This window comes from Apodemus sylvaticus, chromosome 3, assembly GCF_947179515.1.
Source record: "Apodemus sylvaticus chromosome 3, mApoSyl1.1, whole genome shotgun sequence".
Classification (NCBI taxonomy): Eukaryota; Metazoa; Chordata; class Mammalia; order Rodentia; family Muridae; genus Apodemus; species Apodemus sylvaticus.
This window is the reverse complement of record NC_067474.1, coordinates 146,757,850-146,822,925: the sequence shown is the minus strand read 5'-3', so window position 1 is coordinate 146,822,925 and position 65,076 is coordinate 146,757,850. Positions and strand designations below refer to the sequence as shown.

At 52.0% G+C, this 65,076-nt stretch overlaps 4 protein-coding genes across 8 annotated transcripts; 2 read left to right on the top strand and 2 right to left on the bottom strand.

The window, feature by feature from the left end:
* The first annotated feature begins 9,495 nt into the window (after positions 1 to 9,495).
* Positions 9,496 to 22,377, top strand: Tmem222 (transmembrane protein 222). 2 transcript variants are annotated; one of them, XM_052177626.1, is made up of 6 exons: positions 9,496 to 9,798; positions 17,128 to 17,212; positions 18,391 to 18,422; positions 19,608 to 19,704; positions 19,938 to 20,035; positions 21,525 to 22,377. In XM_052177626.1, exons 1-6 carry the CDS (start codon positions 9,605 to 9,607, stop codon positions 21,610 to 21,612), a joined length of 594 nt encoding a protein of 197 aa, XP_052033586.1. In that variant the 5' UTR covers positions 9,496 to 9,604; the 3' UTR covers positions 21,613 to 22,377. The 2 variants fall into 2 exon arrangements, with proteins under 2 accessions (XP_052033586.1, XP_052033584.1); XM_052177624.1 differs by lacking the exon at positions 19,938 to 20,035 and adding an exon at positions 19,785 to 19,915 and having other exon boundaries at positions 9,537 to 9,798.
* A 2,751-nt stretch (positions 22,378 to 25,128) lies between these two features.
* Positions 25,129 to 35,901, top strand: Sytl1 (synaptotagmin like 1). Of its 2 annotated transcripts, none has more exons than XM_052177623.1 (15): positions 25,129 to 25,263; positions 27,186 to 27,414; positions 28,828 to 28,976; positions 29,204 to 29,279; positions 29,355 to 29,400; positions 30,712 to 30,784; positions 31,195 to 31,289; positions 31,462 to 31,575; positions 31,677 to 31,843; positions 32,115 to 32,211; positions 32,515 to 32,673; positions 32,924 to 33,002; positions 33,102 to 33,201; positions 35,365 to 35,570; positions 35,685 to 35,901. In XM_052177623.1, exons 2-15 carry the CDS (start codon positions 27,224 to 27,226, stop codon positions 35,822 to 35,824), a joined length of 1,692 nt encoding a protein of 563 aa, XP_052033583.1. In that variant the 5' UTR covers positions 25,129 to 25,263; positions 27,186 to 27,223; the 3' UTR covers positions 35,825 to 35,901. The 2 variants fall into 2 exon arrangements, with proteins under 2 accessions (XP_052033583.1, XP_052033582.1); XM_052177622.1 differs by lacking the exon at positions 25,129 to 25,263 and adding an exon at positions 26,487 to 26,580.
* A 154-nt stretch (positions 35,902 to 36,055) lies between these two features.
* Map3k6 (mitogen-activated protein kinase kinase kinase 6) lies at positions 36,056 to 49,235 on the bottom strand. The gene is made up of 29 exons (XM_052177621.1): positions 48,518 to 49,235; positions 46,701 to 46,840; positions 46,579 to 46,602; positions 46,151 to 46,341; positions 45,815 to 45,983; positions 44,056 to 44,162; positions 43,476 to 43,646; positions 43,275 to 43,387; positions 42,727 to 42,886; positions 42,353 to 42,515; positions 42,165 to 42,272; positions 42,016 to 42,065; positions 41,848 to 41,943; positions 41,613 to 41,700; positions 41,401 to 41,534; positions 40,780 to 40,907; positions 40,396 to 40,532; positions 40,003 to 40,108; positions 39,193 to 39,350; positions 38,894 to 39,086; positions 38,675 to 38,813; positions 38,223 to 38,379; positions 37,928 to 38,104; positions 37,581 to 37,686; positions 37,221 to 37,383; positions 37,021 to 37,133; positions 36,866 to 36,939; positions 36,524 to 36,600; positions 36,056 to 36,345 (listed from the first exon to the last, which is right to left on the bottom strand). Exons 1-29 carry the CDS (start codon positions 48,858 to 48,860, stop codon positions 36,255 to 36,257), a joined length of 3,876 nt encoding a protein of 1,291 aa, XP_052033581.1. The 5' UTR covers positions 48,861 to 49,235; the 3' UTR covers positions 36,056 to 36,254.
* Positions 49,236 to 59,848: 10,613 nt separating this feature from the next.
* On the bottom strand, positions 59,849 to 64,598 carry Cd164l2 (CD164 molecule like 2). 3 transcript variants are annotated; one of them, XM_052175688.1, is made up of 6 exons: positions 64,334 to 64,598; positions 63,785 to 63,946; positions 63,606 to 63,677; positions 63,156 to 63,200; positions 60,613 to 60,757; positions 59,849 to 60,108 (listed from the first exon to the last, which is right to left on the bottom strand). In XM_052175688.1, exons 1-6 carry the CDS (start codon positions 64,419 to 64,421, stop codon positions 60,102 to 60,104), a joined length of 519 nt encoding a protein of 172 aa, XP_052031648.1. In that variant the 5' UTR covers positions 64,422 to 64,598; the 3' UTR covers positions 59,849 to 60,101. The 3 variants fall into 3 exon arrangements, with proteins under 3 accessions (XP_052031648.1, XP_052031650.1, XP_052031649.1); XM_052175690.1 differs by lacking the exon at positions 63,156 to 63,200; XM_052175689.1 differs by lacking the exon at positions 59,849 to 60,108 and having other exon boundaries at positions 60,609 to 60,757.
* Between the last annotated feature and the right edge of the window lie 478 nt (positions 64,599 to 65,076).

Here is a 65,076-nt window from a genome sequence, read left to right as displayed (position 1 = left end):
AATCTCTGACCGCACAACACTATCTGCCTCTGCTGGGATTAAAGGAATGTACCACCACCACCACCTCTTGGCTACCTTTAAAAAAAAAAATCTTTAGCGATTGGGGTGGGGTGGGGAAGTGGCTCATCGGTTAAGAGCACCTCCTGCCCTCTGGTTCCCTGCATCCTCCCTGGGCAGCTCGGAAGCCCAGATTCCAGTTCCAGGGAATGCAATGCCATCTTCTGGGTTTCACATACATCTGCCCAGTTGTCCAACAGAATGAGACTGGCAGAAAGTAATAAGAAAACCTATGTGGGGGCTGGAGAGATGGCTCAGCGGGTAAGAGCACTGACTGCTCTTCCAAAGGTCATGAGTTCAAATCCCCGCATCCACATGGTGGCTCACAACCATCCATAAAGAGATCTGACTCCCTCTTCTGGCATCTGAAGACAGCTACAGTGTACTTACATATAATACATAAATATTAAAAAAAAAAAAAAGAAAAAAAAACCTATGTGACCTTGCGTTCTGTACTGAGCTATTTAGATGCAACAGTAAGGTTAGTGGGGTACAATTGGTGGTAAGACTTCATCCAGCTGAAACACTTGGGCTCAGCAAAGGACACTGTTAAAGAATGAAAACTCAAACCAAGGATTATAGTGGCAAAACACCAAGGAAAGGGTTTGCGCCTGAAATATGCAGGGCAATTTGAAGTACTGAAATCTCAGGCATGAGTCACATTCGGCTCCGAAGAGCTCGGCGGTTCTGAGCCAGCTGTGGTAGTACACTCGTGCCTGTAATCTCAGCAGCTGGGAGGTAAAAAAACAAGAGTCAGGAGTTCAAGGCCAGCCTGAGATACAAGACATTGTCTCAAAGGGGCTCTGGGGTGAACTCAAAGATCTGCCTCCCAAGTGCTGGGATACACACTTGATACTAGCACTTAGAAGGCTGAAGTAGGTGGATCTCTTAAGTTTGAAGCTAGCCTGTTTAAGTTCCAGGAGAGCCAGAGTCATGATAGCTAATATGACAGGGGTGTGGTGGTGCATGCCTTCAATCCCATTACTCAAAAGGCAGAGGCAGGAGGATCTCGGAGTTTGAGGCTACCCTGGTCTATATAAAGAGTTCCAGGCTAGTCAGTGCATCTTAGACCTTATCTTAAAACAGTCAACATGTCATTACATCTTTAAAAAGTCAACATGTCCCTACAGAATAGCAAAATAACAGAAAATTCTACACATCAGGACGGTTTAAACAAAGGACAATACTAAATTCTAACAAGTATGTGGAGCAACTATAACTTGATTCATTGCTGCTTAAAAAGGCAAAATTATAATGAGAAACAGGGTCCTTCTACATAGCCTAAGCTGGCTTGGAACTTTATGTAGCCCAGATTTATGAACCTTCTATTTAAGTCTCCCACATGCTGGGATTATAAGCAATAGCTACCACAACACTTAAGCAATATACTTGCTTTTAGGGAGAGAATGCAGTTCTTACAAAACCAAACATCGGTCTACTACACTGACCAGATGAACTTGTTGGCATTCACCAAAGAAATGAGGCAAAAATCAAACTGTACAAAAACACATACCTGGATGTTTTCGGTGTTCATGATTGTCTAAGCTGGAATCACCCAGCATGTGCTTCAAAATGTCAGAGGGTAAACTTGTTACAACCAGCTATAACCATACAATGGAATGTTCCTGGGGAAAAATCCTTTTTCATACACCTGAAGATAAATATTAAGGGGGAAAAAGCCAGGCATGGCAAGCCTTTAACCCCAGTACTCAAGGTGCAGAGGCAGGCAAATCTCTGCAAGCAACAAACCAGAAAGGTAACAACAGATGTAGCTGTGTGCCGTGGCCCAACAGTTAAGAGCACTGGCTGCTCTTCCAGAAGACTGGCTAGGTTCAACACCTACTATACACAAGGCAGCCCAAAACTGTCTGTGCAGATCCAGAAGATCCCAAACTCTCTTCTGGCCACAAAGACCTATGCAGACAAAACACCCATAATACATACAAAACATTTTAATGTTCATAAAATAAATGCACAGTGAAATCAGTAAAGGTGACGAGTTTTATGATTCCAGCTATGTGGCTCTGGAAAAGGCAAAAGTATAAAGACAGGAAAAAAAGATCAGCGGAGTTCCATTTTTAAAGCACTGTACACGTGTGACTCATCTGAAGCTCTCACTGGTCCTACTGATAAGAGCCTGGAGGTTCAGATAAGCCCCCGTGCTGGCTGGAATGCACAGCAAAGCCGACTACAAATAGATGTGTGGGCAGGTGTAGCCCCAGAGACCTGTGATGGTCTTAGTACAGAGCATGCCAAATGTGTTTGCAGAACCTGAGAGTTCCTTAGTTCAGTGAGTCTCAGGCCTGGCCACAGTCAGGACCACCTCAAATCTTTTAGACATTTCCATTGTTCCCTGCCCAGAGCCTCCGTATTGATCTGCTGAGGTGGAGCCCAGCAATCTGTGTATTTCTTTGACCCTACCCAGGTTCTTTCTATGGTAAAGCCAGAGGTGAGAGCACTAATCTGGCCATATTCAAACTATATGAGCATAGACAATGAATTCCAAAGAGAACAAGGAAAAGGATGCCTGCAGGCCCCAGGCCTCAGAGCAAATTTAGCAATGGCCAGGGCTAAATCACTGATCTCTGGTTCCTAGTTCAGTTCTTTGAGTCATTTTCTTGGGACTGGAGAGATGGCTCAGCAGTTGGTGAATTACTCTTTCAGGGAGCTCAGGATCTCACTCCCACCCCCATGTGGTGGCTCAGAACCATCTGTAACTCCAGTTCCAAGGGCTCCAACAAGCTCTTCCGGCCTCTAAGAACACTAAGCACACACATGGTGCACAGATATACATACAGGCAAAACACTCATAAAAATATAACAGAACTTTTAAGTCATTGTCTTAGCATGTCAAGGCCCTGATTTTTCACTAAAACACTACAGCTTTTCCTTTTTTAAAAAAGATTTATTATATGTAAGTACACCACAGCTGTCATCAGGCACCCCAGAAGAGGGGGTCAGATTTCATTATGGATGGTTATGAGCCATCATGTGGTTGCTGGGATTTGAACTCAGGACCTTTGGAAGAGCAGTCAGTGCTCCCAACCACTGACCCATCTCTCCAGCCAACTACAACATTTTCTTATGTTAATATTCCTGGTGTATGTTTCAGTTTTCTGTGTGCCTGGCATTGGGCTGGCCACTGGCTCAATAATGTATACAATAGAACTGGTTCCTGACTGTTCCTGCCAGCCCAGAGCTTCCAGATTATCTGGAAGTTGTGGAATAGCAAGTTAGGGGATTGTGTTTGGCCCCTGAATGTTGGTCTTCAATGGGAACCAAGATCCTCTTAGGTACTGTTCAATTGGTGTCCCAACGTTGTGTCAGGGTCACCAACAATTGGTGTCAGGCTCAGGCCTGAGGATATCAACGTGGACACTGGGCAGGTGGCAGGCTGTCAGGATTCCCGGTGAAGGCAGGAAGACTGAAAAGAGACACTGCATGGTGAGTTTAGGCTTCTGGAGCCACAGGGGCTCCGCCTCCCTCAGACTGACCCGCAGCTTCCTGGAAGGGCTTTTTATGCTTTTTATTGTTACATAAAAGGCACTTTAGCAAGTCAACTTCCTCATACCAAAACCTCTTATCTGATCTAAGGGTTGTCTTGACGGAACCACCACCTAAGCAATTCTCAGCTCTGAGAGACTTCTGGTTTGCCAGACAGGTCTCCAGACTAAGTCATGGAAAGGCTGAGAATCCTTCAAAGGAACAAACCCATAAAGTCTTAGACAACAATCCCTGACAAAAGGCTGCTTCAGAGCCCAGGTGCCATCACTCCAAACTCAGGCCAAATGCTACAGAAGGCTCTACAGAAACTCTACAGCAGGACTACTCTGCCACATCTGTTTACATAAAAATAAGTCCTAGTCCTAGTAAGCCGGAGTTTACTGTTTCAGATGGACTCTCTTTGTTCTTGTCATTCTCCCTTTCTGGCAGAGACAGGCAAATGTGGCTTGGACTCCAATATGTGCTTATACCTCAGGCAAGTCCATCTTGTACACCTCCCACCTCCCCAACCCCAACCCCAACCCCCGCCAACCTCTTTGGATGTGTCCTTGCAGCAAAATGGAGACTGTCGCCAGCTCTGGTTATCTTCCTTCATTGTAAGGAGCCTCTAAATGATGGTGAGAGGATAGGTGGGAAAGGGTTTCCACTAGTGATGCACAGGCTTAATTGCTACTGATTAGTGTTGAATCCTTATGTGGACCAGGCATCACAACCTGGGCGTGGTGACAGATACCTTTAATCCCAGTGCTCCAGAGATGCAGGAGAGTCTCGAGTTCGAGTTCCTGGCCAACCAAAGAACGATGGCACAAGATATACACAGCCTCTTGAGATGCAAAGCTTTTTTTTTTTTTTTTTTTTTTTTTTGTATTGTTTTTTCGAGACAGGGTTTCTCTGTGTAGTCCTGGCTGTCCTGGAACTCACTCTGTAGACCAGGCTGGCCTCAAACTCAGAAATCCTCCTGCCTCTGCCTCCCAAGTGCTGGGATTAAAGGTGTGCACCACTACATCCAGCTCTGTGCTCAGTTTTAGGGACTGAATCCATGGCTTTGGATATGCTGCAGAGGAACTATTACCTAATTAACAATATTCCAGCTGTTTCCTATTGCAGGTTATAAGGAAACTGATATTCTATTTCAGCTGCTTCCGATAGCTCCTGACAGCTAAGCCTCAGACCCTAAACCCACTGGTCATCTCCAGAGTCCACACGTTTACACCATGCTCTGCTGTCCATCCCAAAGTAGGATTCCGGCCCTAGCTATACAGTCTGCAACCTCGCTGGGGTAAATTCGCCCATAAAAGGGAGGAGAAGAGCTGTACTGTGATACCTGAGGAGTCAGGGACTTAGTTGTCAAATGGCTTCTTCATTAAATGGTTGGCCCCTTCGGTCCCCTCTCAGCTGTGGAAAGTTTCACAGCCCTAATGGGGATGGCAAGGTGAAAAAAGGTGGGGGGAGGAAGAGACGAGGAACGGGGAAAGGAGAGGGGAGAGGGAGAAAGAAAAGTATTCAGTCTCCAGAAGGCAAGGTGTGAAGATGGAGCTAGCCAGGAAGATCATAAAATCCACAAAATCAAAGACCCCGCCCGCTGGAGCACCACACTGTGCATCCGGTCCAGGAGTCCCTCCAGCCAGCAGCCCTAGCTCTGTCCCATTTCACCTTTGCAGGTTTACTGACTGAGAGGCAGCTTGCCCAGAAAGGATACCATATATGGCCAACAAATAGCTCCTGGGGCACTCCTTGAGCAAGATCTCTCTCCCATCTGAATACAGGGACTGGTAGGTCCAGTCAGTCCCTTTCTCAAGGAGTTTACAGTCTCCTGGGGGGAGACTGCCGGGTAAACAGCTAATGCTAATGCAAGTACACATGAATATTCAATAGGTAGAAACAGCCTTCGTGCTCTGGAGCACAGGAGAAGCATCAGGCTGAACCCTTGAACGTGGTGCAGGACAAGAGGCAAAGGGCTCCTGATTATGGAGCGGCATAAGCAAGGACAGGAGGTATAAGGTATGGTGGAGCCAGCACCACAAAAATCACAAGGACACAGAGATGAGTCTGGAAAAGAAATTTGGGGTCAGCCCAGGGAGAACTTTGGATCCAGAATGAGTGAAATGCCCAGAGAAAGGAGGCTTGTGAGCCCTGGGGAGTCCTACGTGGAGTCAGCTGAGGAGACGTCCTGACTCCCACTGAGAGACGAGCACCCTAAGCTCATTCTTCTAACGAGCAGCATCCTACCCTCAGAGGTTTACCAGCTTGACAGTTTCCACTCTGCCATCCGCCCCTCCCCCAGGCAGCCCCATAAATGGATCCAGATGGTCATTCCTATTTTCGGTAGTGTACGTGTTGGGGGAGGGGTGGCTCTGAACCCCATCAATCCTCAAACAAACTCTCTGTGTAAGAGGAGCTTCTTCCAGGCCCCGCTGTGATCCTCCGAGCCTGGGAGGCAGAGATAGTCTTTGATGGAGATTATCCATCTGGCTTGGTGGGGGGAAAAGGGAGACAGGCCGAGGAGGGAAGGACGCAGGCCAGGGAGCCCTGGGTGAGAACAGAGGTGATGTGTGTGAGAGGAGGGGCCCTGTGAGGGGTTTAGTGGAAGCCAAGCGTGGGAGACAAGCCCTCACAGGAGTCAGTGGCTTCTCTATACAGCTACATGACCTTCGTGCCCTGGCTTCTGTAGCGACCGAAGGCAAATGCACGCTCTAAGAAGAAAGCTAGGGCTTTTCCTCAGCGCACAGTACTAAAGCATTGTACCCACCGGCCTTTAGAACCCCTTAAAAGGGCTAGGGACACAGGGAAGAAGCAAATGATAAACTAGGTCCCTTTGCCCAGGCAATCTGTTACCGAAATATTATGCCAAGCCTGTAAGTATTTGTTACGGATCTGGTTTAGTGAACATTAGTTAAAAACCACTAAGCACTATACTAGCTAGTAACTTCTGTACTAGCAGTGTACAGAAATGGAAGGCAGTCATTCCTGAACCCGGTTCCAGTCAGTTGGGGAAACAATACATCGCTCTAAATGCACTCTGATGAAAGGAGTGTTCCAGGGGAGATTGATAGGGACTTCCTAATCCAGACTGGAAGCCAAAACTTGACTAGCTGAGGAAATGATGGTCGCATCTAAGTCTGGAAGAATAAGTGGAAGTTAGTCTAAGTGGCTAGAGGAATATATTAAAGGCAGGGATGGGGTGTGTGGCAAACTCCTCAGGATGAAGGGATAAAATACTGTGGAAGGAACCGAGCAGGTGTCAGGGTCTCCATAGTACAGTGAAGAATAAGAAATAGAGTCTGGAAGCTACAGAGCCCTGTAAGTTAAAGCATGGTATCTTACAGGAAGTGCAAAGGGAAGCCATTGATGTTTGTCAGACTAAATATATTTTGTTAATACTGCCAGCTCCGTGGCAGACCCCTGGAGACTTACTTTGGTTTTTTTTTTTTTTTTTTTTTTTGCTCCTCAATCCATACAATCAATAATTAAAAGGCATACAAGTTGCCAGTGCTGGTAAAAGAATATCAAAGATGCACAGAAGAAGTTAGACAACTACTATGATTGGGTCAAGGATCAATGTGATTTACTCAGCTGACCACTATTTAACGGGCCCTTAAACTATTCCGAACTGTCCTGGAGGCTGGTTGCTGCTCTTCAGGGGTCACACTGTACAGGGTCCTTCATGAAAGAGGTACAAACATGCTCAAAGAATCTGTGGAGTGGAGCCGGGCAGTGGTGGCACACACCTTTAATCCCAGCACTTAGAAAGCAGAGGCAGGTGGATTTCTGAGTTCAAGGCCAGCCTGGTCTACAGAGTGAGTTCCAGGACAGCCAGGGCTACACAGAGAAACCCTGTCTCGAAAAAAAAATTTTTTTGAGTGGATTAGAATTAGCTTCAGCTAATTATTAATTATTAGCTAATCTATTAATAATTCAGAGATTATTTAAAAGATATGTAAATCGAGAAACATTTAGTAAACATTCACTAGGTGTGTGCACAGTTCTTGGAGTTTCTGCTCTGCAGTAGAGCACCTGAACTACCTAGTGTAGTCAAAGACCTTTGTATTTTCCACAGCACAGATTTTTTTTTTAAGATTTATTTGTTATATTTAAGTATACCGTAGCTGTCTTCAGACACACCAGAAGAGTGTGTTTCATTATAGATGGTTGTGAGCCACCATGTGGTTGCTGGGATTTGAACTCAGGACCTTCAGAAGAGCAGTCTGTGCTCTTAACCACTGAGCTATCTCACCAGCCCACAGATTTTTTTTTTTAATGCATTTAAGTATCAGGACAGCAGGCTTTTGGCAGGTTACCATTAAAGAAGAGTAATTTCTTGGAAGCAGATCTTCTCACAGGCTTAGCTTTCACCTTCCCTAGACATTCGGCCACACCTTCTGTTGGCTAATAGCCTCAGGTGCTAAGGAATTGAGTCTGGCTATATTAAGCAGTAGCTCCTAGCCAGAAAAAAGTGCTTAGCCCCAGCCTGACAGGTCTGCTTCACCTGCAGAAACAATATGTCTGAGGATGGAAAACAACCTACTCTGGGCCCAGTCAAACCACAAAAAAAGGAGCTGTAACTTCTTGATATATATATATATATATATATATATATATATATATATATATATATATATATCGTCCAGCCCCGCTGTTCCAATAAAGCAGTCTCAGCCTGTTGAAACAATCTGTCTGCCTCTCTGCCTCATTTTTCTTACACCTTCCTATACCCTGTTTCTCTTCTTGCCTTCCAAACCCACCCCACCCACTCCTCACCGCGTAACATTCCACTTCCGTGTCTCTCTGATTATACCTCTGAAAAATTAAAAGATTCCAAGTCTGGAGCCTGGCCACTTTGTGGTTTTGAGTGTAATCTTAGACAAGCACTAACTGCCGAGTTTTCTTCTCATTTTTCTTTTTTCTTTTTAATTTTTTCAAGACAGGGTTTCTCTGTGTAGCCCTGGCTGTCCTGGAACTCACTCTGTAGACCAGGCTGGCCTCGAACTCAGAAATCCGACTGCCTCTGCCTCCCAAGTGCTGGGATTACAGGCGTGTGCCACCACTGCCCGGCTCAAGATTTCTTCCCCCCCCCCCCCAGACAGGGTTTCTCTGTGTAGCCCTCGCTATCAAAAATGTGTAGCCCAGGCTGGCCTCGAACTCATGATCCTCCTGCCTCTGCCTCCTTCAGCAAATCCTACCGGCGTGCGCCACCACAACCGGCTCAAGATTTCTATTAAACAAAAAAGGACCTGGCTTAGTGATGTACCCTTTTAATCCCAGCACTTGGGAGGCAGAGTTGGGAATTCAAGGCCAGCCCGGTCTACATAGTGACAGACAGAGCTACATAGTAAGACCCTGTTTCAAAACAAAAACAAACCAAACACAGGCCCAAAACAACAACAATAAAGGGATTTACCTAAGTCCTGGATGCTGTTCTCTACTGCACATAGTGACCTCAAGTTTCCTGTCTTGGTACCTCTGCATACGTGCACTCCCCCCAGGCCCAAGGCAAACACCATTATCATTACAACGCTGCATGTGTTTCTCTCACATCCACACCAAGATTTTAGTTTGACGTTCCTTTACACCATCACGTAACAGACTATTATATAACTCATGCCACAGACTAACAAGGACAAAGGAAATCTAAAAAGACTTGTGTTTGAGTCGTGGCTCATTTCAGTTTTAAGAGCCATCGTCTCTTATTTGTAACCTGGGGAAAACAACTAAATTTGTATGTCTAATCAGTTTATGGACAGTAGTGATAATGAATATCAAGTACTTGGCACCTAAGAAGTGATCAATAAATAGTGCCTGCACCACGTGCCAGCATACTGAACCGCGGTTGGTTGTCGGTTCCTAGCGCTAGACTGAGAGCTTCCTGAGGTCCACATAAATGCTCCGCTACAAACGCGGGAAAGACGCTAAACTAGCCGGGCCCAGAAGGACAAGGCACCAATTCCCGGAGGGAAGATAGACCAAGCGGACCCCACCTCTCGGAAGTGACGACACAGGGGCGAGCGGCGCCACGGCCGGCCTTCCCGAGCGGGGCGCGCGCAGGATGGCGGAAGCGGAAGGGAGCTCTCCGCTCCTGTTACAGCAGCCGCCACCCCCTCCTCGGATGGCGGAAGTAGAAACGCCGACGGGGGCCGAGACGGACATGAAGCGGTACCACGGGTCCGGTGGTGTCGTCATGGACGTGGAGCGGAGCCGCTTCCCTTACTGCGTGGTATGGACACCCATCCCGGTGCTCACGTGAGTCTCTTCCGGTGTCGCCGCAAAGTCGGGGAGGGCCGGAGCACCCTCCGGTGTGCCGTTCTAGCTTTTTATTCCCCAAACTTACAGCAACCCTTACTCCGGGCCAAGCTGGCCCCCGGTCCCTAGAACTCCCGTCACCTGTGAGGTCCGCGGTCCCCTTGGATGTGGAGCATATTTCCGGCCGTGGTCCCCCTGGTCTAATTGGGGAGGAGGATAGGTGTAGATCGGCAGCAAAGATCAGGTAATTAGCACGCCCTTAAGCTGCAAGTGTACAGAAAAGACCCTTATCCATTGTCTGAAAAGACATCTTCATTCATTCACTGGTTTTTTTTCCCCTTCACTCATTGAGCGAATGAGTGCGGACTTGTCATCTGCTATGTACAAGACGTTTTGCCTTTAGAAGCAAAAGTGAGAGTTTAATTGAGGCCACACTGGTTCGTCGAATGTCAGCATTGGGAGGTCCATGCTAACGTTTTGCCCCCTACATCATCTGAGTTGCAAAGCAGTATCAGCTATCTAGGTGTCTGCCTCCCAGTGGAAGAATGCAGCTTACTGCCCTCCTACCTTAGCCCTAGCAGTCCGGACAGTTTACAAGCTTGATTTTCTGAAGTAAGAAATCCCCTTCCCCCATGGTGAAGCTGAGTTTCTTGTAACATTGTCTTGGTCAGTTGACTACCCCAGCAAGAAGATACCCAGAAGCCAATTAGTTCACTGACTAATATAACTTGCCTTTTTTTTTTTTTCCCTTAAAGGTGTGTTTATTTTATGTACGTGAATACTCTGTCGCTGTCTTCAGACACACCAGAAGAGGGCATCGGATCCCATTACAGATGGTTGTGACCACCATGTGGTTGCTGGGAATTGAACTCAGGACCTCTGGAAGAGCTGTCAGTGCTCTTAACCACTGAGCCATCTCTCCAGCTCATAACTTGCCTTTCAGCTATGGCGTTATACCTCTCACCAGAGGAGATACATTTTTTTTTTCCTCTATCAAAACCAGCCACTAGGCATGGTGATCCATACCTTTAATGCTAGCACTTGGAGGCAGAGGCAAGCAGATGTCTGTGAGTTGGAGGGCAGCCTGAACTATATGCTAGGAATTCCAGGCCAGCCAGGTATACATAGTGAGACCCAATCTGAAACAAACAAACAAAAACTAACAAAAAATACAACCAACAAACAAAAAGGGCCAAGTTATGTGGAGAAGGTATCATTTTTAGCCTCAAATGTTTCTGATCTTAAAATCACTTTAATCTTTTGGTTTTTGTATTTTACTGGTTTTGAGACAAGATCTTGATATGTAGCCCAGGTATTTATTGTGTAGCCTGCCTCAGACTTCCGTGTTATGGGACTACAGCTGTATACTACTTCATCCATCCAATGACCCTAATTTTTCAGTTATGTAAAGCTGCTTAGGTCCAGGTAGATGGCTGGATCAGTTAAGTGCTTTCTGTGTAAATAACCTGAGTGTGAATCCCTGTCACCCATATAAAAAACTTGATGCAGCAGTGCCTTCATTGCCTGAGATCCCAGAGCTGAGGAAGTGGAGGTGAGAGCTCTCTGAGACTGGCTGGCTACCTACTCTTGTCAAGTCTTGTCCTGCTCTGATCTCCCTGTCACAGACATGAGGGTTCCCACATCTGCCCCTATATCTGCACACACCTTCAGCAACATTACATAACTGTGCCATTACAAAAGTTACTTTGTCCCCTGTCCCTTCTGCGGAGTGGGAGTCGGGGAGGCATACTGTCTCAGAAAGGAAGGGGCGGGGCTGTGCATAGTGATGATAAGAACCTGTATTCCCAGCTCTCAGCAGGCAAAGCCAGGGTGGGTTCCTGCTGGGGCCTAAATCCATGATATGTGGATAAGAGCACTTGTTGCTCTTGCAAACAATTCCCAGAGCCCTCTGGTGGTACACAGCCATCTGTACCTCCAGTTCCAGGAGCACTGATGGCAGAGGGCAAACATGCAGTACATGTACATCCATGTATCGTGCAGGCAAATATTTATATAAGTAAAATCAGACAGATAAGTAAAACTAGAAAAAGTCAAAGCCTCGAGTCGAGGCACTGTGGCTCACACCACTGTCCTGAGAACACTCCAGGAGGTTAAAGTAGGAGGGGCTCTGACAGTTTTGAGGCCGTCCTGGAGGAAGGCCCAATCTAGAGGCCTTCCAGAGGTGTGTGCAGATGTAGGGGCAGATGTGAGAACTCTCATGTCTGTGACAGGGAGATCAGAGCAGGACAAGACTTGACAAGAGTAGGTAGCCAGCCAGCCTCAGAGAGCTCTCACCTCCACTTCCTCACCTCCACCTTCCAGAGGAAGGTCCAATCTAGGGTTTCAGAATTAGACACTGGATCCAAAAAAAAAGTTTTATTAAAAAACCTTACAATGCGTGCTTGTTAATTCATTAAATGTTCCTCTAACAGGTTTGCTAACTGACTCCTTGTGGTGTGTAGTAGCAGCTGGTAAAGCCTAGATGTCCGATGTGCAGTGGCAAGGCGTGTTCTGAAGTGTTGATGGGAGGGGCAGAGGGTAAACAAATAATAGACAAGAGTAGATGCGGAGTAGAGCTGTGAAGAGAATGAGCTGTCCCTGTGAAAGCGGCCGCGTACTCAGGTGGCCATGTTATTTGTGTGGAAACCAGTCGTGCTTGCCGAGTTGGCCTTTTCCTCATTTCTTCTTAAAGAATCCCTTGTGTGTGTTAGGAATACTCTGGCCAGCAGAGGACAACATTCAGGAGTCAGTCGTCTCCTGCTGCGTGTGAGTCAAGCTCGGGTCTTCAGACTTGGCAACAGGTGCCTTTATATACTGAACCATTGCATCCCCTTATTTTTGGGAATATTATGTCACAGGACGTCACAGTCCTCGGTCCTCTGTTGAGAAATGGTAGCAACATGAGGTGGAGACACACAGTTCTCCATTGTCTAGACTAGAAGTAGCTGGCGTCTCGGTTCTCTTGAGATCTGTGTTCATAAGACATGAGTAAGCATGTTCCTGGCAGAGGGCTCGCCCCTCAGCGACAGGACAGGGGACAAATTAACTTTTGTAGTGACACAGTTATGTGATGTTGCTGAAGGTGTGTGCAGATGTAGGGGCAGATGTGGGAACTCTCATGTCTGTGACAAGGATATCAGAGGGGAAACTGAGTCCATGACCTGTCCACCTCTTAGTGATAGCTGCTGCTAGTAATAAAAACAGCTAAACATTTCATGCACCCTGTCACCCAGTCCTTACATCGACCTGTATCAGTAGCTGAAAGCAGGCATTGAGGCATGCAGCTCCAGCATGAGCAACGAACAGGCGCACTAAGCCGGTCCTGAGGAGAGACAGCAGTTCCCCCAGCTCGGGAGCTTGTGTTGGAGGAACTGACAGGCTACGTCGAGAGGTGCTTCCCTAGGCTTCGCTAGGCGTCTCTCCAACCTTCATCCCCACTTCCATCGGCCATCAGCAGCCGTGATGTTGATGAGTGCCACTCGTGCGCAGGGTCCCTGACAGGTGGAAGGAGTCTGGATCAGGAAGAGCTGGACTGGGTTCTGAGAGGCCAGCATTGTCTCCCACAGTTCTTGATGTACGCCCTCCGTTCGCTGTGGATCCTCAGGGCTTACCAACTCTGTCAGTCAGGGAGTGACTATTCACCAGCCCCCCCCCCCCAATCGCTGAGCACCCCACACGTGAGCAGCGTTCTCCATAGACTGTGAGCAATAGCCCCTCAGCAAAGTACTTGTTCGTCTGCAGAAAGGTGGAAATGAAGAAAGTGCTCTAGCCTGCGCAAAGCGCCATCTGAAACAAGCAGGGCTTGCCTGTGCTCTTTTAGGGGGGTTGAGACAGGGTCTCTGTGTAGTCCTGGCTGTCCCGGAACTCACTATGTATACCAGACTGTCCTTGAACTCAGAGAGATCCACCTGCCTCTGCTAACTTCACTCCCCCCTAATTTGCATATAGAGCAATCTAATGTGAGTTTGGGGAACAGTGTGACTTTCCAATATTCCAATGAAATGGCTATGCAGAGTGCTTGCCTTCAAACATGAGGACCTGAGTTCAAGTCTCCCAAGCCCAGCAAAGGTGGGCATGGGACTGGTCCTGTAATCCCAGTGCTCCTGGGGTGACATAGCAGACACAGGAGATTCTCCAGATGTTCACAGGCAGCTAGCCTGGAGCACACAGCAATGAGATCCTGTCACAAGACAGAAGGCAAAGCAACACCCAAGGTTGTCTCTCTTTATACCTCCACATATTCCAGCACACACACACATATACACACGAGGAATGTAATGGTCAGATCGGGATGAACTGTGTATCCATTACCTCAGCTGTCACTTCTCTGGGTTGAGAAGATTCAGAACCCTCTCTTGGCTCTTTTGAAGTCCACAACTAATTGTCAGTTACAGTCACCTTACTATGCTGTAGAATATTGGAAAGTGTCCCTCCTATCCGTCATCCCCTCTACCCTCAGTGCCGTGGACGATTGTCCATCACTCTGCTGATAGGGAGATTGGAGCAAGTGCTGAGCCAGGCACCGCCTCAGGCTACAGTAGTAAGGAGTGTGAGGATTTCATTGATGAGTTTTAGTGCAGCGATATGATGAAGAAAATAAAGTAAAGCAGGGTGATGGGTCTGGAGCTCCGTCTATGGTCGTGTGTGTGTGTGTGTGTGTGTGTGTGTGTGTGTGTGTGTAGGCAGGATTGTGATAGGGGCAAGTGGGGGGTGGGGGGGAACGCGCAGGGATCCAGCTCTTGAAGCTCTTAAAGTCTAGGGACGGACTGGAGAGCTGGCTCAGTGGTTTAGAGCCCACACTGCTCTTGCAGAGGACCCAGATTCGGTTCCCAGCACAACATCCTGTGGCCCACACTTAGAACCCCTGCTGCAGGGAGCAGATGCCTTCTTTGGCCTCTGAAGGCACCTGCACTCATGCTCCACACGGCATACACGGATATACAAGTATTTACATAAGTAAAGATTAATGTTGAAAAAAAGAAAATCTCTTCCTTTTAGAGACAAGACAAACCTATGGCTATTGGACTGAGACTGGCAAACGGCTCGGCAGAGAAGCACCTATGATTCCCTAGTCAAGGCTGATCTGGGGCTGGGACTTGAGCAGCAGCCTCTACAGTGGCCGCCTCCTGCCTTCCCTTCCCCACCACTGCCCCTCACTCTTTGGGCTGTGTGCCAAGCAGCTTACCTCCTGCGCCATCTTACCAGCCCTACACATCCACCCTGTTCTTAACCGTCCTTCTTGAAGGGCTACTTACATAATATAAGGTACACAAATCCTAGGCATGTAGTTCGGGGAAGCTTTTATGGTTTTCTTTCTTTTTCAACTTATGGGCTGGAGAAACAGTTCAGCGCTGAAACCCGTACTGTTACAGAGTGCCCAGCACCTGTGTCAGGAGGCTGACGGCCCCTGTAGGCCCAGCTCCAGTGGGTCCAGTCCTTGTGAGCACCCATGCGTAATCAATCACATGCAGACACGTAATTTAAATACTGTGACATTTTCTTCATTTTATTATTTGTGTGTGTGTGTGTGTGTTCAGGAGTGAGTGTGTCACAGTGCACATGTGGGGGTCAGAGGAGAGCTCTATGGAGTTGTTTTCCCCTTCTACTGTGTGAGTCCCAGGGATCATACTGGGTGATCAGGCATGGAGGCAGGCACCCTCTGCGCTGAGCCATTTGCAAGCCCCAGTTCATAGTCATAGGTTTGTCTTGGCTTCTTTGGAACACAGAACAGTACTGCATTTTATGCTCTTGGGTAAGGCTTTCTTCAGGCACACACTCTCGAGACTCTATCCCATATAGCAGCAGTGTGCTTTTCGAAGTTACATACAACTATTGCACGGCTAGGCCAGTTTTGTTTTCATGTCAGACATTGTGTGTGTGTGTGTGTGGTGGGTTTTTTTTTATTATTATTGTTAGTATTGTTAGTATTGTTAGTATTATTATTATTATAAGTACACTGTAGCTGTCTTCAGACACTCCAGAAGAGGGGATCAATTCTCATTATGGATGGTTGTGAGCCACCATGTGGTTGCTGGGAATTGAACTCGGGACCTTCAGAAGAGCAGTCAGTGCTCTTAACCACCAAGCCATCTCTTCAGCACTGTGGAGGTTGTCTTTAAAGAATGTTATTTTTGTATTATGGGTGTTTAGTCTGCATGTACATATGCACACTGCATGCGTGTCTGGTGCCCACAGAAGTCAGAATAGAGTGTCACATCCTGTGGAATGGAGTGACGGAGCTACCATGTGGATACTTGGAACTGAACCCAGGGCTTCTGCAAGAACAGCAAGTGCTCTTAGTGGATAAGCCATCTCCAGTCCCATTGCTTTTGGGATTGGGTTTTTTTGGGTTTTCTTTGGATTTGGTTTTTTCTTTTTGTGTTTTTGAGACAGGGTTTCTCTGTGCAGCCCTGGCTGTCCTGGAACTCACTCTGTAGACCAGGCTGGAACTCAGAAATCCGCCTGCCTCTGCCTCCCAGAGTGCTGGGATTACAGGCGTGCACCACCACCGCCCAGCTTTGGGTTTTTTTTGAGACAAGACCTCACTATGTAGACAAGGCAAGTGCTGGAATTACAGGCATATACCAGCCATGTCCAGCTCAGTGGAGTTTTGTTGTCTTTTTTAAAATTTCACTTTGAGATAATTTACATATAACAAAAAGGTATACTTTTTTTCCATTTTATGTGTATGGGTGTTTTGCTTGCATAGTTGTCTGAGCAGTACACCTGCCTGGTGTCCACAGAGGCCAAATGGTTGTGAGCTGCCATGTGGGTGGTTGGGGATTGAATCTAGGTCCCCTAGAAGAGCAGTGAGGTTTTTTGAGACAGGGTTTCTCTTTGTAGCCCTGACTGTTCTAAAACTCACTCTGTAGATCAGGCTGGCCTCGAACTCAGAAATCTGCCTGCCTCTGCCTCCCAAGTGCTAGGATTAAAGGCCTGCGCCACTACTGCCTGGCAAAGGTACACCTTTTAAGAGCACAGTTCAATCAGGATTTTTGCTTTTTACGATGCCAGGGTTCAAACCCAAGTCCTTGTATATGCTAAGCAGGTTCTGAGGCGACTATGTTTTTGTACATCCTCAGAATAGAGTTCCTGAAGTATGGCTTACAAAGCCTGACGGTTTTCTGTGAGAGAGCTGTTTTATCTTCCCAGTAGAGATCCGGCTGCTCTGCATTCTGTGCTGCAGATGATGGTCCTTCCTCAGTGGTAGCCCTGGGGACCTCCCTTCTGTGACTCACCATGGACACTGTTTCACATGCATTTCTGTCGCATGGCCTAACTGGGTGGCAGACCTCAGCTCTGTCCTTTTGCTGCTGTGTTCTCCTGCAGGTGGTTTTTCCCCATCATCGGCCACATGGGCATCTGCACGTCCACCGGAGTCATTCGGGACTTCGCTGGCCCCTATTTTGTCTCGGTGAGTCCCCAGTTTGCCCTGTCCTGGAGAGACTCCAGACTCACATAGAAGGCTGGCCTGGGCCCAGGATGTCACACAGAACTCTCCCCCGGGCCCTAGCCTTCTGCCCCTCGCCAGCGTTTGATCCATTTCCTTCTCTTGCCTCCAGGACAGGCCAGGAGGGCAGTGGCCAGAGGAATCTTAAGTAACTGGTTCAGCCCTCTGTCCTGGGTACCAAGACATGGGTAGGGGTTAGAGGCAAGAGTGGAGTCAGACCATCCTGGAACCACATCTCTGGACCTTCAGAAGGTGGGAGCCAAGGTTGGGGGCCAGGGGAGGCTGACATGGTTCCCATGGTGGGGATCTTAGAATGAACCACTGTGTTCTCAAATCTGCTTCCTAGTTCAGGGGGCTCTCTCTAGATGAGCACATGTATTTGCCTATTCTCAGGTGGCCAGAGCTGAAGAGGTGACGACATGGCCCCTTTATATTAGCAGCTGTTTGGGCCATCCTAAGAGGACAAGGCCTATTGCTATACACCTGATACTTTGACTAGCTGAGCATAACAGTCCATGCTTCTAATCCTAGGACTGGGGACTCTGAGGCAGGAGGAGTACCAAGAGCTCATGGCTAGCCTGAGCTATGTAGTGAGTACAGGTCAATGTGGGGTACATAGTCCAACAAAACACAACAAAGCCGGGTGGAGTAGCTCACATACTCAGTCCCAGCACCCAGGAGGCAGAGACAATGACTTCAAGACCATCCTGGTCTCCATAGAGAGTTCCAGGACAGCCAGGGCTAGACTGAGAGACCCTGTCTCAATATATAGAGAGATGATATTTCTGGGGGTGGGGGTGGGGTGTTGCATAAGGAGTCTAGGACTCCCCACAGTCTCCCCTCAGAAGAAAGTCCTGGGGTCTAGCCTCCTCTCGCCTGCACTGAAGATGCCCCACTCCAGGCCTCACGTGCACTCTCACTGTGGTGCTGAGAGTCAGAACCCTGAGGATGGGGAGGGCCAGAGAAGGCCCTGCACGCTCACCCTCCTCCTGCCCGCAGAGCAGCTGCGGGGACCCCACCACAGTCCTGCAGTGCTGCGGCTCTGCCGTCCCTTCTAAGTCACTGCCCTTCAGCCACTGACGCGGGGTGTTAGCAGACTGGATGTAGTTTCTCTACTGACTCCTGCTCTCGTCTCTCAACAGGAAGACAACATGGCCTTTGGAAAGCCTGCCAAGTAAGTGAGTGCCTTCACGCCTAGCTAGGGTAGGCTGTTCCCTCTCAGAGCCACAGGCAGGCCCTTAGGAGCCAGCGGGAGCCGGCACCCTGAGCGCCCTATACCAAGCACCGAGTCAGTCTCTGTCTGGTCTTGGGCAACGTCACACAGTTAGGAAGCACCACATCTGTCTTCCTGTGTGACCCAGAGCACTTCTTCCCCTTGGCAACACCCCAAGAATGATCATCTCCTGTACATATTGAGACAGGGTCTCTCAGTCTAGCCCTGGCTGTCCTGGCTGTCTGTGGAGACCAGGCTGGCCTTGGGAAGCGGACCACTTAAGGAATAGGAGGCTGCTTGGTGCGCCATTGCATCTTTCTATTTGGAAGGCTGGCTTGTAAGTCAGGCCCTCAGAGCACGTCAGGGTGACACTCAGGTCTGCCTCTCCTGCCAGTCTGTCCCTGTCACTGTGTTTTCTCCTGAGCTCCAGGATTGCTTGCTCCCACGGCCCCAGCTGACCTAACACTCTTCCGTCAGCCTAGACTCAGGTGTCTCCTGTTCTCAGCCAGTCACGTTGCCATGACACATGCCATTGAGTGGGTGGCTCATCAACAACAAACGTGTCACATCTTTGGAGACTAGGAGGGCCAAGATGAGATGCTGGGGTGACATGGCTGGCTCATGCGGTCAGCACATGAAGAAAGGGACGAGGGTCTCTGAGGCCTTTCCACCCACAAAGGGAGTTCCTCAGGAGTTCAGATTTCAACAGAATAGGGGGACAGACATCCAGACCACAGCACCCTGGTCCTGCCTGGTTGTTGTCTGCTCGTGTGTCACTTCCTGGGGAGATGTAAACAGATTGTTCACACTGCTTGTGCCCAAATCAATCTTTGTGACCTTCCCTAAATTTACAGTTATAGCTTACAGAACCCTGGGAAAGGGCCTTGAGACTCGTTTCAGGAGTTTTCTGAGCCCTTTGAATTTTAACTTCCTGAGTCACAGGAGCTCCCCCTTTTCCCTCCAGAAGAGAATGTTTCAAGTGGAAGGAAGTAGCCACACTACACTAGACCTGGACCTGGTTGTGTCCCGTGTCCCCATCCCCCCATCCCCCACAGCCTTGGGCACCCCAGACAGGGAACATTCATAAAGTAGAAAGCTGCAAAGGGACTGAGCCAGTGCCCCAGAACAGCCGCCCTTTCCTTTCAGGTTCTGGAAATTGGACCCTGGACAGGTCTATGCTAGCGGGCCCAACGCGTGGGACACGGCTGTGCATGACGCCTCTGAAGAATACAAGCACCGCATGGTAGGTGGGGGCTGGGCTCAGAGGGTCTGCGTGTCCACCCCACCCCACCCCTACCTACCCAGCTGCTCTTGTGTCTCCAGCACAATCTCTGCTGTGACAACTGCCACTCACACGTGGCTTTGGCCCTGAACCTGATGCGTTACAACAACAGCACCAACTGGAACATGGTGACACTCTGCTGCTTCTGCCTGATTTATGGGAAGTATGTCAGGTGAGCTGTCTTCAACCTGCAGGATCCTGGAAAGGCTGTCACTGGATTCCTTCAGTCACTAGGGACAGTTGGAACAGAAACTGAGGTCCTGGAGCAACTGAGTTCCTGGTGGAGAGCAAGGTGACTGTCCCAGAGTCCTGCTCCATGTGGGTTCCCAGCTGGCTTGTCACTTGCTCACGGCCGGGTTCCAGTTAGCCACTGCTGGGCTCCAGCTGGCCTGGTGAAGGACTGCAGTGGTTCCAGCCTCTAGGGAAGCTTTGAGTCTGCGGGTGCTCACAGGAGATCCTCTTGGATGCTATTACCCACCTCCATAGGCTCCTCCCCCCGCCTGTTTGTCAGGCAGGCTTCTGGACAGCTGGCCTCACAGTGCAGCCTCAGGACCAGTGAGGCTGACGTCCTTCCCAGCCCACACTAAGAACTAATGGCTGGGTGAATTCCCTGTATCCCACAGCAGAGCCCAGACCTAGAAACCATCTCACACACTGGATGCCGTGGCACACACTTTTAATCTCAGCACTTAGGGGGTAGAGGCAGGTGGATTGCTGAGTTGGAAGCCCGCCTGTCTATAGAGTGAGTTCCAGGAGAGCCTGGACAGAGAAACTCTGTCTTGGAAGCAAACAGAAAGCATCTTATACTTGAGCTGGCCTCCGCCCCAACTTCCTTTATTTTTTTGGTTTTTTCTTTTTTCTTTCTTTTTTTTCTTTTTCTTTTTTTTTTTTGATTTGTTTTTTTTTTTCGAGACAGTGTTTCTCTGTGTAGCCCTGGCTGTCCTGGAACTCACTCTGTAGACCAGGCTGGCCTCGAACTCAGAAATCCTTCTGCCTCTGCCTACCAGAGTGCTGGGATTATAGGCGTGCACCACCACTGCCCGGGAAGCTTTTTTTTGTTTGTTTGTTTGTTTTTTCGAGACAGATTTTCTCTGTGTAGCCCTGGCTGTCCTGGAACTCACTTTGAAATCTACCTGCCTCTGTCTCCCAAGTGCTGGGATTAAAGGCATGAGCCACCACCTCCCGGCCTTCTTTTTTTTTTTAATATTAATTTTATATGCATTGGTGTTTTGCCTGCATATATGTCTATGTGAGAGTGTCAGATCTTGGAATTACAGTTGTGAGCTTCCCGTGGGAATGCTGGAAGTAGTCAGCACTCCCAATTGCTAAGCTGTCTCTCCAGCCCTTTCCCAACTTTGTTCTTAATTATACTTATCAAGACCTTCTAGAAGGGAAACTCAGGGGACTTCTGTGTCCCTAAGGCTTTAGAAAAGGACATAACACAGGTCTGAGGCAGAGCCAGGGTTGAGTTCAGGTCCTGATAAGCTCCTGCCCTGTGAGTGAGTAGCCATATCTCATGAGCTGACATTACGTCTCAGTGGATCTTCCCTTAGCTAGAACTTCCTGTCAGGAGTGCTTGTAGATCAGTGAGACCCAGCCTGTGCGCTTCTTTAATGGCCTCCATAGTATTCATCCGACCAGGCCCGTCTCTTGACTCACCAAGTTGAGGGATAAGTCCCAGGAGGCCGTAGGAACCTAAATCCTGTCAGGGTTGGGGAAGGAGGGTTTCTGGGCCACACCCCTGCTCACCTGACCCTGCGCTCTGCCCTTCTCCCCATCAGTGTTGGAGCCTTCGTGAAGACCTGGCTGCCCTTTGTCCTTCTCCTGGGCATTATCCTGACCGTCAGTCTCGTCTTCAATCTGCGGTGATGGCTTTCAGATGGTCTAAGCCTACCAGATCTGAGGAGGCCCCTGCCACTCGCCCCCTTTGGTCCCAATTCTTTTATCCCTACCCCTCAGGCAGAGTTGCCTCCTGGGTTGGAAGTAGGGTCAGGATTTGGACAGAAGTGCTGAGGCTGAGCACCTGATGAGGCCATGAGGCCACTCGGAGCCTCCTCGTCCTCTCCCTGGGCCTGAGACCTCACCTTTGTGGCATCCCATTGCCATCCTGGGAAGGCCGTCTCTCCTTTAGAGCGTCTCCAGCCACCATCACGGGGCTACTCTTCCCAGACCCAGGGCACAGTGAGGACGAGAACCCACCAGGCAGAGCAGTGGTCAGAACTGGATTTGAAGCTGTTTTCTGGCTGGTAGTTGTGTTCCACAGTAGGGTGTTGTGTTATAAGATGTGCTACATGCCAAGAGACTTGCAACTCTCTTTGCTGGCCTCGAATGGACTGGGAGGGCTGGCTGTGCTCTTTCTGTGCCAGTCAGAGCCGCACTTCGTGCAGAGTGGGTCTTCTGTGAGTCAGGAGATGTGAATCCCACATGAATCCCACTCTTCCAGCCCAGGAGGCTTCATGCTGGGGAGAGAACCCTATAGGTCCAAAATGTGAGTAACTTATCAGAGCAGCTGGTGCCCCTGATTGGCGGGGTCTGCTTCCGTTGCTACAGTGGGCCCTGTGCAGCCTGCCTTCCCCTGGTCCACAGGCTCCTTTATAAGGGGCTCCCTGGCAGGAAATAAAGTTTTAAGTCTAAGTGGTGTCTGTCATTTTCTTCTTCTGTGTGCCCTGATTTCTTAAGCTCATATATCCCTGGGGACTTGGAGCAAAGAGATCTGGCTGGTGACACCATGCCCAAGTCTTTCCAGCTGGATTCTGCCACTGTGCAGGGTGTGGGAAGTCCCTGCCATCCCATGTTCCAAACTCCCTTCTAGAAGGACTCTCATCTTCCCTGCTGGGAAAAACTTGGCATTGGGGCTGGACCCATAGACTGCTCTGAAGTGACCTTCCTCAGCTGGAATGCAACGTTGGGGTCAGGCAGAGAGGAATGGCAGCCCGTAGCCCTTCTCTGTGTGGCGGCCATATTGAACTCCCGTTGTTTACCCCTTATCCATGTCATTCGTCTGCTTGCTCCTTGGTGCCTCTTCCTGCGGCCCCCAGCGCTCTCTTGTGCTCCCCACCACCGCCCCTGGTCCTTTGCTTTCCCCCAAGGCCCAGCTTAAAGGCTGTTTCCAGGACAGCACTTGACTCGGGCAGAGCCTGGTGTCTAGCATGGCCTTGGGTTCCACCCCCAACCCCAGCCGGAGTTAGAGTGCTGCGCTGTTATGTAACCTCCCCTGCCTTTTAAGGCAGTCACTATCAGTCACGTGACACTGAGGAAATAAGCGCCCATGTAGCTTGTCCAAGCTTGAAGGAAGCAAGAGTGGCTCAAAAGCCAGCAGAGCCCCACCCAAGAAAGGACACTTGGGCCTGAAGAGTGACAACACTGGGCACCTTCTAGGGTGCCAGAGGTGGGAGGAGGGCTGCAAGCTGCAAGCGCACCCCTGGGAAGGAGGATGCCACTCCTCCTGCAGGAGAGACTTGACTACTTCCACCTGGGACAGCATGTGTGTAAACATGTGTTTTCACTGAGCTGCCTCCATCACACATGTACTTTCTAAGAATCTAGGGAGTTCACTCAATGGTGGTGAAAATCTAGGAAGGATTTTTTTCCTCTCTCTTTTTTTTTTTTTTTTGGAGACAAGATTTCTTTGTTTGGCCTTGGCTGTCCGAGAACTTGCTGTAAAGACTAGGTTGGCCTTGAATTCAGAGATGTGCCTGCCTCTGCCTCCCAAGTGCTAAAATTAGAGGTGTGCAACTAGCTTAAAAATAATTTATTAGCCAATTTAGATAAGGAAAAAGAAACTGAAAATAAGACAAAAACAAGTGAGGGTGAGAGTCACAGGTCAGAGGTTGGGAGTCCAGGTTGCTCTCCGAGGGAATGGGGAACTCCCAGTCCCGACATTGACTGTGCCTCGTGAGCTTCAAGAGAGGCATGGGGCTGGGGTATCAGTCAAGAGCAGAAGTTGGATGTTCTTCCCCAGGTCACAGGTCCGACTCCCAACTCCCACCCCATCCAGTACCTCACCCCATCCAGAACTCTGATTCAAGGGACCCAGAGCCCTCTTCTGGCCTCTACAGGCGCCAAACACATCTAATGCACAAACAGAACATCCCTACACAAAACATTTCAAAGCAAGCAAGCTCGAGGGCCAACAACATGCTTGGCGTACAGGCTGAGGGCACTTCACCACCAAGGCTCATGAGCTGAGCTCAGCTCCTAGAACTAAAAGTGGAAGGAGAAATTGACTCCTGCAAGGTCCTCTGACCTCCATATGCATAACACAGTATGCACACAGATAAAGTGTAAAAAAGTTATTTTAAAAATGGGCTAAAGGCCAGGTGGTGGTAGTGCCTACCTTTAATCCCATTACTTGGAAGTCAGAGGTGGATTCTGAGTTGGAGGCCAGCCTGGCCTACATACAGAGTGAGTTCCAGGACAGCCAGGGCTGCAGAGAAACCCTATCTGGGGGGAGGGGGAGGGAGCTGAAGAGATGATTCAGCACCTAAAAGTACCTGTTACTTTTGCAGGGGACCTGGGGTCCCAAACACCCACATGACAGCTCACAATCATCTGGAGCTCCAGTTCCAGAGACTGACACCTTCCTGTGGCCCCCCTTGTACGCCAGGTACTCATGTGTTTCCCATACATTTATGCAGTCAAAGCATTTATACACATAAATAAATCTAAAAAAAAAAAGACTTGGAGGCAGCCTATGTCCAGATGTAGATGGCTACAGAAGATCACGGTGTGTACTTGTAAGACCCAAAACAGGTTCTCCTGAGCAAGATGGGGTACTCGACGCTGAGGAGGTGGGATACTCAGCTGTTCGATCCCAGGCCCTTCAGACGGAGGGGCCCAGGTGACAAACAAGACAAATAGCTATCCTGTCTGTGAGCATGGGTGGCCAGAGGGGCTAGAGTGGCTGCGAGCATTGGTCTGTTGGAGAGCGGTCACCTGCTGCCGCATGCCAGCTGTGCCTACTCTCTAGTGTGCGTGCAAGGAAATTACCGCTCAGATCAGAGAGGTTATAAAACCTGCTGAGACCATACAGTGCTAGATCTGGGCCTCGTCCAAGGTTGCCTCCCATTATCAAGGTTCTTAGAAGTTTCTAACTTTGCTTTCAAAGCAATTTTCTATCAGCTTTCTGTTCTGTGACAGAGTGGGTCTGCTACCCATTCCACAGATAGACCAACCAAGGCCCCAAGCTAGCCCTGCAGGGGAGGTTTGCTTTAGTGTCTGGGTAAGTCTGGTATATACAGTACGGTTGGGCCCAACCACAGAGTCCACAAAACTGGCCCTGGGTTCTCTGGCAGCTGCCGTGGGCGCACCCAGTGCACCCTGGGGAGCTGCAGTCCAGGCCCGGTTTTGCACCAGGCCCAGCTGAGGTGTCTCCTCCTCCTCCACCTCCACCTCCTCAGGGCTGGGGCAGCAGCTGCTGGGCAAGTCAGCTTTAGTCTCCCTGCTTTCCTAGTCTCTGAACCGCCTTCCTGCAGAGCTGGAGTTGACTGTGAAGTTGTCGAACTTACTGGACCCTTCCAGGTAACACACCCAGTGGTCTAAGGGACAGGCATTGCCACCTGGTGTCCTGGTACCTCAGGAGTTTGGGCGGAGGGGGAGGGGAAGGGGTGCGAGCAAGATTATGACTCTGGCCTGGCTAGGTAGAAAGAGAGAAACTTTCTATCACTAAAGGGTCTCTGTCCCACGGTGTTGGTATAGGGCAGGGAACACCTGATGCTTAATCTGCCTCTAAAAGAGATAGAACTTAAGGAACCCGGGCCTTGTATAGGCCCACAGCCCAGACCAAGCAGACCTGTAAGACAAAGCCAGGCACAGTTTTACCAAATGTCCTCCACCTTCACTCATATACACATCTGGTGGTCCCTGGGGTACTAAAGTAAACACCACAAGCCAGCCTGGGCTGGCCGACCACACAGGAAGAAATGCACACGCCCACACGGCACTGTCTCCTAGAAAGTCTCTGCCCACACCAGCAACGCCCCTGTAAGCCACTGTAGTATCATAAAGCAACATAGTTCTCAGGTACAGATGCTATACTTTGCCCTGGCCTGCAGACATGTCACAGGACACAATAGGACACCGCGATGCTCATACACCCCGCCACAGAAAAGTCCCAAGCTGGCTTGATACCAGCACCTCAAAGACAGTAGTTCTGAGAGTCCCTGTCAGTATACAGGCATCCAGCCCAGGGCTATGAAGGTGGAGATGCAGAACCCCCCCCACCCCCCTGGAGGGAATGCTGGGTAGGAGAGGAGGCGGTGTCCTTGCTAGCTAAGCTTGAATACTGACTCAGCTGGGAGGAGACAGAGGCTGGAGACAGGCACAAGCCAGGACCTGCCCCTGAACTGCCCTGCTTCCCATCCAACCCCAGCTGGAGGCTTGGCATACTAGGGGGTGGGAAAGAGGGAGACTGCCCGGTGGGCCCAGACCAGGGCCACTACTGAGTGCTAGTCCCTTGCCACGTCCACATGCCCCTCGGCTGGCAATGTTTTCCTTCCGGAGTGGCGTGGTGCTTGGGCATGAGTTGTTTTGCCAGCTGAGGCTTCTAGCCAAGTTTGGAGGTTGTGGAGCCCTGGGGTCAGAGCTGAGGGGCTCAGAAGTTCCTCTAAGAAGGCAGGGCTGATGGCGGGGAATCTCAGGCAGGCGGCCTCAGTGGAACTGGGTGCTGTGGGAGTTGGGGGGAGGAAGTTGGGGTGAGGGTTGGGGAGGAGGTTGCCTCAGACAGGAAGGCCAGATGGGCCAGGGCAGGGTGGAGAGAGGCAAGGGCAGAGGCAGGCTGGGTAGGGGATAAACATGCGTGGTGGAGAAGACTGCACATGCATCCACATGTTTATGCAGGTATAGTTTTGCATTTCATTAAGACTCAGGTAACGTTGTGTGCAAAATATCAGCTTTGAGGGGAGTAAACTGTCCTTAGTTTCTCACAATATGCAGCAGGCTAGACAGGTAGTGTGTGAGGAGAGCCAGAGAGGTCTGTGGATATGCAGGGACTTAGTCTTGCATGTGAGTGCATGCTTGTCTTTGAGTGGGCATACTGTGTGCAGGTTTTAGAGCTGTGTGCACAGCTCTTAGGCATAGGTCTCTGGGTATGTGTGCACAGTCCCTTCTGTGTGTGTGTATGTGTGTGTGTGTGTGTGTGTGTGTGACACACACAGTTCCTTCATGGGGATGTGTGTGTCTTTGTCCAGGTATCTGGACTGTGTGAGGAACAGTGGGTACCTGTGTCAGTGTGTACTGTCTTGCAATACTCTGAAATTCATCCTTAGGAGCATGTGCATGTGTACATTTCTTAGAGTGCATTCTTACACGCCCCCTCACCTTGGCCTGGCCTTCCTGTGATTGGCTTCTATCACTCCTGTCTATGCTCGGGAGACAACTAGCAGCTGGCTTCAGGATGTGCTGTGCAGCTGAGACACACTGATCGGCCCTTGGTTTATCCACAGGAAGCTACCTATGCCCAGCTGGGGCACAACCCCAGCTGATGCCCCAGAGAGGCCACCTATCTCAGGAGAGCCTTTGGGCCTTGCCCTCCCTCCCCATGGCGCACGGACTGGGATCTGAAGCTGAGGGATTGCTGGACCTCAGCTTCCTGACAGAGGAGGAGCAGGAGGCCATCTCTGACGTCCTCAAACGAGATGCTCGCCTGCGCCAGTTGGAGGAAGGGCGGGTCAGGTGAGACACAACAGCCATCAGCCAGAAGGAAGGGCTTGGGGTCCTGGGATGCTGATGGCTGGGTCTGAGTGGTTCTTGGTCTCCATTGACTTCAGCCAGCTCTGAGCTCAGCATTTCTCTCCAACCTGTGACAGGTCCCTCGCTAGCCAAGGGTTTTTCTACCCTGGCCACCACCTGGGGACAGGACACTTTGGTGGATAGATACTGTATGTCCTTAGTACCTACCTACCCTTCTGGACCCTACCTCAGCCCTTAGAACCTAGTGTCAAAGCCTTTAAGTGTGTCCATAGATCACCCTGATTGAACTGTCAACTCTCCAGCTCATCCTTTTCCCTATAAGCCCCTCCCCAGATATATACACAAACCTGCTATGGCCATGGGCGTGTCTCCTAATCCCTGAACACTTTTGACTTCCAAGCTTAAGATGTTTCTTTGATTTGTTTGTTTGTTTGTTTTTGTTTTTCTTTTTTGAGACAGGGTTTCTTTGTATACCCTTGGCTGTCCTGGAACTCACTCTGTAAACCAGGCTGGCCTCGAACTCAGAAATCTGCCTGCCTCTGCCTCCCAAGTGCTGGGATTACAGGCGTGTGCCGCCACTGCCCAGCACTTAAGATGTTTCTTCTCCCTAGAGGAGCAGAAGCAGCAGAGGACCTCAAGAGTGTCAGGCAGTGTCTGGGGACAGCTGTGTCACCTTGGGCAGCTACTGTGACCATGAACCTCCCCTTTCTCTACTGAAACATGAACTAAGGGGGAAGGAGATGGTTCCGTGGGTAAATGCTTACTGCATAGGCTTGAGAAATGGAGTTCAGATCCTCAGAACCCACAGAAATGCCAGGGGAGCGGTGGCCTGCCCATCGTCCCAGCACTTCGATGGTGAGTGGGTCGCTGGGACAAGCTGGCTAGCTAGACTCACAGAAGCCCTGAGCTCGGGGTTCAAGTGAGAGACCTTGCCTCAGTATGGAAAGAGAAAGATTCAGTCTCTGACCTCCACCTGCATGTGACTACATACATGGGAACATACATGCACACATCCCACACATACATGACATGTAATGTGCAAAATAAACTATCAGGCATGGCTCACGATAACCACTTGATGACTAGCGGTTACTATGCCTCTCAACCTGCAGAATCCCAATTTATCCTTTAAGAAATGATTCATGTGTCAGCGCCTCTGGGGAGCCTTCCTGGATTCATTCCCACAGAACTCTTACGTCCATCACTGACCTTGTCCATTCTGGATCCTGTCACCTGGACCCTGTCTCCTGGATCCTGTCTCCTTAGTAGCCTGAGTGGGTCCAAGACAAGGGTCAAGTGTGATTTGCTCTTGAGTCCCTGGTCCCCAGTCCAGAGCAGGTGCCAGGGATGTTAGTCGGGTGAGTGGTGACAACTGTGTCCTCTACTGTCATCTAGCAAGCTCCGGGCCTCACTGGCGGACCCCTGGCAGCTGAAGATCCTGACAGGAGACTGGTTCCAAGAAGCACGGTCCCAGCGACACCACCACGCCCATTTTGGTTCCGACCTTGTCCGGGCTTCTATCCGAAGGAAGAAGAGCTCTAAGGGTGAGTGGGGACCCTAAGGCAGGGAGGGAGAGCCCAGAAGCCAAGGGTGCAGACCGTAAATGGGCAGGACTGGGTTGGAATCCTGGCTGCCCAGCACTGAATGTCTGAGTGGCCCTGCCTGCCCCGTCTGCGGGCTCTAGGAGGTGGAGGGCATCCATCGTGAGGGTCATGGCCAGTATGGGGCTTCCTGAGGACGCAGGCTCACAGAATCTCTCACCTGAGCCCAGGGGACCAGGCTCTGGGGAGTGATGGTGAAGCAGAGGCTGCAGGGGAAGACGCCATTGAAGAAGAGCTGGAGTCCAGGTGAGGGGACAGCACATGGAGGGGAGGGGGATGGGCAGCCTCCCAGTCCTGAAAGCTCTCGCTCCCTCCTTCCAGGGTCTCCACAGAGGTGGCTGCTCCAGAGAGGCACACAGAGACCCAAGTGAGTACGCAGAGACTGAGGTAATAGCAAGAACACCGTGGTTCCAAATAGGGGTGACTGTGCCAGGGAGGGAACCCCACTACAGGGGTCAGGAGACCTGGACAAGTTGCTTCTGTCTCTGGGCTTTACTAACTTCTTCTTCTTCTTCTTCTTCTTCTTCTTCTTCTTCTTCTTCTTCTTCTTCTTCTTCTTCTTCTTCTTCTTCTTCTTTTTTTAAAGATTTATTTATTTATTATATGTAAGTACACCGTAGCTGTCTTCAGACACCACAGCAGAAGACATCAGATCTCATTACAGATGGTTGTGAGCCATCGTGTGGTTGCTGGGATTTGAACTCAGGACCTTCGGAAGAGCAGTCAGTGCTCTTAACTGCTGAGCCATTTCTCCAGCCCCTTTACCAACTTCTTGACCAACCTGTGGCCTGCACCTAGCTGGAATTTGCAATTCTCTTAAGAATAAGGATGTAGGGGCTGGAGAGCTGGCTCAACGGTTAAGAAGTCCTGAGTTCAATTCCCAGCAACCACATGGTGGCTCTCAACCATCTGTAATGGGATCTGATGCCCTCTTCTGGTGTGTCTGTACTTACATAAAACAAATAAATCTAAACAAACAAACAAACAACAACAACAACCAAAACCCCAAAGAATAAGGATACGAGCCGGAGGTGGTGGCGCGTGCCTTTAATCCCAGCACTTGGGAGACAGAGATAGGTGGGTCTCTGTGGTTTGAGGCCAGCCTCCAATTTTTAACAACTCCAGAGTTTCAGAAAGCCAGGGCTACCCAGGGAAACCCTGCCTCGAAAAAGCAAACACGAAGGCTGTAGCTCAGTTGATAGAGTGCTTGCTTAAGACGCAGGCACTCTAGGTTTGATCCCCAGTATCACATAAACCCCGGCATGGTGGTGAACGCCTTCGATCCTGGCACTCAGGAGGTAGAAACTGGAGGATCAGGAACTGAAGGTCCTCCTCGACCACACTGGGGTGAAGCAAGTTTACTAAAAAAAAAAAAAAAAAAAAAAAAATGGGGTTGGGCCGAATCGGGTGAGGCCAGAGACTCAGATGTTGGGGGCCCTACCACCTGAACCTAGGAGTCAGGCAGGCACAGCAGGAGAGACAGGCCTTGGGATGCCAGAGTGTGAAGTACAGGCTTGACTGGTCCTGCAGCTGGAAGCTAGCCCTGCCCTGAGGGCAGCCCTACCCTTACCGTGGGAGGTAAGCAGGCTGGAGTCTTTGACCTCTGACCCCAGCATAACCTTTGATCCCTTTCTCACTAACCCCCACTATGACCTCTATCCTCTGCTTTCTTCTTCAGGAGCCCGATTTCTCCTCACCATGTGTACCCTCAAAGGCTTCCGGTCAGGAGGAGGAGCCTCAGGACCGGGAAGGTGAGGAGGCAGGTGTGCTGGGAGTACACGTGGTTGAAGGGATCAGAGGCCATTTTTAAAGACCCCAACCATCATGTGTACCTTCCTTTTATTCCTGGGCCCCCGACTTAGCCTCCAGGGACAACTCTAAGCCACCTCTGCGGCCTGAAGCTGACAAGTGACTTAAGAGTTGTGAACAGCCAGGCAGTAGTGGCGCACGCCTTTAACCCCAGCACTTGGGAGGCAGAGGCAGGCAGATTTCTGAGTTTGAGGCCAGCCTGGTCTACAGAGTGAGTTCCAGGACAGCTGGAGCTGCACAGAGAAACCCTGTCGAAAAACAAACAAACAAACAACAACAACAACAAAGTAAAGAGTAGTAAACAAGTCCCTCCAGGAGAGGGGCTCTTTCAGCAGCTTGTATCCCTCTCCAGCCCCTGGCCAAGGGGGTGTGCAGGTGGCAGAGGCGGACCCAGAGCTGGATCCTGGGCAGGAGGCGGAGCAGGAGTCCCGGCCAACTCCAGCCCAGGTAGGCGGCAGTAGCCAGCGGCTGGTCTCAAGATCGGGAACGGATTCTAGACTGTACCTGCCCTGGGGATGGGAACCGTCAGTGAACAACCTCCCCCCCACCCCCAACTCCCCCCTCCCCCCGCACGGTCCAGGGAAGGAGAAGGCTCCCCTGTCGCTTCTCCCCTCTCCAGACCAAGACGACCTCCAAGATCGTGGAGAATGGAGAAGAGGCCCCGGGGCTCGGCCCCTCTCTTGACCGCATGCTAAGCAGCAGCTCCTCTGTGTCCAGCCTCAATTCCTCTACGGTGAAGGACGAGGGAGGGGCTGGGTGGGGCGGGGCAAATCCCACGGTGGGAAACTTCCCTGTGGGGGGGGGACCCTGACCTCCACCCGCCCCCCCCCACAGCTGAGCGGCAGCCTGATGAGCCTATCGGGGGAGGCGGAGGCGGGCACAGTGCAGGTGCGGGGTTCCGTGCTCTTCTCCCTGCGCTACGAGCCTGGCACCGCTGAGCTGCGAGTACAGGTGATCCAGTGCCAGGGCCTGGCCGCTGCCCGGCGTCGCCGCTCCGATCCGTGAGTGCCTACCTCACCGGTGGGCTGCAGGGGGCCTGAGGGAGGGGGCTCCACCACCCAGCCTACCACCTAACTGCCTTGGCCTCGGTTTTCTCTTCTTCAAAATGGGCGCAACAATGTCATTGGGAGGCGTCTTAAATTGGATGCTTGTTAATTAACACCAGGCCTCCACATGGGGCGCTGCGTTCTGGATGACTAGGGGAGACCCCAGAGCTGGACAAAGCCCTGGAAGGGCTCCTCCTTACCTCCAGTCTTCGTGTCCCTTGCCCAGCTACGTGAAAAGCTACCTCCTCCCGGATAAGCAGAGCAAGCGCAAGACGTCGGTGAAGAAACGGAATCTGAACCCGATCTTCAACGAGACTCTGCGGGTGAGGCGTCGAGGGTTTTGTCATCCCTGCCAAGGGACAGGGTACCATTCTCGGTAGGGGGAGTGGCAGGGGCTGCCGGGATACTTAATTTTCCTGATGGTCCCAGGGGAGTAATGACAAGAACAGCTAGTGGTTAGCGCAGTCCAAAGCCTGGCCATTTGTGCTCGGAGGTGATAGTGAGACCCCAGGTAACCTTGAATCAGGATTCCATCCTGGAAAGGAGTCCGGGGAGACCATCTCCAGTCAACAGGTGAGCCACAGCGACTCCAGGGCGCGCCTCTGAAACTCACCTCCTGTCCCCAGCACTCTGTCCAGCAAGCTGACCTCCCAGGCCGTGTGCTGAGCCTGTCCGTGTGGCACCGCGAAAGTCTGGGTCGCAACATCTTTCTGGGAGAGGTTGAAGTGCCACTAGACACGTGGAACTGGGACTCTGAGGCTACCTGGCTCCCCCTTCAGCCTCGGGTAAGGGTTGGTGTGCAGCCACGGATATTCCTTCTTTATCCCACAGGCCCATTGGACCAAACACCCGCAGACCCGTTTTACAGAGCCTCACTTGGCCTCATACTGTTACCTTTAGGCTGGGCTTGCCAGCCAGGGCGCCTCTTCCTGGGGAGTGTGGCCATTGGACTCCTCAGTAGAGGCCCTGTCCCCAACACCCTTCTCACACTTAATCCAGTTTCTCTACTGACACACCCACTCCCTGCCTTTACAGGTTCCTCCCTCTCCAGATGAGCTTCCCAGCCGTGGACTGCTGTCTCTGTCCCTCAAATACGTCCCTGCTGGCTCAGAGGGTAAGTGACTGCAAAGAGAGAGGGGTTATGCTGGCCTGGCCCTGGGAGGTGGGAGACCTGTTCTGTGAGGTGGTGGTCTGAACTGGAGTGTCCCCACAGGAGGAGGACAGCCTCTGAGTGGGGAGTTACACTTCTGGGTAAAGGAAGCTCAGGACCTTGTACCACTGCGGCCAGGATCCCTGGATACTTACATTCAATGGTGAGAGGCGGCCTAAGATGTCAGTCCTTTCTTCTCTCCAGCTCTGACCAACCTGTCCCCACAGCCAAGATCAGCCAGCCTAAGTGGGACAGAGGTGATCAGCCAGGCAGAGGGTTGGAGTTGGGGGCTGGGGTTGGACATCAGTCAGTAGACTGCTTAGCATGCAAGAGGCTCTGGGTTGATCCCTGATGACCTATGTAAACTAGGACTGGAGGCAAGGGGATCAGTTCAAGGTATTAATGGTTACATGGGATACACAAGATCCCTGTTCTCAAAATGAACCTTTAGGTTAGAGGCATGGTGGCGTGCACTTTTAATCCCAGCACTGGGGAGGCAGTCCCCAGTCTCTGAGTTCCAGGTCAGTCACAGCTACATAGTGAGACCTTGTGTTACAACAACAAAATTGGAGTCAGGGGAGCTAAGGGGCTATATCTAGTTAGGGTTTGTGTTACTTTGATGAAATACCATGAGCAAAAAAGCAGGCTGGGAGCCGGGCGGTGGTGGCGCACGCCTGTAATCCCAGCACTCTGGGAGGCAGAGGCAGGTGGATTTCTGAGTTCGAGGACACCCTGGTCTACAGAGTGAGTTCCAGGACAGCCAGGGCTATACAGAGAAACCCTATCTCAAAAAAAAAAAAAACAAAAAAACAAAATCCACCGGGCGGTGGTGGCGCACGCCTATAATCCAATCAATCCCAGCACTCTGGGAGGCAGAAGCAGGTGGATTTCTGAGTTCGAGGCCAATCTGGTCTACAGAGTGAGTTCCAGGATGGCCAGGGCTACACAGAGAAACCCTGTCTTGAAAAAAACCAAATAAAAAAAATCCAATTAAAAAAAAAAAAAAAGCAGGTTGGGGAAGAGAGGGTTATACACTTCCATACTGTAGTCCAGTGCTGAAGGAAGCCAGGGTGGGAACTCAAACAGGGCAGGAACCTGGAGGCAGGAGTTGATGCAGAGGCCATGGAGGGGTGCTGCTGACTGGCTTGCTCCTCATGGGTTGGTCTTCAAGGCTTGCTTAGTCTCTCTTATAGAATCCAAGGTTACCAGCCCAGGGGTAGCCCCACTCACAATGGAGTGCACCATCTCTCAGCAGTTGGTGGATAAGAAAATGCCCTATAGGCTTGCCCACAACATGACCTTATGGGGGCCTTTGCTTAGTTGGGATTCCCTCCTCTCAGATGACTCTAGCTCAGTGGTTCTCAACCTGTGGGTGGCAAATGTCAGAAGTTTGCAGTACAGTTCGCAACAGTAGCAAAATGAGAGTTACAAAGTAGCGATGAAATAATTTCATGGCTTGGGTCGCCACAGCGTGAGGGGCTGTGTTAAAGGACGCCAGCATTAGGGAGGCTGAGAACCACTGCTCACGTGTGTGTCAAGTTGACACAGAATTAACCAGCACGGGCTGCATTCTGAGAGGCTCTGCACACACTGTGATGTGAAGGCCACAGGGATCCGTCTTTGGGACTCTTGGAAGGACAAGCTGTGGAGCTTGGCTCTGAACTTGTGATTCAGTGCTTGGTGATTGGAGTTGTCTTTTAACATGCTGGGGACTGACGGTAATGCTTCAAGCATCCTAAGCATTAAAAAAAAAGAAAAGAAAAGAAAAGTTCTACCACTGAGCTACACTCCAGCCCCGTGGTTTTCAAAGAAAGTTTTACAGAACCGCTAAACGTGTTTCTGGGTATTTCAGGTGTTACCTCACCCTCCAGGAGTGAAACAGAGTAGACCGCTCTGATTTTTGAGCTCCTGTTCTGTCTTCCTTTCTGTTACTCTATATCAGAGTAATAGTCTTTTATTCTGCAGTATGGTTGAGGCTTTGGAAACTCAAAGGGGTGGGCAGGGAATACTGAAGGCTATTGGGCCAGAAGATAGCAGAATTGCATTTCAGAGACTTCTCTCTGGGATCCTGTGAACAGTTAGCTGTCTAAGAAAAGACTGGTGTCCAGAGAAACCCTGTCTCAAAACAAACAAACAAACAAACAAACAAAGAAAGAAAAGGTTGGTGTATAGGTCCCAGAACACAGAGGGCTAGAGACCAGATCTCAGGTCGGAGCCAGGCACTGCGCATTTGTGAAAGGACAGGCCATGCTGCCTGGCTGGCTCAGGTGGGGAGTGTCAGGGGTGGACTGCCTGAGAATGGCCTTCCTTTATCGCCCTGTCACAGCTCAGTGCTGCCTGATGACAGTCGGGCCAGCCGCCAGCGCACAAGAGTGGTTCGAAGAAGTCTCAGCCCCGTGTTCAACCACACCATGGTGTATGACGGCTTTGGGCCTGCTGACCTACGCCAGGCCTGTGCTGAGCTCTCCCTGTGGGACCATGGGGCCCTGGCCAGTCGCCAGCTGGGGGGCACACGGCTCAGCCTTGGTACCGGTGAGCAGAGGGGAGCAAAGCTCGGAGGCATGGGATGATTGGGACCAGAAAGTTGTTCGCAGGGCCCTGAGGTCTCCAAGGTAACAGCATCCTCCACTCTGGCTCCGTCTCCAGGCAGCAGCTATGGGCTCCAGGTGCCCTGGATGGATTCCACACCCGAGGAGAAGCAGCTGTGGCAGACACTCCTGGAGCGGCCCTGTGAGTGGGTGGATGGCCTTCTGCCCCTCAGGACCAACCTGGTCCCCAGGGCATAGCCTTGTCGAACCCCTCTGTGGACTCCCACCTAAAGCACGTTCATGGCCGGAATCAATAAAGTCTGTTTACAGAGCCACTGCCTGCTCAACTGGTATGAAGTCTGCGTGGTGAGGCATTAGCTTGAAAGAACCCAGGAAATGCAAAGGGGTCACCCAGGCATGGGGACCTCAAGGGGCTCCTCCTTGGACCCTCCCCACCCCCACAGACACCCTCTGAAGTTGCCAAGACAATGATGGTAGCAAGTGGTGTGTTTAATAGTCTGTGATTGCATGTAGTGACCGTCCTCTGGGTGCATCCACCCAAAAGTTAGCTCCACCCACTGGGGTTGCCCCTGGTCCCTGCGGGTGCTCCTAGGTTCTAGGACAGGTGTGTCAAAAGCTGATTGTGTCTTCTCTGTTCATCCATCCGTGTCTGTGTCCTTTGATGTCATCACTCAGTGTCCCGAGGTCCAGGGGTGACTGATGTGGCTCCTGCTCGCTGTGCCAAGATGGCTCTCCAGATGCGGCATACCATCCCCCCCCTGGGGACATCAGGGATCAATGTGATGCAGTCAGAGAGCTGCCCCTGCTCTCTATGCACACTATGCACACAGGAGAACTTGTTCCCCTGTGGTTTTCAGGGAAGGGATCAAGGCAGGGGGTGGTCGGATAGTGCTAGCAGGTGCTACGTGCCTCATCCCTGGAAGGCCCAAGAGGTACCTGATTCTAGTGTAGACTAGATCATCTTGAGTGGCACAGGTGAGCAGGGTCTGAAGGGTGAAGCTATGGCTCAGGAGCTGGTTATGAACCAAGAACCACAGAAAACAGGGAAAGATCAAGTTGCACAGAAATACAACTAGAAACTCAGGTTTTTGTTTCTAGCAGAAGTCTCAGGCAGGCGGCCCCTTTGCGGCCTGAGTTTCCCTCATCCCATAATGAGAGGCAGATACTAAGGGCTCTTCCAGTATTGAGCATCACTGCAACAGTGAGAAAATCTGAATCGCTGGAAGACAGAGGAGCTGCCTTTGGTTGGTGGGGGGAAGACAGTTCCCACTTGCTCACCGTTTGGATAGTAGCTGGGTCTACACTCAGTTCCTGGAGCCACTGCACCAGGTTCTGGTCCTTTGGGAGAGAGGCTGTCAAAAAGACAATGGTGAGGAAGGCCTAGGTGTTCTCTGCCGGCCTTACCTCACCATTTCCCAGTCGAGTGTGCTCACCTGGGGTCTCTGAAGCCAGGGCATACGTCCCGGTCTCTGCCTGCACCCGATGCAGGGCCTGTTGTACCAGGGCCTGGCACTCACGTTCCTTCTCGGCCAAAATGTCCCGAAGCCTGTGGGAAGGTAGGGGGGTGACAGAATGGAAGGGCTTGCGGGTTGAAGCCTCTGCAGCTTATCCGGGTGATTCCAAGAGGCTTCACCTGTCAGTCTCGGCTCGCAGAAGGCCCAGCTGCACCATCAGCGATGGGGGTCCCTGCTCTGGTGGGGGCTGGCTCTGCAGCGCCTGGCTCTCCTGCGGTTTCTCCTGGGACTCCCCTTTACTCCTCTCCTCTGACCTCGGCGAGGCCGCTTTCTTCTCCGCCTCTACCAATTCGAGTAGATTGAGCTCAAGGTGGGCCTGGCGCCCATTTAGGACCCCAAGACAGCCAGGGTGAGGGGAGGGCCGCTAACTACTCAATTTTATGTTCGCCACGCCCCCAGGGCCACACCTACTCACCCCCAACCCGCCCGCCCGGCTGGATCCAGCCCCCCCGCCCCCCCGCCCCCCCCTCCCCGCCTACCCGCGTCCAGCACTGTCAGCGCCGCCCGGACTGCACGGCTGAGCAGCGAGTCCAACACGAACATCCAGTGTGGGCGGATCTGGCGTCTGCGGAGGATCTGCTTCACCTGGGAAGGGAAGAAAGGCGCGGTTGAGACAGATGAATCTCAAACAGAGGTGGGGCTTGAGTTGCAAAGCCTTAGAAAGTCCGCTGCTGTCTAAAAGAGGTGGGCGGACTTGGGGTCAAGGGTGGGACAGGGAAGCCAGGACTGGACATGCGTCTTCCTGGAAGTCATAGAATCCTGGTACATCAAGATCTTGCTCACGACCTATTATTGCACAGCCCTAACTTCGAGGGAGCTTCCTCACCGCGTCTGGAAAGGCGAAGAGCGGCCCCTTCAAAAGCGCAGGGCTCAGGCTCTGGGACCGCAGCTGAGTTTGCAGGGCACGCAGCTCCTGGGCCAGCTGCCGGCGGTTAGGGGTGTGGATTTGCGCCCCGAGGCACCGGAGCAGAAGTTCCACGTGATTCCTGCTGAGTCGAGAATCCTAAAAAGAGGGGGCGTCCGTGGATGTTCGCATCCACAGTCAAAAGAGATGCTCGCCCGTGGACCATAAATGCTTATCCCAACTCGACCACCAGGGGGCGCTGGGGCGGGCCGCCCACCTGTTCCTGTTCCAGGAGAGTCTGTGCTAGCGTGGGCACCTCCTGTTCCAGCACCGCAGCCAGCATGGCCCGGCGCTTGCTCTCCTGGTGCAGCAGACTGAGGCCTGAAGTCTCTTCTGGGGACGCGGGTTCCTCGGCAGCGGGCTCCTCGGGCACACTAGGCACAATGAAGGACATCAGATGGAGGGTGGACAGCACCATGCAGCCACCTCTGCTGCAGGATTTGAATCTTGGATCTTTTATGCCTACTTCGCGGGGATAATAGAAATTAAGCCCATCTGGGAGTTGGCAGAGTGAATGCCACAGGCATCAGGGAGAGAGAAGTTGGAAGGAGATACCGTCCCTGTAAGCGGTCAGGGTGTTTGCGACCCAGGGAGGCTTTTTTCTGAAGGAAATGAATACAAAGGCAAAACTAGATAAAGAGAACCCACTACGGGATCCTAGGGACTTACCGGAGCTGACTGGTGTCCCCATAACTAAGGCAGCGCTTTGGGGGGCTGGGTGGGTGCTGAGAGGGTTCCTGGGGCCTTGGAAATGTCTGAGACTGTGTGGCTGAGTCAGCTGAAGGCCTGGCAGCACTGGACGGGGCGCCTGAGGGAGGAACAAGCTGTTGGTCTGCTCGGCGGCCCCTCTGCCCGTCACCAGGGCGCCTCCCTCCTCCCTCATAGCACCTGAGGGCCGGGGAGTATGCCGTGGAGAGCCAGGGCTGCGGCTCCTCTTCCCCGGCTGAAGGAAGGGGTCTCCCAGCAGCTCTTGGGCACTGGCTCGGAGGCGGGGATCTGGCTCAAAAGTTCGGAGGAGGAAGGCTTGGGCCTCAGCTGACAGGGAACTGGGCACTGGTGGATGTACCTTGTACATGCCCACCTGTGGAGGCGGGGCAGATGGGATAAGGCTTCCATCAGATCAGATGCGCTCAAAGCCCCATCTGGCTCCGCCCACCCTCCGTAGGCCACACCCCAGAGAGACTCGCCTGAAACATAGCAGCCTGCGGGCTCCCTAGTTCATGGAAGGGCGGTCGACCTGTGGCCATCTCGATTACAGTGCAGCCCAGAGACCAGATGTCAGCTGCCTTCCCATACCCTCGTGGACCCTGGTCGATGATTTCTGGGGCCATATACTGCAGAGTCCCTAGACCACAAACAGGAACAAGAATGCCAGTGAAGGCTTCCATGTCTCCATCATCCGCTGGCTACCTGCACCCATGGGAGCCTATCACCTCAAATAGTGGTCATCACACTCCTCTTTTTTTTTTGGATTTGGTTTTTTCGAGACAGGGTTTTTCTGTATAGCTCTGGCTGTCCTGGAACTCACTCTGTAGACCAGGCTGGCCTCGAACTCAGAAATCCGCCTGCCTCTGCCTCCCAGAGTGCTGGGATTACAGGTGTGCGCCATCACTGCCTGGCTCACACTCCTCTCTTGAGTGTCTTTGTTCACCTAGGCCCCGACACCTGCCAAGCTTCCGTCCTTCATGCTAGACTGCATGCGTTTCATCCATCAGCCACAGGAGGGTTCCTGCTTGTACCTAACATCACGGCGTCCTCCCTTCAAATTCTGCCAGCCCATTTCACACCCCCAACACACACCGCCTTACATTCATTTTAGACGCCGAGCTTGTTAGCCAACCTTGGAGTCTAGATTTTATCAGCTGGTCCTGGGTCTAGTCACATGTCTCCCGCCAGATTCCATTAAAACTGTAACTCTCTGCCTTCCCAAAAAAAAAACTCCATTCCCCAGAAGTCTCCAAGAGCTTGACAGCCCACCCCACCCCACCCCCCGTTACCTGTGAAAGTCTCTGTGCACGGCGTGATGCCTGCCAACCGCTTGGAGGTGCCAAAGTCAGAAATCTTAAGCAGCCCGCTGAAGGTGTTGATCAGTACGTTGTCGCCCTGATTGAAGAGGACACTGGAATGGGGTACTGCTATAAACCGGACCCCCCCAATCCTGGAACCCCAAAATTTCCTGAGATTGCATCCTGAGCCTGAGTGTCTTCTCCCTACCGACCCAGTATAGGAGCTTGTATGTGATCTTCCACAGGCATGGCTTTTTCCCCGCCTTTTAGGGACCTCTTTGACAGGCCCCCCACCCTCTGCAAAGGTGTGCTCTCTCCTGCCATTACTGCCAGTTTCAGTCTGGCACTGTGTCTCCACAGACCTGGACCAGCCACAGGGCTGACCTTGATGTCTCGGTGAACGATGCGGTTGTCATGGAGGTAGCTGAGTCCTTGCAGGATCTGACGTGTGTAGAAGCTAATAGTACTCTCGTTGTCCTTTAGGGGTCCCCACACTGACCTAAGCAAGGAGGACAGGCTGCCTGGGCAGAGACAACCGAGTTTATAATTGATGTCCACTTACTCGCCCCACATCCCTCTGATCAAGGCCCAAACACGCCCCATTCCCACGACCCAGACTTCCATCACCCAGTGCACCCTGTCAGCTAATTCTAGGCGACACACACCCACGCTAGAGTTCCTTTCCCCTCAGGGTTTGCCACCCCTGTCTGGCTCCATTCCCACGCCCCACACCTCAGGTTTCACTCCCCTCCCACGCAAGGCTGGTACCTCCGGGCACTTCTTCCATGAAGATCTTGAGGTAGCCGCCCTGACTGGCTGAGCCCAGATAGCGCACTATATTCTTGTGACGAAGTCGTTTGTGAAGAGCAATCTCTTCGTGCAGAGGCTGAGAGAATCTGGGAGTGTCGCGGAGAGAGCAGTGGGCAGATGTGAGCAGAGAGAACCTCCTACAGTCCTGGACCACGAGATCATGCCTCCAGATTCAACACCCTGCCTCCAGACCTCCCTCCCTCCCTCTCTCTCTCTCTCTCTCTCTCTCTCTCTCTCTCTCTCTCTCTCTCTGATTTGGTTTTTTCGAGACAGGGTTTCTCTGTATAGCCCTGGCTGTCCTGGAACTCACTCTGTAGACCAGGCTGGCCTCGAACTCAGAAATCCACCTGCCTCTGCCTCCCAGAGTACTGGGGTTACAGGTGTGTGCCGCCACCGCCCGGCCTACAGACCTCTCTTATCTACTGTAAGGGCGACCACCCCAAGTCCAGCCACTAAACAGCTCTTTCCATGCCCACGTTTCCTCAACTCTCTCTCTCTCTCTCTCTCTCTCTCTCTCTCTCAACCTGTTCACATCCACCCTCCCGAGCCCCCAGACCTTTGCAAACCAACACACCCCACCTGCTATCTCTCTCTGGGATCTCCTTGATGGCGATTCGTACCCTCGTGTGCCTGTCACGACCAGCATACACCACCCCATACGTGCCTCTGCCCAGCACCAGCCGCTCACCGGTCTCCGAGTATTCATAATCAAACTGTGGGACACAGAGCACCCAGTTCAGCAGGGCCCTTCACCCCTCACTTTCCTGCAACCCCCATTTCCGCAGCCTCACCTCCAGCACCTCCCTTGTGCCTTCCGCCTCCTCAGTGGGACCGGAGGAATCTGGATTCATCACCAGGACCTGAATTAGGCCACAGAACCTGAAGAGGTGGAAACAGCTGGGAAGGGCGATCTGGCCGGGAAGCATCCCCCACCCCCTCCCGAGAGCACCAGGTCCATTTCATCCCTTCAGTCTCTCCCTCAGTCCCCTGGGCATGCCAGCCCCAACTCAGAAAGGCCGAGCACACCATTGGCAGCGCTCTACACTGGGGAAGCACAACTGGACGTCCTGGGCCGGAGGAAGGGCGTAGAGGAAGCAGCAGCGTTGGTCCAGCTTGGAGGCGCTAAGGATGGAGAGAGGCCGATGAATGTCAGGCTGGGTGGCACAGGGGCTTGCCAGAGCTCCCGCCTCTCACCTGATCCCACAGATGGAGGTGACCGGGAAGGTCCAGCTGGAAGGATCCTCCTGTGAGAAGAAAGGTTAGGGGGATGTGGAGGTGCTGGGTCTAGAGTGGATAGGAGAAAGAAATTCGAACCAGTGAGGAGGGGGGGTCTCGCAGCTCACCTGAGTCTCTGGCTCCAGCAAGCTTAGGGTCACTGCACTCATGGGGTCGGTACCCTCAATCTCAAGCCTGGCAGGCAGTAGGACCTTGTTTATCTCCAGCACCAGCACCTGTAAGCAGTAGGGAAAAGGAATCTGTCATAATGTGCCTAGTCCTGGGTCCCTGGGTCCCTGGGTGCCCCTGCCCTCACCAGGCACTGGTCCTCCTGAGGAGAGGCCTTCTTCAAAGGCTGACAGGATTGGAGCAGGAAGTGGAGCCAGAAGTGAGCTCGCAGCAGGGGTCCTCCTGAGGGTTCTGGTGTGGGTCTGAAGTGCTGGTACAGTAAGAAGGTCTCCATCACTGACACCAAGTACCTAAATGCGCACACAGTCTTGGCCTCAGCTCAGCCTAGGCCCCAGCTGGTGCCACCAGCTGCATGTATGTAGTCAGGATATGGGAATCGGGTCCCATAAGCAGAGCGGATCATGGGCCTTGGGTATCGTAGTGGTGTCAAGGTATTGGGCTCATGGCTGGGGGCGGGGTGCCAACGGGCATGGGTGCAGGGTTGAAGAAGGGGCCACCTACCATATGGGGGCGTTGAGCTTGTACAGTTGTTCTGCAGCCAGTGCCACCCGGATGGGGTCGCTGGCAAGAATCTGGGCTCCCAGGTAGAATCCCACGTCCCAGTAATACTGCATCTTCTCCACGCAGCCTTTGCGGGCTAGCAGGCAGCCAAGCTTCATGCCTGGGGGAGGGCGGCAGGGGTTCAATTGAGTGTAGGGGCCGGAGTGGATCCCACTATAGCCCGCACGCACGCACGCACGCACACACGCACAGGAGTGTGGGCATGAATGTAGATCGGGGCCAAAATGTAGGTGTGTCAAGATCTTGTCCGTAAGAGCCTAGCACAGAGGAGAGCCAGGGCACAACAGATGTGGAATTAAGTGTGACAACCAGAAGTGTGGGCTTGGGAAGGGAGGCACTCACGGCTCCCAAGGCCTCAGACCTCAGGCGCAGATCAGTCACAAAGCCCACGAGTCAGCGCTTCTTCCCGCCCAGGGCTCTTTCCTTGCCCTCTCCGGAAGTCCCTCTGGACCTCGTGCTGGGTGCCGCGGGCAAACGGCTGGCCTTACCTATCAGCCGGAGCTCCTTAGAGTCTTCAAAATGGTGCCCGGCCGCAATAAGCAGCACCGCTGCGTTGATGCCTGAGTGTAGGCTGGGCTCCACATCAAATGCCTTGCGGTACCTAGAGTCACGTCAGGCATACAGGGCTGAAGGGATGCCCGCAGCCACGCCCCTCATCCCCATCACTAAGCCCTCTACACGGGATTTACCAGTGATAGGCCTGCTCCAGGTGCCCAGCATTTTGGAAACCAGAGCTGAAGAACATGTCCTTGTAGATACGACCACACATGCAGTACAGATCCGGGGCCACGCGACCCTCGTACCTCAGCAGTGGCAGCAGGACAGCCAGGGCTTTCTCTCGGTCCCCAGGCCTGTTCCTCCTAAGGCAGAGGAATGGGCACTGAAGTCCTGTCTGCTGGCTCTGACCCACCCAGTCCTGGGAGTCAATAGATCATAAACAGAAGGGACCCTTCTGGGGGCTTACTGAGCCTCTAATGTCACTAACCCCCAGGAGCCTTGATCTCTCGAGTTAGTGTCTCCAGGTGGAAGGGATTTCTAGTTGCAAACAACTCTAAGGAGTAGCGACCTTGAACGGCTGTGACCCTATCAAGGGGATACCACCTCCTCTGTCCCTACCATGCATCATTAGCCCAGACCAACAGGAACCTTGTGACATTAGGACCCAGGGTCGCAAATTCCCTGAGGAGCCGTTAGTTATTCCAGATTGCAATGTTCTTGCTCCACAGGGGCCTCCTGTGACTCTGACTGAAGCGATGTCCCACCACCCACCTGTTGAGGGCAAAGGTGTAGTGAAAGCAGACGTTGTGCTGTTCCGCCACATCACAGGTGGGCAAAGCCTGCAGCGTCTCCACCAGCTCAATGATGGCCGAGTAGTCCTGTGTGAGGGAACAGGCATCAGCTCGGTGAGCCCTGACGTGGAGGGAAAATCTTTTTTTTTTTAAATTCTGAGACAGGGTAGGCCAGCTGTCCTGGAACTCACTCTGAAGACCAGGCTGGCCTCGAGCTCACAGAGATCCACCTGCTTCTGCCTCCAGAGTGCTGGGATTTAAGACCTGTGCAACTACTCTCAATTTGAAGGAAAATTCTACTGCCCACAAGCCGAAGACTTTGCGTACCTCCCTCCGGCCAAGCAGATTCACAGACCACACCTTCTTGGAGAACCCACTGTGCACCTCACACTGTGGTGAGGTTTCTAACTTCACCAGTGCCCTGTGGGCAATGACGACATCAGCCCTCAAAAATCAGGAAACGTGGGCTGAGGAGAAAACTGGCAGCAGTTAAGAGCTGGCTGCTCTCCCAGAGGACTGCAGCTCGGGGCCTGAACCCACAACAGGAAGCTCACAGCCTCTTTAACTCCAGCCCCAAAGGATGCAACACTCCCTCCTGCCCTCCACAGGTAACTGCATACACAATGTACAAACCCCAACTCAGACACACATACATACACACAATTAAAAAATAAAATACGCCGGGCCGTGGTGTCGCACGCCTATAATCCCAGCACTCTGGGAGGCAGAGGCAGGGGCAGGTGGATTTTTGAGTTCGAGGCCAGCCTGGTCTACAGAGTGAGTTCCAGGATAGCCAGAGCTACACAGAGAAACCTTGTCTCGAAAAAACCAAATCCAAAATAAATAAATAAATAAATAAATAAATAAATAAATAAATAAATAAAATACATCTAAAACAAAGAAACAATAAAGTCAGGTATAGTGGCACATGCCTTTAGTCCAGCACTCAGAAGGCAGAAACAGGTGAATATGTTAGCCAGCCTAGTGTACACACTGAGTTCCAGGCCAGCCAGGAATGCACAGTGAGGCTATGTTTTAAAAATATTGCTACTACTACTACTACTACTACTACTGATGATGATGATGATGATGATAGGGCTGGAGAGATGGCTCAGAAGTTAAGAGCACTGACTGCTCTTCCAGAGGTCCTGAGTTCAATTCCCAGCAACCACATGGTGGCTCACAACCATCTGTAATGAGATCTGATGTCCTTTTCTGGTGCATCTGAAGAGAGCGACATTGTACTCACATACATAAAATAAAAATAAATCTTAAGCCAGGCAATGGTGGCGCACGCCTTTAATCCCAGCATTTGGGAGTCAGAGGGAGGCAGATTTCTGAGTTCGAGGCCAGCATGGTCTACATAGTGAGTTTCAGGACAGTCAGGGCCACACAGAGAAACCCTGTCTTGAAAAACCAAAAACCAAACAACAAAAAACTTAAAATAATGATAACGGTGGTAGTAGTAGTAGTAATAGTAGTAAATAAGAAAATGGAGGCTCAGATATTTACTTACAGCCACCAGCCAGGCTCACCCAGGAGCTGAACTTGTATTTGTGTGACAACCAATGCCTCTCTTACAATGATCTCTCTTGAGTTTACACACAGGATCCCTGAAGCCCAGGCTGGCCTCAGACTTGCTTGTAAACAGGATGACCTCAAACTCCTGCCCTTCCTGATGCAACCACTTGAGTGCTGGAGTTATATTTTATGCCATGGCCTCTCGGAACACCACCCACCTGGACGTCCCGGTATGACAGCAGCAGATTCATGATGATGTCAGGGCTCAACAGCTCGACGCTGTCCAGCCTCCTCTGCAGGCGAGCCAGCTCCTGCCTCAGCTGCTGTCCACTGAACCGCTCCCGAGCCTGCCGGATATCCTGACGAATGGTCTCCCGGAAATAGCCACTGATACCGAAGACCAGGAGGGAGAGAGAGAGAGAGAGAGAGAGAGAGAGAGAGAGAGAGAGAGAGAGAGAGAGAGAGAGAGAGAGATGAGCCTGTTCCTCAGTCCCAGGAAACTTTACCTTCATCATTACCTCTACCTGGGACCCCCTCACTGTGAGCCCCATTACCAAGAGTCCGTGGGTGTGGCCTCCAACAGACGGACAAGCCGGCCCACCAGGGGAGTGAGGAGGGCCTCGGTGCCCGCCCCAGCCTGTACTAGCCCATCGGCTATGCCCCTCAGGAGGCCTGCATCGCCACATAAGACCCGTCCAGTGGCTGTCACCACATAAGGAATCAGTGTGTAGCTGCCAACACAATCCTGGTGGGAAGAAGGCAGCAGTTAGTGGAGGTCACACACGGGTCAGCAGAAAGAAGCTTGAGAGAGTGGACATTAGTACTGCTGAAGACAGGAATAGCAGAAAAGAGCCACATGTCACAAGAGGAGGCTACATGGAACAGAGAGGGCCACACTGATGTCAGAGACAAATGAGGAGGCTGGAAAGGTTAGTGGAGGTCAGAGGTCATAACATTGGCGTGAGGGGTAGATTCTGCTCACCGAGTTCTTCTGGAAAACATCCTCCTGCAGGAGGCAGACAATCAGATACTGGCATTCTGGGAAGGCCTTACCCCAACCCTGCAGCTGTCTGCCCCTAACCCCCCAGCCACCTGGCCACTTACACGAAGGGCCTGCAGGTCAGGGAGCTCGGCCTGGGAGCAGAGGAGCACGTTGTTGGTCATGCTGAAGCTCTCTCGCACACCGAGGTGGTAGAACAGGGAGGGCTGGGCCAGGGAACTGCTCACCTCCAGCACCACGACATCTGCGGACGGACGGACAGAAGTACAGTACAGGCCTGAGCTGCAAGGCACAGCTGGAGGCAGGAACCCAGAGATGCACGCTGCCTCCGGCGCCTGGCCCACCCCACGCCAAATTCGGTACTGCTCTAGAGAGCTTCCTGATGCATTCACAATACTCTTATTGGTGGTGTGACAGGAGATGCCCAAGGACCCTCAGATCCTCATCCCACTGAGAGTCTGGAAGTCCCAGGAAGGAGATAAATGGGGGATGGAATGGGGCTGCTCCCACTGGCACTTCCAGGTTATGCGGGAGACATGCACTTTGCAAACACAAGTCCGATGCTCTGCTCTGCTCTCTCTCTCTTCCTTTTTTCTTTCTTTCTTTCTTTCTTTCTTTCTTTCTTTCTTTCTTTCTTTCTTTCCTTCCTTCTTTCTTTCTTTTTTGGTTTTTCGAGACAGGGTTTCTCTGTGTAGCCCTGGCTGTCCTGGAACTCACTCTGTAGACCAGGCTGGCCTTGAACTGAGAAATCTGCCTGCCTCTGCCTCCCAAGTGCTGGGATTACAGGTGTGCGCCACCACCGCCTGTATCTCATTTATATGCATGTGTGTGTTGGTGTGAGTGTATGACAGAAGGCGGCATCAGGATCCTCTGGAGATAAAGTTACAGGTGGTTGTGGGCACCCCAGGTGCATGCTGGGGACCTCCGGTCCTCAGGAAGAGCAGCAACTGCTCTTAACCTCAGTGCCATCTCTCTCCAGTCTTGAAGCCGGGGTCTTGAGGATGATCTGCACCATCGTGTGTGGAGACAATGCTGTGCTTTTATGCGTGTTTGTGTAGCTTACTGTATCCAGCCATCTTTTAAGTGACAATGTTCGCAAGGGAGTGACTGTATGAGTCAACGCGGGTGAATCCACTTTATCTGTGGTCTGATCGAGTCAGCCTTCATTTTTAAGCTACAATTTAACAGATGTCCAGGATACACGGCTCTCTGACTCTGGGATAAACAAATAGGGAAGAGGTGGAGCATCTGGGTAGGTGGGAAAGAGAGGAATAGTCATCTTCTGACCTGGCCCCTGGACTCCTTGTCTCTCCTCTAGCCCCACCCTTGCCCCACCCATTTTGATTCCTAGTCTCCAAATACAATCCCACTCTGCTATAATCCAGGCCCGAAGGGTTGCCTCAGCGCTTCCTTTCCTGCCCCTTTAGCCCCATGTGGGAGGTAGTAATGATAGGGCTTTTCAACCCCAACCCTGTAGATATGGCCCCCTGCCATAGACCCGAACTTCCGTCTCAGGCCTGATTCACCCTCAAAAGCCCAATGTGAGATCATCCTGAAAAATGAGTTCTCCGGCTTGCTTACGCAGAGAACCGCAGACCTGCCCCTGCATCAGCCCCGCCCCCTCAGCCCCGCTCCTCCCCAGCCCAGCCCCTAGAGTTCGCCTGCCCCGCCCCACCTGCTTGACACCACACTTACAGAAAGATACTAAAACTCCGGCTCAGATGCCAGGCCTGGATCCCCAAACCCAGCCTCAAGCCCCACCACATCCACAATCCACTAAATGTCCCTGTTGTTACTGCCCCGTCTCAAGTCCGGCTTACGGTAAACTCCGTAGACCTGATACCCACGCCCGCCTCGTCAGGGGTCTTCAAGCCCCGCCCCTTGTCCCGCCCGGGCTTAAGCCCCGCCCCGAGGCGCTCACCCGCGTTGTAGAAGGAGTCCAGCGCAGCGGTGTCGCCTAGCGCCAGCGTCGCAAAGGGCAGGCTGCGCAGCTGCGGGGGTGGCCGCGTGCCCTGGAGCTGAGCGCAGGCCTCGCGCAGGCATCGCAGCGGCAGTGGCTCTGCCTCGGTTCCCGAGCCTGGCTCCACCCCGGCCCCGGACTCCCGGGTCAGCACGTAGACCACACTGAGAGGCCGGCTCCGCGCGCAGCCCCGACCCGCGACCGCAGGAGACGAGCGGCCCCGGCTCAGCGCCTCCGCCAGCGGGTCCTGCCAGCAGCTGCCCGCCCGCTCTAGAACCCCGGCCCCGGGACATGGCCCTGCCATGCGGGGGCGCTCAAGCGCGGGGCGCCGGGCGCGGGGGACCCGGGACAGGGCACGACGCTGAAGGTGTGGATCCAGCCGGGATCCGGAGATGGGCTGGACGTCCTGTTCCCGAAATCTTAAGTCCAGAGACAAATCTTTGCTTAATCTTTTACCGTCCTTACAGATCTGCAATCCAGGACTGGGTTCTGGGAAGCTAGGGTACCGAGTAATCCTCGACTCACAGGTCACGGAAGGATCCTGGGAACTCAACCGGCAGCGTGCTACACCCAGACTTCTCAAGGGAGCGCTGGCAGTCACTCTGTCCTGCCCTCACTTGTAGGCTGGGCCCAGCCCTTTCCCGACTGGGAAAGGCTCCACCCTCGGCCCTGGGGCAATGAAGCTCCCCAGTGGCTCTCCCTCCCTCCACTCCGGCTAGAACCTCTGACACTGTCCACTTCCGGAACAGCCTGTGCCCCTATTCGGGCCAAACACTGTTGACTGCTCACTGCAGGCGCACGTAAGATGTGTGCCCGGGCCAGGGATAGGAAACAGGACGGCCACGCCCTGCAGAGATCTGGTGAATGAATGGACACGGCGCAGGGGGAGGGGGGGGAACATTGTGAGTAGTAGTAGGTGTCACATGTAATGTTCCTGCTGGTAGGGGTCTGAGCGTTGGCAAGCTGCTTTCCTCAGAGCCTCGCTTGCTGTGAAGCCTTGCCGACCTCATCGGTCCACCGAAAACTTGACTATGGAGCTGAGAGGCACTTCTAGTGTAAACTTCCTATCTACCCTTTGGAGTTCTGGAGAAACTCCAGAAGCCTCTGCGTTTGGGGTTACAAGAGTATCCCAGCTTCAAACTCACCAAGAACCTTTACCGTCCTAGTACGAATTAGTGACTAAGGCAAATGAGTTGGTATAAGTCTCAGAGGACCCTGAATTTAAGAAACGAGACTTTGGGAATCTGAGGTTAAGACCATGTTTCATAATCATTTATTATGGTGGGGCTTGAGGCTTGAGAGACAACACAGCTGTTAAGACCATTTGCTGCTCTTTCGGAAGGGCCCTGGTTTGGTTCCCAGCACCCACATGGTGGCGCACCATCATCTGTAACCTTAGTTCAGGGCATCCCTGGCACTCCCCTAACCTGCACGGGCACCAGGCACATATATAATTACAGGAAAAACATGCGTACATGAAATAAAACTAAAACTGTTATAAAATACTATGCTGGGGCTTTGGACAAATGGACCATTCAACAAATAGTAGGAAGCCTCTGTTTCACAGCCTTCTTGTCTCATAGAAGAAAAAAAAATATCTTCCTAGGTTTGAACCAAAGGGATAGACAAACAATAGAGAGGGAGAAGTTTGGGGAGAAAACAAACTTTACAAGAACAAATAGGAGTCGAGTGGCGGTGGTGCACACCTTCAATCCCAGCTCTCAGGAGGCAGAAGCAGGTGAATCTCTGAGTTCAAGGCCAGCCTGGTCTACAGAGTTCCAGGACAGCCGGGGCTGCACAATGAAATCCTGTCTCACAAATCCAACCAAACAGCAAAGAAAGGTTGAGAGAGCTGTGCACAGACACATCCACTTTGGGCTGAGGGCCCAGGAGGACTGTCAGTGGTGACTGGATCTCTAAGCTCACTACTAGATGCCCCTCTGGCATTGTCTTGCACCCTTCTAGAATCAGGAACTCTGAGGAGTCCCACCCCTCCATCTTCCTGGTTAGAAGTTCTTCCTTGAATAGAACTGAAGCTCGTGTCCCTGTTCTGTTTTCCATAGGTATCCTCCCTAGTAAGAAAAGATCCAAAAAGTGTCACCAAGTGGCCCAGGAAGCAGGGGCAGTTGGCAATGAGGCTGCTAAGGGATGGAAGCTGGAAAGAGTGACAATGACACTGACAATCCGAGTACATGAGCACTCCCACAGTAGGGTGACCCACGCCTTTTTCTGATGCCCAGTTGATGCCAGACCTGTGGGCAGTGGCCTCAAAAGCAGTGGAGTGCCCCTTGAGATTGGTTCAATTGCAGGATCTGTACCACCCGGCACCAGGGACACTTACTGCACAAAGGCTTCCCACTGTGAAAGCTGAGAATGCCCTGCAGGGAGGAGCAGAAGGCACCTTGGCACACTACAGCATGCCCGACCCCCTTACAGATATTTTACCCCAAGGCAGCTTCTAATCGGTGATGAGGTGAATGTTAGCAGGTCCATGAGACCCCAACAGCACCAAGAAGCCAGTTCTTGTCGGTTTGTTTGTCTATGGTCATTCAGCTAGTCACAGTGGGAGTGGAACTCGAACTCAGGACTATTCTATTCCAAGTTATCAGTTTGACCCAAGTCTTATCCCCTCCAGAGTTCCCAGCCTCTCTCCCTTTGTCTGCTCTCAGTCCCAGCAAGCAGCCTGGGCAGCCGTGCCAGGGAGAGCTGAGAGGAACCTCTTGGGCATGGACAGGAAAGGGGGCTCCTCAGAGGCAACCCCACCATAACCACTTCCCCCTTTTAGTTATCTCCTAACACTTGCTGCTTCTCTGAAAGAAGTCTGCCAGTTCCTCTCCTGGAGCACAAGAATGCACAACAAAGTGGCAGATAACAGCCCTGCCCCTGCACTGCGTGCCCTGCCCTTGCACTGTGTCTCTTCCCCCCCCCCCCACACACACACTCATTTCCTATAAGGGAAAACTGAGGCTGTGACCTGGAAAGGACTTGCCCAGAGTCGATACCAACACAGTAAATACCATCTGCACTCTGAAAGCTGTTCCTCCCCAGAGCCTAAGTCTTTCCCTCTGGCCCCACCCTGTTTCAAGACTGCCATTTCTCAGATGAGGAAACTGAGGCCCACAAAAGGGCAGAAGTCTCCTGAGTTCATTCATGAATACTGGGCCTATGCTGAGAAGACCCAGCCTCCCTGTTCCCCTGCCCCAGGGTGAAGTGGGAACCTAAGGGTTCTCTGGAAAGCCGGCTGAATGGTGTTTCGCTGGGGCAAACACGTAATGGAACATTTGTTAAAGTGGATATAGGTGTAAAAGGCTAAGGCCGACTCCTGAAGGAATGGTTTTGCTGAAGCAGACACAGGAGAGAGAGGCTGTCCAGCTAAAGCAAGCACGTGAAAGGACACATGATAAAGTATTCTTTAACGCCGGGCGGTGGGGGCGCACGCCTGTAATCCCAGCACTCTAGGAGGCAGAGGCAGGCGATTTCTGAGTTTGAGGCCAGCCTGGAACCCAGTTGAGAGTGGGTTCCAGGACAGCCAGGGCTACACAGAGAAACCCTGTCTCAAAAAAAAAAAAACCAAAAATAAAAATAAAAAAATAATAATTCTTTAACAACACATATGCATTGGTCCACCTTACACTGCATAGTTGAGCTTCATTTGTTGGGACTCCATAGAGGGAAACACACCAAAACACTTCTGGTGATGTGCTGCAGTTTCTTGGTGCTTCTGAGGACTCAGGCTGATTGGATGCTCGGACTGAGGCAAGGCACGTGGAGGCCACGTGATGTTTGGAGGGTATAAATAGGACTCCTTGGAGTGCCGGAGACAGAACTAGACTTGCTTATAGAGCTAGCTGTACGTGTGTGTGAGTCTTTGCTGACCTTGGCTTTCCTGAGAGAGGCACAGCTGAGAACTTCTCCTGGTGTCTCTCCTGGTCCCTCCTGCTGACTTGTGCCAAGGCTGAGGCCTGGCTGTCTCTCATAGGTCACTTCACTGCTGTTGCTAACCCTACTGTACTGAATTGGCCTGCTAGTGTATCTGTGAAATGTTTGCGAATGGATCAAGTTGCCACTGCTAACCTGTGAACTGAACTGCTGATTTCCAGCCAACATAGACGGGATTGTTCTAAAGAACGGGTCCATTTCTCCCATATCCTTTCTTTCCCACTACCGCTGGTGGGTGGTGGGTTACTAAAAAAGGTTAAAACATTTAAAAGTCATCATTAAAAATAAGATTTTAAAAAATGTAAAGTACACCAGGACCTCCCTGTAGGCCGCTCACCTGCAGTGCCCTCTAAGAATTTACCTAGCATCCACTCTGCCAGTGGTTCTCCTCCCTGAGGAGACAGAAGGTAGCACAACAAAGATGCAGCTGCCATTGAAGTCTTCCAACTCCACAGGACCTTCCCAGATACTGGGAGGAAGAGGAGGCTGGGATGGTAGGGATTTGAGCTAGCCCAGACCTCTCACTGGGAATTCACCCTCCCGAGGAAGCTCATGTAAATTCTCATCCCCACACCAGAACTCAGACTCCTGTCTCCCCACACCTCTGTAACAGTCAAGAGGGGAAGAAATCCCACAGACTGATGGAAAACAGGGTGCCCACCCCTGCACCTGCTGCCACTCCAAAATGGCCTGGGGCAGGGGAAGGCAGGGAAGTGCAGCTAGGGGAGAGTCGGTGGGAGGGCTGGCGGGACCCTTCCCTGCTCTTTGCATTGGGGGCTTTCAGCTCAAATGTGATGATGACTCCTCTGAGCGAGTTTAGGCCTGTGAATGATGATAAATTCAATTTCTTCATTAATTTTTTTTTTTGACAACTCATGACAAAAGTCTCTTAAGCTCCTGGGAAGATTGGAATAATTTTATAATATACTGTCCCCATTGCTGGCAGATAGCCAGGCAAAACAACCTATTTAATTTGCAGGATAAGAACCAAGATATTGCCAGGCAGTGGTGGCGCACACCTTTGATTCCAGCCTTGGGAGGCAGAGGCAGGTGGATTTCTGAGTTCGAGGCCAGCCTGGTCTATAGAGAGAGTTCCAGGACAGCCAGGACTATACAGAGAAACCCTGTCTCGGAAAAACAACAACAACAACAACAACAAAAACAAAAAAAAACAAAAAACAAAAAAACCCCAAAGAACCAAGATATGTATAGCATAAACATTGCCCCCAGAGGCCTAAGCTGGATTCCTGGCTTTTTCCTGTCACCTTTTCTTCCTCTCCCAAGCCAAGCAGTCCAGCCCTGGGGTTCTGCTCTTAAAGACAGCCCAGCGGTGGTGGTAAGCTTCCCAGTCCCAGCACTCAGGAGACAGGGACCTCTGTGAGTTGGAGGCCAGCCTGGTCTATAGAGCAAGCTCCCTCACTATGCAGAGAAAGCTTAGGGGGTGGGGAGGGTGCTTGCGGCTCCTCCAGTATCTTTCAGAAGACATACGCCCAGTGCCATGGATGTCACTTCCCACGGTCTCCTGCCTTGACCATTCCTAACCTCTGTCTCCGCCGGAATTCCGCCTTGCCCCATTCGCTGTCTCTTCTATGGTGCAGACTGTTACTGTTTTGTTGTGTTTTGAGATTAGAAAAATGTGTATAGGTGAGAGAGGGAGAGAGTGATGTGTGTGTGTGTGTGTGTGTGTGTCTGTGTGTGTGTGTCTGTGTGTGTGTCTGTGTGTGTGTGTTCATGTGAGTGCAGATACCCAAGGGTTCTGGAAGAGCATGTCAGCTCCGCTGAGCTGGAGTTAGAGGCAGTTCTGAGCCACCCAGTGTGGGCACTCTACAGTCAGTGCTTCCTTTTAACCGTGAAGTCCCCTCTCCAGCCCCACGCCGTCTGTTGTTGAGACATGGCCTCACGTTACCCAGTCTGGGCCTCTAATTTCAGAGCCCCCGCCTCGGCCTCCCAAGCGTTAGGATGACAGGCATGCACTTCCACATTGAACTTATCTTTATTTTAATTATTTATTTATTTTATCTACATGAGTACACTGTAGCTGTTTTCAGACACCCCAGAAGAGGGCACTCAATCCCATTACAGATGGTTATGAGCCACCATGTGGTTGCTGGGGTTTGAACTTAGGACCTCTGGAAGCGCTCTTAGCCGCTGAGCCATCTCTCCAGCCCCCTGACTTATCTTCCTAACTAAGTCTGACCCGGCCTCTTTTCTGCCTAATATTCTTCCCATGGTTCCCCCATTGCCCTCCTTTTCAGTAATGCAATGTCCTCTATGAGAGCTGACTGAAAGTAGCTTGGGCTTTTGAAACCTCAAAGCCCAGCTCTGGTGACGCACCCCTCCAACAAGGCCACACCTCCTAATCCTTCCCCAACAGTTCCAATGGCAGACCGAGCAGAGCATTTAAATGTGTGAGCCTACGGGGACCATTCTCATGCAAACCACATTATTTTATTATTTTGTTTTCAGACAGGGTTTCTCTGTATAGTCTTCAGCTGGAACTTGATCTCTAGACCAGGCTGCCTTGAACTCACAAAGATCTGCCTCCTTCCCTCTGCCCTCTGCCCTCTGCCCTCTGCCCTCTGCCCTCTGCCTTTACTTCCTGAGTGCTGGGATTAAAGGCATGCATTGCCACTGGTTGGCTGTTTATTTTGTTTTTGAGACAGAGTGCCACTTTGCAACTTGCGCTGGCCTTAAAGTCTCAGCAATCTTCTTCCCCAGCCTCTTGAGAACCATGATTATACGTATGCACCTCATCTGGCTTTAAAAAAAAAAAAAGATGTATTTGTTTCATGTGCTTTAGTTTGTGTGCATGTCTGTGCAAGGGTGTCAGATCCCCTGGAACTGGAGTTACAGACAGTTGTGAGCCACCATGTGGGTGCTGGGAATTGAACCTGGTCCTCTGAAAGAGCAGCCAGTACTCTTAACCATTTAGCCATCTCTCCAACCCCTACGTTTCTTTTTTTTTTTTCTTTTTATAATTAATTTATGTGAGTACACTGTCACTGTCTTCAGATACTTCAGAACAGGGCATTGGATCCCATTACAGATGGTTGTGAGTCACCATGTGGTTGTTGGGAATTGAACTTAGGACCTCTGGAAGAGCAGTGAGTACTCTTAACTATTGAGCCATCTCTCCAGCCCAAATTTATTTATCTGTGTGTGTGTGTGCGCGCACACACACACACACACACATCATATCTTATGTGTGGAAGTCAGAGGACAACCATATAACTCCTAGTGTTTGAAATCAGACTTTTAGTTGCTGAACCCTGGTCGCTATTTATTTACTACTATTCCTGCTACTATTAGGAATTTACCTATTTATCAGACAAGGTCTCATGTAGCCAAGGCTGGACTTGAACTCCTGATCTTCTGCCTGTATTACAGAATCAGACAGCCACACCCAGCCACACCTAGCAAGGAGGCATGCTATCTGGGATTCTTCTCACTGTGTTTCCATCTGGCTTTGTCATAGTCCACGCTGGCATCTGAAGTTGTCAGTACAATGAAACCACACAGATGGACAGACAGGCAGACAGAAATGGACTTTTCTTCCTCTTCTCTGCACCTCCAAGCTGCATGTCGGGTCTGGGGCTCACCCCTCCATACTGTAGGCCTCATCTACCTGTGTGATTGACAGCAGTGTTCCCAGCTCTGTGGTCATCAATGATTTTCAATTTGCCAACGTGGTCATGCTTCATTACCACATTAGAAACCAGATGGCGATTTTGGAGCGCAGCCTCAGAAGGACCTTGAGCCTTGCAGACGCCCTTGAGAGCACGGCCCTCTCATCCTCAGGCGCCATCACTGCAGCGTGGGAAGGCGGGGCAAGGGGCCAGACTCCAACTTTTTGTCTTTTCTTTGAGATTTTTTTTGGATTTGGCATGGTGGCACAAGCCTTTAGTTCCAGCACTCACGAGGCAGAGGAAGGTCTGCATGAATCTGAGGACAGCCTGGTCCACAGAGTGAGCTTTAAGCCAGCCAGGGCTACACAGAGAGAGCCTGTCTGAAAACAAACAAAAAAAGAATGTTTGTTCCCCTGTATTTTCGCTGGGCAGTGGTGGTGCCCGCCTTGAATCCCAGCACTTGGGAGGGAGAAGCAGGTGGATCTCTATGAGTCTGAGGCTAGCCTGGTCTACATAGTGAGTTCCAAGTAGCAAGATAGAACTACGCAGTAAGATTCTGGCTCAAGCCGGGCAGTGGTGGCACAGGCCTTTATTCCTAGCACTTGGGAAGCAGAGGCAGGTGGATTTCTGAGTTCGAGGCTAGCCTGGTCTACAGAGTGAGTTCCAGGACAGCCAGGGCTACAGAGAAACCCTATCTCAAAAAACTAAACCAAACAAACAAACCAAAACCCAAAAAATTTCAATATTTTAAACTTTTAATTTATTTACCTTTATTTTATGTGCATTAGTGTTTTTGCCTGAATGTACCTCTATTTGCAAGTGTCAGATCTTACAGTTACAGACAGTTGTGAGCCGCCTGCCATGTGGGTGCTGGGATTTGAACCCTGGTCTTCTAGAAAAGCAGCCAGTGCCTTTAACCACAGAGCCATCTCTCCAGCCCCCCCCCCCCTTTTTTTGAGACATGGTTTCTCTGTGTAGCCTTGGCTGTCCTGGAACTCACTCTGTAGACCAGGCTGGCCTCGAACTCAGAAATCCACCTGCCTCTTATTTTTTTTTAAAGATTTATTTATTTATTATATGTAAGTACACTGTAGCTGTCTTCAGACACCAGAAGAGGGTGTCAGATCTTTTTACAGATGGTTGTAAGCCACCATGTGGGTGCTGGGATTTGAACTCATGACCTTTGGAAAAGCAGTCGGTGCTCTTACCCACTGAGCCATCTCTCCAGCCCCTCTTATTTTTTTTTTTAAATTAATGTGTAAGTGCATGTATGTGTATGTGAGGGCAGGTACCCAAGGAGTTCAGAACATTCCCTAGAGCTGGCTTTGAGCCCCCCGCCCCCCATGTAGGTGCTGGGAACCAAACAGGTCCCCTGCAAGAGCAGTAAACATTCTTAACCACAGAGTCTTCTCTGCAGCTTCTCTCATTCTTGCTGTAAATGTCCTTGATTCCCAATCAGAGACATTTGCTGCTTTGATCACTGAGGCAATTGTGCAGAGTGAGCCCAGGCAAAGGCCTGTCAGGAGGAAGCAGGATGCCAAGGCCTGGTGCAAGAGGACAACGGGATGCCTGGAAACTGAAGGAACTGGGGATCCCGGGAGCTAGAGAACCCGCCAAGGGGATGCTAGTGGCTGAGCGGGGGGCCTTGCACGGACCTAGCAGCCAGGGCAGCGGGACACTTGACTGGTGATTCCATACCTGGGCAGGTAAACCCCAAGGCCAAGTGGCAGCCAGAGGCCCCCTTGGGAACATGGGATTTAAGGCAGAGAGCGCTGCATTCCGGGAAGCGTGCCTGCTGCTCTGGAGAGGAATGGGTCACCTCCACCCACTCTGTGCCTCTCCACATCTAACCAAGGTGCCAGGTGCCGTTTCCACTTTACAGAGAAGGAAACCGAGGCCCGGAGCTGAGAAATTCCTTGATTGAGTTGGCACTGGCTGAGTTTGCAAGCTCCTAGCACAGCTGGGACGGAATGTTCTAAATAAGACCCAACTACAGACCTGGCAGCAAGTACGGTTCCAGAACTGTCATCGGTCAGAGAGGTCTTCTGCCTGCCAGAGAGTCTCAAGAGCCCCGTCCCCACTCCCCACCCCCAGCCTTGGGGCAGATGCTTAATTACAGGAGCAGCAGAAGCTTCCAGAAGGGGCTCCAGATGCTCTGCTTATTCTAGAGTCAGGAATCTTAGACTCTAACACCAGACCGGCCTCTCTAGCAGCTGAGTGTGTCTGCACTCTTCCTCAAAGAGAGGGTGGGAGACACTGCCGAGGACTGGGGAGGGAACTCGGTGGGTAAAAACCATCGCTGTGTAAACATGAGGCTCTGAGTTTGAATCTCCAGCACCCATGTAAAAAGCAAGGAATGGCTGAGCTACCCCACGCTAGGGAAGATAGAGTTGGGTTCCAGGAGGTTCTGGCCAACCAGCTAGCCAATATGTCAAGTTTCCAGTTCAGTGAGAGACCCTGCCTCACGGCAGTAAGAGGAAAACCAGTAACGGAGACACCCAACATCCTTCTGTGGCTCCTGCACACTCGCTTGCACCACACATTGGCACACTGCCCCTATGCCAAACACTCATATGCTATATATACATACACCACACATGCTGCCTATATCACACACACACAAACACACACATACACACAGATATAAAAATGACATTAACCTGAGAAAAAGATACCCCAGTAGAAATTCCTTTTTTGGTCTGATGCTTTTGCTATTTTGAGATGAGGTCTTGTGTGATTTGGGCTAGCCTTGCACTCCACCCATGCTTGCTTCCACATTGTAACTGATGATAACCTTGAACTCCTGGCCCTCTTATGTCTACCAAAGGCGGACATGACAGGTACACATCACAATACAATACCTGGCTTGAAAATAATTTTTTTGAGATAGAGCCTTGTGTAGCCAAGGATATCTTAGAACTTGCTATGTAGCCAAGGATATCTTAGAACTAGCTATGTAGCCAAGGATATCCTAGAACTTGCTATGTAGCCAAGGATATCCTAGAACTTGCTATGTAGCTGTGGCTGGCCTTGAACTCCTCTTGATCCTGAGTGCTAGATACACACCCCACACATGACTCTCAAGGCCTAGCTCAAAAATATCTTTAAGAAATGATTTATTTTTATTTTTAATTATGTGCATTATGTGTCCAGGTAGATACACATTAATGCAGGTGCCTGCAGAGACCGGAAGTGCGTGATCGCCCTAGAGATGGAGTAATAAGTGGTTGTAAACTGTTCAGCATGAGTGTTAGATAGAAAACTAGAGTCCTTTTCCAGAGCAATGCATGATCCTAACTTCGGAGCCATCTTCCCAATCCCTTCCCAAGAAAATATCTTTTTCTTTCTTTCAGGGCTGAGGACTAAACCAAGGGCCTTGAGCTGGCTAGGCAAACACTCTATCACTCAGTGAAATCCCCAACCCCCCCCCCCTAAAATATCTTTTTAAAATTTAAATATGTTTAATATTTGTTTGGGGTTCTGGCACGTCCATGTGCGACAATCAGGGGACAGCTTGCAGGAGGCAGGTCTCTACTTCTACTTTGTGGGTTCTGGGGATTGGACTCAGGTGGTCAGGGTTACACAGAAAGCCCCTTTACCCACTGGGCCATCTTGCTACTTTTCCCCCAGCTTGGATTTATCTTAAAGGGGGGGCACAACAATACTAGTCAGAAATTCCTCCCTCACCCCATCCAATTCACACATAGCCCAAGACACAGGTCAGGAATCATGGGGTGGAAACAGGTCCTTTATTTGAAGTGGGTTTGTGGGAAGAGGCACCGGCAGGCTGGCTGGGACATGAGGTGGGGAGCATCCTCTCAGCTGCAGGTGCCAGGCTCAGGACAGGGAATGTCAGCCATCAGCGCTAAGCCTGCCTACAGGGACCAGAAAGTTTGTCCCACCCCCAGTGCTCATAAGGCAACCAAGAGGGCAATCTCTGACTCCTGTGTTCCTTCACGGTGGAGCCAGGACCACTGGGGTTAGATTCTGTGGAGGCCAGACAGAGAGAACACTCAGAGGTGACGATCCCCCGCCCCACTTTCCAGAGAGCAGGCGCAGCTGGAAGAGCAAACACTTAAATGCAGGCTGCACAACTGATCCCACAGCACACAGCAGGCACACAGACACCTCGCCCAGCCCCTTCCTCAGAGAAAACCACACTGTGCACACGGCCCTAGCTGCTGCCCAGGGCTGCAGCGGGCTGAGGACTGGCCAGGGGCTGTCACCTACTGGTTCTCTTCCCTGGTGGCAGCGTGAGGAGGCAAAGACACAAAGGCTCAGCTGGACTCTGTGAACTGTCAGGGTGGAGTCCAGGTCCCACCCAACATCTGACGGGGATAACCTCAGATAGAGAAAGAGGAGGCATGGCTCCCATGGGTGGAGGGAGTATGTTGGAGGGGAGTCACTGTCCTTAGGACTACCCCATGGAAGACAGTTGCCAGGCAGGAGGCGTGGGGAACACAGCCAGACTTGGGTTGGCCGTGTACTCACAGTGTCTGGTAAGTGCTGTTCTTGGCCTTGAGGAAGCGCAGCACAAAGAAAGCTGTTGCTTGCAGGCTCAGAACCAGCACGATGCCCCCAATGAAGCTAGCGCCATTAAAACCTGGGCTGTGGTCTTCAGGGATGAGGGGACTCTCTGCAGAATGAGGCAGAGTGGAGGTTACAACAGGTCACCTGACTCATCCCTCCACGGATACACTGAGGTTTTAAAGCCTTCAAGATGGGACCTGGGCTACCATGCTCTGAGGTCCAGCTGGGGACTGGGGAATGCAGCTAAGTGGTGAAGCCCTTGCTTAGCTTGCCTAATGAGGCCTAGGGTTCAATTTGTACAGTAACACACACACACACAGAGAGACACAGAGAGAGACACACAGAGAGACAGAGAGAGAGACAGAGAGAGAGGGGGGGGGAGAGAGCACTATTTCAGACCCTTCAGACCCTGCAAGCTGGTGGAAGGGATAGTTAAGGCTAGGGAAGGTGGACTTTGTTCCTGAGTTGCTTCATAGTTTTATGTCTTTTACACACACACACACACACACACACACCCTCTCTGGGCCTCCTGGTTACATGGCACCAACAGTGACCAAGTGCTCCTGCGCCCTCCCTGTCCCTCACTAGCTCAGCAGAGGAAGGATAGCCCTAGAGCTCAGCTGCCTTCAGACCCCGTCCAGCTAAGGGCGTCGGGCTCAGACCCCGTCCAGCTAAGGGCGTCAGGATCGGACCCCGTCCAGCTAAGGGCGTCGGGATCGGACCCCGTCCAGCTAAGGGCGTCGGGATCGGACCCCGTCCAGCTAAGGGCGTCGGGATCGGACCCCGTCCAGCTAAGGGCGTCGGGATCGGACCCCGTCCAGCTAAGGGCGTCGGGATCGGACCCCGTCCAGCTAAGGGCGTCGGGATCGGACCCCGTCCAGCTAAGGGCGTCGGGATCGGACCCCGTCCAGCTAAGGGCGTCGGGATCGGACCCCGTCCAGCTAAGGGCGTCGGGATCGGACCCCGTCCAGCTAAGGGCGTCGGGATCGGACCCCGTCCAGCTAAGGGCGTCGGGATCGGACCCCGTCCAGCTAAGGGCGTCGGGATCGGACCCCGTCCAGCTAAGGGCGTCGGGATCGGACCCCGTCCAGCTAAGGGCGTCGGGATCGGACCCCGTCCAGCTAAGGGCGTCGGGATCGGACCCCGTCCAGCTAAGGGCGTCGGGATCGGACCCCGTCCAGCTAAGGGCGTCGGGATCGGACCCCGTCCAGCTAAGGGCGTCGGGATCGGACCCCGTCCAGCTAAGGGCGTCGGGATCGGACCCCGTCCAGCTAAGGGCGTCGGGATCGGACCCCGTCCAGCTAAGGGCGTCGGGATCGGACCCCGTCCAGCTAAGGGCGTCGGGATCGGACCCCGTCCAGCTAAGGGCGTCGGGATCGGACCCCGTCCAGCTAAGGGCGTCGGGATCGGACCCCGTCCAGCTAAGGGCGTCGGGATCGGACCCCGTCCAGCTAAGGGCGTCGGGCTTGAAGCATAGATAAAACGGACACCGTCCTTTGGACTTCTAAGCTCAGACTCTTCATGGAGAAAGGAAGGACCAGAGGAAAGGCCAGCACCCTATTGAGCCGGCACGTGAAGACTAGACTATGGGCCAGACCTGGCTGGCTCCCTGCCCTTCCCCTCTGCCCATCCTCCTTTGTAGGGCAGGGTCACAGCACTGCAGTCAGTAGTCTGGGCGTCGGTGGTTACTAGCTGTACCACATTACCCATCAATTCAGACCAGGGATTTGATTTCAGGCCCTGGGCCAGGTGCCCAGGGCAGAGGAAGATCATTCTGACAATGGACAAGGGGCCCACATGCGAACGGGGTCTCCTTTCCAGAGGACAGAGATGGTGCAGAATCTAAGAACAGGAAATGGAAGGATGGGTGTGCTGGCCGCAGCTGAGAGCTGCCCAGGAGGATGCTGAGGGAAGAGGAGAGAAAGGGAAGACAGACGTGAACTGGGCACAGCAGATCTGGGGCTCAGGCCGAGGGAGCTGAGCTATCAATAATTTATTCCTTTAAGATCAGTTTCCGGCTTTAATTAACTAAGAGCCTCTTCAGCCGGCCTGGCTAAGTTTAGTGACCTCCAGGCCTCAGAGCTGGAGTGCAGGGACCTAGAGACAGATGGGGTTCCTTCCCAGCTCTGCTGGGAACCCGCTGTGGAGACCTCAGCTTACAGCAGGTGGTCAAGGAGAACATCTCTTAGCAACTGAAGCCACACCTCCTCAGCTCCAAGCACGGAGCTGGAGGGGGTCACCCTGAGTTCCCAGAACCGGTGCTGAGGGAAGCTGCCCTTTCCTGACTGCTTTCCAAGTGTCAGATGTTTAACTGTGTCTTCCACAGACTCCTAAGCCCTTGGGATACTGGGAGGCAAGAATCTATCCCATCTTCCAGGTATAAAAGCACACTGGGAGAAAAGTCAGAGGCCTGAGGTCATGGGGCATGTGTGTCAGTGCCTGTGCCTTAAGGTGCCTCTCCCTTCTGCAGCTGTCCTGCCCCCATTCCCTGGGGAAGACCCTACCTGTGGAACTTGACTCCGGTTCCTCAGTGGAATGATGGTGGGAAGCTGAGGAGAAGGGAGTCCATGATAAAACACCCCCCTTGCTACCAGGAACCCCAAGCCTGGGCAGGTAGCTGGACCCACTTCCTGTTCAGATCGCACCCCTTCCCCATTCAAGCCTAGTCACCCCCATCGCCACCCCTAGCTGTGCTCTGTCTCTTTCTACAAGGCTCATTTGTAATGTTACTTGCTTCAGGAAGACCCCCTCCATTCCAAAGAGCTCCTCAGCAGAGGAGGTACTAACTCCCACACGCTCATGGCACACTGGACCAAATCATAGGCTAAGATAGCAGCCAGGGCATGGTACAACTGTTCCTGGACAGGAAGCCACACTTCATGGGTGCAGTCCACTTGCCGAGAGACTGTGGCTGGGACACCTCAGGCCTCTCCCTTCATGTAGGCTTAGCTTACCTGGGCATGACTCTGAGAGGTTATAGATAGAGCAGCCCTCTTTGACCACCTCATCTCGAGCCACACAGTGTCCTGGTGGGAGAGGGAAGAGAGAAGAGGTTTGGGGAGAGAGTTGGGGGGCGGTGCGTAGAGCCAAGCGAATGGTGGAAGGGAAGGGAGGGCAGGGCTCACCTACATACCTGGCTCCTCCGGCCCACACTGCTGCCAGACACAAATAGAGAAGTTGTGGGCTCTGTCCACACAGCGTTCACAGTGTCCCAGGTGCTTGCAGCCCCCCTGGGCAGCAGGCCAGACGTTCAGGTGAAGCAGGGCTCTCCGCCCAAAGCCACGAGCTCCTTTACCTGAGAGTGGGGGTGTAAATGGGAAGAAGGCAGCAGAAAGCCAGGTGCCAAGCTGCCACCATGCCCTCCCACGACAGGCTCTGGAGCTCCCCCAAGCCCTGGGTAAACTAACCGAGCTGCTCCCCCAACCCCCAGCCTCTTTCCATACACACTCCTGAAGTTCCCAGGGGTGACCTCCTCCACACTCACTGAAGTCTCCCAGTCCCCCACACCTGGAACCTATAAATATACACTACGGTCTCGACACACCTCTGGAGTCCTGCAGAGATCGAAAACGTCCCCCGCCCCCTTCCCCGCCCCCAAGCCTTCTGTGCTGGAACGAGAAGCTAAAGTAAAGCCACACCGTCCACCTGTCTGGACCCCTAGGCAGATCCTGCTCAGAATTACCAGCTAGAACCAGCTGGGCACACAGGAGGAGGCAACAACAACTGCCGCAGAGAGCAGCACGCAAGGCGCGGGGTCCGGGTGCGGCCATGGGCGCGGGGGCCGGGACTGGGGGTCGGCGGACAGCTGGCGTGGCGCGTCCTTTCTTGACTCCACTGGCCCAGCTAGCCGAAGCCAGACCTGGGCAACGGGGGCGTGGTCAGGGTGGTTGCCTTGTGGGCGTGGCTAGTGGGTGGGACCTCTGGGAGGGTCCAGGTAGAGCTTGGCTCTGCTGAGGTAGAGCTAGAGAAGAGAGGCCAAGAGGTGTGGCTGTGTTCTGCGATTTAAGGCGGGGCCCGAACGTAAAGGGGTGGGTTTAAGACTAGTGCCACCTGGTCACTGAGGGGCAGCTTCAAGGCGGGAGGATCTCTGTGATCTATGTGCCTTGTCAACATAGCAACTATGTTTTGGTGAGTTTTTAGGGAGTCACTGTGTAGCACTGGCTGTCCTGGAACTCACTATAGGAAAACTATCTCAAAAAAGTTACATTATCAGCTGGGCGTGGTGGCGCACGCCTTTAATCCCAGCACTTGGGAGGCAGAGGCAGGTGGATTTCTGAGTTCGAGGCCAGCCTGGTCTACAGAGTGAGTTCCAGGACAGCCAGGGCTACACAGAGAAACCCTGTCTCGAAAAACCAAAAAAAAAAAAAAAAAAAAAAAAAAAGTTACATTATGATTCACGTTGGTAGCAAAATTACAAAATAATTT

Coding starts and splice junctions, on each gene's coding strand:
- Tmem222 (XM_052177624.1), top strand. CDS start 9,605: ATGGCGGAAGCGGAAGGGAGCTCTCCGCTCCTGTTACAGCAGCCGCCA. Junction 18,423..19,607: donor GCCTTTGGAAAGCCTGCCAA/GTAAGTGAGTGC, acceptor CTTTCCTTTCAG/GTTCTGGAAATTGGACCCTG. Junction 19,705..19,784: donor AAGAATACAAGCACCGCATG/GTAGGTGGGGGC, acceptor TTGTGTCTCCAG/CACAATCTCTGCTGTGACAA.
- Cd164l2 (XM_052175688.1), bottom strand. CDS start 64,421: ATGGCCGCACCCGGACCCCGCGCCTTGCGTGCTGCTCTCTGCGGCAGT. Junction 63,947..64,333: donor TGCCCAGCTGGTTCTAGCTG/GTAATTCTGAGC, acceptor CCCCACTCTCAG/GTAAAGGAGCTCGTGGCTTT. Junction 63,201..63,605: donor CCTCTCAGAGTCATGCCCAG/GTAAGCTAAGCC, acceptor CCTTCTCCTCAG/CTTCCCACCATCATTCCACT.
- Map3k6 (XM_052177621.1), bottom strand. CDS start 48,860: ATGGCAGGGCCATGTCCCGGGGCCGGGGTTCTAGAGCGGGCGGGCAGC. Junction 39,351..40,002: donor GTGCACAGAGACTTTCACAG/GTAACGGGGGGT, acceptor TTTGTGGTCTAG/GGACTCTGCAGTATATGGCC. Junction 37,384..37,580: donor GCTGACAGTGCTGGACGCGG/GTAGGCGGGGAG, acceptor TCGAATTGGTAG/AGGCGGAGAAGAAAGCGGCC.
- Sytl1 (XM_052177622.1), top strand. CDS start 26,559: ATGCATCCACATGTTTATGCAG. Junction 27,415..28,827: donor TTGGAGGAAGGGCGGGTCAG/GTGAGACACAAC, acceptor ACTGTCATCTAG/CAAGCTCCGGGCCTCACTGG. Junction 29,401..30,711: donor AGAGGCACACAGAGACCCAA/GTGAGTACGCAG, acceptor TTTCTTCTTCAG/GAGCCCGATTTCTCCTCACC.